The sequence below is a fragment of the Cibotium barometz genome, chromosome 59, assembly GCF_041138505.1.
Source record: "Cibotium barometz isolate CiBa-2024 chromosome 59, ASM4113850v1, whole genome shotgun sequence".
NCBI lineage: Eukaryota > Viridiplantae > Streptophyta > Polypodiopsida > Cyatheales > Cibotiaceae > Cibotium > Cibotium barometz.
Window position 1 is genome coordinate 37,602,918 of NC_141104.1, and position 72,089 is coordinate 37,675,006.

General features: G+C 42.9%; 2 protein-coding genes across 2 annotated transcripts; both read right to left on the minus strand.

Annotated features, from left to right (window-relative positions):
- Positions 1-5,366: 5,366 nt before the first annotated feature.
- LOC147605775 (uncharacterized) lies at positions 5,367-16,348 on the minus strand. The gene is made up of 5 exons (XM_086793645.1): positions 16,284-16,348; positions 16,139-16,190; positions 15,646-16,029; positions 13,983-14,420; positions 5,367-5,447 (listed from the first exon to the last, which is right to left on the minus strand). Exons 1-5 carry the CDS (start codon positions 16,346-16,348, stop codon positions 5,367-5,369), a joined length of 1,020 nt encoding a protein of 339 aa, XP_086649771.1.
- Positions 16,349-29,736: 13,388 nt separating this feature from the next.
- Positions 29,737-40,718, minus strand: LOC147605776 (uncharacterized). The gene is made up of 5 exons (XM_086793646.1): positions 40,654-40,718; positions 40,509-40,560; positions 40,016-40,399; positions 38,353-38,790; positions 29,737-29,817 (listed from the first exon to the last, which is right to left on the minus strand). The coding sequence occupies exons 1-5, from the start codon at positions 40,716-40,718 to the stop codon at positions 29,737-29,739; spliced, it is 1,020 nt and encodes a 339-aa protein (XP_086649772.1).
- Between the last annotated feature and the right edge of the window lie 31,371 nt (positions 40,719-72,089).

The following is a 72,089-nucleotide window of genomic DNA, read 5'->3' on the forward strand; positions in this document are numbered from 1 at the left end:
TACCGACTTCTGACCATACATTAATTCTACAGGCATGTATCCTGTCAGCTATGAGTTGTATGGTCAGCCCATAAAGCATATGGTAGCAGCCTTGACCACTCCTGCATTCTTCCTCTGCATGCCTTAGCCAAAGCTTTAATGATTGGAGGATGTCCTCGCTCGCTTTTACCATTGCCCTCAGGGTTGTAAGCACATGTTAGGGCCTATTTGATGCCAATTCTAGAAAAGAATTCCCTTGCTTCTTTAGTATCTAGCTCACCCCTGTCAGCTGTTATTTTCCCAACACAACCATACCGGCAAATCACATCTTCCAAGAGAAATTTGCATACTGTTTCCGTGCTCTTTGTTCTAAGAGCACGCCCTTCCACCTGATTTGTCAGGTCTTCTCTTGCAAGTACTACGTACCGCATCTGCCAGATTCCCAAGGGCATTGTAACTAGATCCACTACCCATTTGTAGTGCATGGCAGGTGGGTAGGTTGGTTGCAGGCCATCACGATGTCGCACATTCGAGTACATTTGACATACCATGCATGTTTCCACATATTGGGATACATCCTTGTGCATTCCTTTCCACCAATATCTTTCCTTTATTTTGGTAAAGGTGGCCCACACACTTCGATGTCCAGCCCAGAGACTCTCGTGGAATTCTTTCATGAGCTTCCCTTGAGTCTCTTTATCACATATAACTCTCTGTGGCATAGCATTCCTCGGCTTAGGATGCTTCCACAGGTACCCATTCTTTAGAAAATACCCATATGCCTTTCTGCGGATCCTCTTGAATTCTAAGTCAGACCAATTTTCTTGCCTTGTCAAGGTACTCAAGTATTGGCCAATAAGCAACCAATCTCCTTCATACATTTCCTCAGTAAAAAACTCAAGTGCATTTGATAAGCAAGCATGGTCCCCTTTTGCATGTGCAGTAGTATAGAACTTTATGCCTACATCATCAATGTCACTAATCATCCCTTCTTCATCTTCATACCTAGCTCTTGATAGCATATCTGCAACTGGGTTGTCCTTCCCTGCAATATGCTCAAACTCAGGATTTAGTGACTTGATATAGGCAATCCACCTGAGCATAGCGATATCTGGAGTGGTGCAGCTTGCAATCATCCCAAGGAGTGGCAAGCAGTCAGTTTCCACAAGCACGGATGCTCCAATAAGATATTCTTTTTCACATTTTAGAGCAGTGACTACTCCCAATAACTCCCTCTTGATCTGCGGATAATTTCGCTGGCGAATGCTTAGTACCTTTGCTCCAAACCTGATTACATACCTATGATCATCCTCATCATCTTGCCCTACTGCCCATCCTTGTTGAGATTCAAGCTCGATGTCAGTGTGAGCCAGCTATGCTATGTGCTGGCAGATTAGGTAGGAACATGTGTGAGACATAAATGACCACGTGTCCAGCTGGTCATAGTGTGTGGACATTAGCTAGGGTTAGATGAGTGTGGACACAACTCATTGTGTGTTGTGTGGATTATGGATTAGGGCATTATGCTTTGTGTGAGAGTGGACATGGCTTCCCTCTATGGTTAGGGTTTGTAATATACATTAGGGTTTGCTCCTGTGTGTGTGTCTCCTCCCCCTCTACCGTTCTTTCAACATGGTATCAGAGCCTTGTGCTGTTTATTAGGGTTTATGAGTGAGTGAGTGAAGAGGGAGAAGAAGCTGTGAAGAGAAGCTGTGAAGCTTGCCATTGGAGCTGTGAAGCTTGGAGCACACCAACTACTATAAGATCTGAGAGCTTGGCCTACCGAGTAAGGTCCTCTAAACATCCTTGAGTGGATTGCAGGTGATACAGGCAAAAGCAAAGAAAAATAGAGCAAATCAAAGCAAAGCAAAATTCTGTTTTTTGGAAGCTTTCCATTAAAGCTTGGGAACATTGATGTATGGTGGAAATACATGTAAATCTGGCAAAGCAAACATGTATCTCACAATGGGGGATGTAATGGCAACTCCTATGCAAGCCCTATTGTGATTTTGGAGCATTTTGGAAGCATTTGGATGTATGAAAATCTCTGGTTTTTGAGTTCTCACAAAACAGAGAAAAGGAAGCCCAAAATTGAAGCATTTGGAGCATATTTTTGGCAACAATCCAACCATTGACTGGTTGCACACATACCCAAGTGTGTTGGGGACTTGTGTGGCTCATTAATTAGCAATTTAATCACTCCCAAATGCCTCATTTGCAGGCGGCGTAGCCAGAACAGAGGAAACAAAGTAGTTTTTTGACTTTTTGGCTACGAGGAGATCCATTTCTCATTGGGTGCTTGATATCTTCCACAATTTCTTTAGCAATTGGATGCTTTACACTTTGGAGAAGAGGGCTATGTGATTTGTTTGGTCAATGATGCTTAATTGAGCTGGGAATGAGCTGATTAAAACACGCTGTCCACTGGTTGCAGAGAAACAAGGTCATTTTAATTGAGCAATTAATCCTTGGTCTTATACAATTGGACAAATTCCTCTTACATGGAGTTGATGGACACTATTGCTAAGCTAATGAATGCCTGGTTGCTCAATTTGGACAAATATTGAAGAAATTAGAGCAAATTTTCTACTGGTTTTTCTGGTTTTTTTGGTTTTTCCAAAAACAGAGAAAGGGGTTTTCAAAAATTGATATGTACACATGTCAGATAGTGTTGATACTCAACATTGAGGTTGATTAGGTGTCAATGCAAGTTGACCATACTTGATTGCACCATTACATTGTGATTTGGAGCCTTGGAAGGCGTGTCAATTCAGGGTATCCCGGACTGCGTGAGTCAGTTCATCTTGGATGATTACAGGTTGATTTCCTACATCAAATTTGGAGTTTGTTGGCTACCTTGGAGTATCTGGAACATTCATTGGAGTGTGGTTGAGCTAAGGAAGGCTCATTTACAAATTTGAAGTGTGAGACAGGTTACAGAGAATGGAAAGGCACAGGATCATGATGGGCTAGTTGGAGAGCACTTCTTATATGCACGAAACACTTTGGCTCCACTCATCGTACATGTGTTTAATCGTGCCCTTTGTGAGGGTTTCCCAACAAGTTGGGATGATCATGATTGGTCATTACTTGGCCAAACTATATGGCTCTATATTGGAGTCAGAGCTGAGCCGATGGGCAGAGAGGCATTGTCATCAAGAACATGGATAGGCTGGCTTCAGGAGAGGATTTAGTACCTTGGATCACATACTGACACTTTGGACACTTATTGAAGAGGGAAGGGCACAAAAGAGAAGGATATACTACTGCTTTGTGGACTTCCGCAAAGCCTTCGATACTGTACCACGTGCGAGGCTTACATTAAGGTACCCGAGGATATGCAGTGGGGGATATATACTTTGTATGAGTCTGTGAGACAGGCAGAGTCCAAGCTCCAGGCAGCGGACTATCTGATAGGGTGACCAGCACGATAGGGGTGAGGCAGGGATGCCCGCTATCGCCCACCTTCTTTGGACTGTACATTCATGCGGTCTCTGATTATGTAGACAATTGGGAGGCCCAGGGGCATGCCTGGCAAGGGTGTTGATACCCATCTTGCTATATGCTGATGATATTGTTCTAGTCTCGACTCTCCGGAGGGATTACAGAGACACCTGGATGCATTATAGGCTTTCTGTGCGGATAGAGATCTCACAGTGAACCTTGGGAAAACCAAGGTTATGTGTTTAACACCACACAGGCATGGGTGACGAGATCAGAGCCTTAGGTCACTTTCCGAGGGGGGCCAGTAGAGTATGTCAGGTCATATGTCTACTTGGGAGGTGCTTTCACAGGACCGCGTTTCTCCGTGAAGGAGACTAGATTAGCTCGAGGGCATGCACCCTTGGGCACTTGAGAGGCAGTGTGCACACATACAGTTTTAGGAGCCACGCACCAAATTGTGGCTTTTTGATATGCTTGTCACACAGACCCTCTTGTACGGAGCTCCAATTTGGGGGCCCAGTATACATCACAGATCTCAGAGTGGGATAGATGAGGGATGGAGGCAAATGGAGAGACCACCACCACTGATTACGTGATGATTGCCCACATGATTCGGAGCAAATCATCAGTACCACACATGAGATTGTTCGAGCTGAGCTGGGTGCCCCACCAGGAGTAACCGATGCCCTATTCCAGGGCAGTTACCTTTTTACAGCGGCTATGGGAGCTCCCTCGGCAGAGCTACTCCAGATTGGCATTGACCTCATCCATACAGTTGGCAAAAGATGGAGATACTCATTACAAGTACGCTCAGATGAGATCATGGTTTGACCTACATGGTTTGCAGATAGAGGCACTACCACCCTTTCAATACAGTTTGGATTGTCCATTTTTGGATCTCACCCACTTAGAGCAAAACCACATGATCAGGATGGATATCATCAGAGTGGACACAGAGAGGACATGGACTATCCCCCTTGAGCCCTTAGGTAGAAAATGGCTCACTATAACAGCCATTTTCTATACCTCTCACCAGATGAATTTATCACCCGCCCGGCGTACATGGATGTACACCTATCACATGGGATACGTTCTGCCATTGGACAATTCCAGACCTCATCACACCAGCTACTGCTGATTGAGACATGGCGATATGTGCATCAGATCTTGGATGACCACATTTGTCAGCTATGCTACCAGGAGGTAGAGACAAAGCAACACTACATTTGCCGATGTATGTGCATCATATCTTGGATGACCACATTTGTCAGCTATGCTACCAGGAGGTAGAGACAAAGGAACACTACATTTGCCGATGTATAGTCTATTATGAGATACAACGGAGATATCACTACCTCTTCCGAGAGGGTTTTGGGACGTTGTCGTGCCATGGCACGTCTATGGTGTGAAACCATGCATGTGAGGCCATTAAATACAAATTCAGATGCATGGGATTAAGTGCCATGACTTGAGTCATTATATGATGCCCATGTACATATGTTCATATTGTAAATGAGGTTCAATAAGACGAGCTGAAGCTGAGCCAGGTCTCGAAGCCTCAGTACATGAGTGTGGTGTGAATCGTGGAGTTTTTATGCTTATGGTGAACCTTGGGGGCTAGCAAAAGTCCCTGTGCCTTTGTACATAGGTTTGGATTTTGCTTGAGTATTTAACAGCTTTTCTTGGCCCCACGAGATGGTAAAATGCTCAGAAATCATGCTTGAGATGATAGTGGCATTTGATTGAGGTTCAAAATGGCATGGATATGGCCATGGTCATGACTACATGGTGACGGAGACATGTGAAAGAGGATGTCAAGAATCTTTGGTCAATGCGTGGGAATTACCCCTTGTGAGTCTTGGTGTAAATAAGCCCAAAAAAAATGTTGATGCTTATCAACCTTAAGAAATGGAGAAAATGAAGGGGGCCGCAACCTGATCGAATTAGGGGGCACAGCCTGATCGAATTAGGAAGGCAAAATTATAGCTGCAAAAGCGTCGAATCCCTGATTTGCCCGCGGGATTCTGAAATAACCAGAGTCGGCGCATTGAAATTAAAAGAAAAGGGGAGTGCAGAAGGGAACCAGAATATAAAATTTGCAGAGAATATAGTTTTGGGAATAGATGTTCTCTTCAAGGCTTGTAGGGATTGGTTTTACTCAGAATTGTGAGCTTAATATTATAAGCACATCTTGAAAAAATGGCATGCTGGAAGTTCTGCAGAGATGAAACCACCGAGAACTACATGTAGAGGAAGACCAGCACCTTCGAGGAGCATGTTGCAAAGATGAAGAAGGCTTGGTGTAATTATGGTGGCTATCTCATGAAATGGAGCGGCTGTTCGTGCTGAGTAAGGGAGTACAGCTCTTCAAAATGGCTCTTCAGAATACCAAGGGGTGTGATGGTATGCACTGCCAACAAAGAGGTGACTATCTTGGAGAGAGGCTGGTGCATGCAAATTGAGTAAGCACAGATTTGCAGTACCCAATTACTTTGTTCTTGACAGGAAGAATTTTGCATATGGGGACATAAGCACAGGTTTATAGAGGCTCGTAGAGGCTGATTTTGTGGGTTATCATTATACAAGGATGTCTAAAATGATACTTGGCTGGCCCAAGGTGGAAATTGTTACTACAAGGATCATAGGAACACAATACCATGTGGAGTTGGGTTTTGGAACCATATGATGGTTGGCCATGAGTCTTGGATGTATATGCCATGAGTTGATTTTCTGGAGTGCAAAAACCTATGAGATGTTTTTCTGGGGTTTGATGTTTTGAGTTTTATGACAGGTTATAATGTTATCATCCTTGGATTTTGGTTTGAACCATGATGCTTATGATGGTTTTTGGTACAACTCATATGTCTTGCTGAGATTTGGTATGTAAATATTATGGTTCCAGCTTCTGCTGGATGGTGGTGCCCCTTGAAGAGATATATATTCTGTTTCTTTGCTGGGATTTGAAGCTACTCTCACAGCCATAAGTCTCCCACTTGCCCAGCGATACCGCACACGTCACGAAGCATTGGTGAACCCGACATGAAACTGTTGGGGTGAGAGTTAGTGGTGAAATACATAGTGCAAGCTATGGCTGAGAATCCTGAGGGACATGGGGTTCGTTTTGACCCTGGGGTTATGCAAATGTTTCAGATGTTTACTATGTATATGCAACAGCAGCAAGTGACTGAGAGGGGGCAAATTTCCACGACTAAAGCACTGCAGTCAATCGTGAAAAAGGTGGATCAATTTGATGGTAAAGACATCACAAAGTACCTGCGCAATTACACAAAGGAAATGGAGCTAAACATGGTGACTGAGGAGGATATGGTTCGAAGCTTTGAGCTGGTATGTGTTCCCGAAATAAGAGAGCGCATAAGAGGATTACAGGAAGCACATGGTGGCAGAAATTGGGAGGAGTTCAAGCTTACTTTGAAGGATGATTATTTCATGGAGGATTCCGAGCAGGTGACCAAGCGAACTTTATTGGAGTGGGTTACAAAACCCAAAATTGGAATTTCTGCCATAGAGTTGCTAAGAGAGTTTGAGAAGCGCTATGCCCAGCTGTCAAGGATAGAGCGCACAACCTTAGACATGGAAAAAACAGAGCTCTTCTTACAAGCAACTGCTGGGAAAGATCTCCAAGAAAAACTAGAAATTCTCCTTGAGGATAAGGATACGGAGCAGGGGTTAAAGAATGATTGGAATGATGTCGAGGATGCGATCACCATGCTAGCAAAGCGACAGCGAAGGAGGGATAAAATGGTGATGAGCTCGGCAACTCCTATAACTGTTACCCCTGAGAATCTACCAAAACCTGCTGCTACAATCCCAAAGGTAGAAGGGCCGATGGACGAGCTTATTAAGGGCATACGAGACCTAAAGTTGAAGATGTCCAAGATTGAGGAAAAAGGGCTACCATTAGGGCAGGCTTCTATGCAAAAGCCTCAAAGCAAGGAAGGGTTTACATTCAGATGTATATGGTGTGATGACCCAGAACATGCAAAAAAAAGACTGTGCCAGCTATAAGGAAGCCCTCAGAAACCAACTTGTATTTTTCAAAGATGGAAAAATCCACCTTACAGAGACTGGTCTTCCGTTAAACAAAAACTTTGGAAAAGGAGGGATGAAAAAACTGGTTGAAGATATGGCTGCCAGCCATGCCATCTCTATGGTTGAGGCAACAACCTATGGGTTAAAGGCCATTCAATCAAAGCAGGAATCTGAGAAGGATGAAGACTATGAGAATGAAGATTTTTGGCCATCAACAATGGAGCTAATTGCGTCAAAGAAGGTGTCTAAGCAGGCTTTGCATGAGGCAGGAGACTGTATACATCTTGAGACTGATTGGGAAGAACCTGTGGATTCTCTATCTGTTCATGCCTATATTGTAAAATGCGAGAATAATGAGGCACAGGTTGAGGAAAAGCGTAAGAGGGAAAATGAGGAAGGAGGTCCATCAAAAAGGGTCACCCGTGGTAGCGGAAAGAAGGATCCTGGGCCATCACATGTGCCTCCGCCGCCACAAAACCAGCCTCCACAGGAAGTGTCAATGGAAGAAGCGCCAACAAAGATAAAGCATGAGAAGGAGAAGGGTAAAGGGAAAAGTCCACTCTACAAGCTCCAATCCGATATTGAAGCCGCAAACAGACCTCAAAAAGGTGCTAGAAGAGAGGATTCTAAACAGTAGGGTGGAATTTACACTAGGGGAAGTCTTGGGGATTGCAAAGAAAGAATTCCATGATGAGATAATTGATATTATATGAAGGAAAAGGCAGTCCATAATTGAATCTATTCCATCACAGGGGGAGACAAGCACTTCCAAGACTCATGGAGTACAGGTACAGCAAAATGAAGACAGAGAGAATGTGGTGGAATACAGTCACTCTACTGGAGGGGCACGACAACAAGTGCGCTTTGTGGATGAGGGTGATGAAAAAGAAGTTCTTGCAAAAAGTCATTACTCCAGGAACCATTGGGCAAGGGCCACCACTGAAACCCTTGTCAAGATAGGAGACTTGGAAGAGCCATATGTCGCTCTAATCGACCATGTGTCTAAAATAAATCTTATGGCTAAAAACCTCTACAACAAATGTAAGTGGCCAATGGATGTAGATCACGGGTGGATGATTAAGGCGGCTAATAACTCATCTGGAGAGCTCTATGCAGCCTATCCAAATGTAAGGGTAACTATAGGGGATGTGAAAGATGACCAGAACTTCTTCGTCCAGGAGATGTCATCGTATCCCCTTATCCTTGGGCAACCCTATATTACAGCTGTGAGGATGGAGACAAAAGTCTTGGACGATGGCTCGGTGTATGCAAGAATAAGGAGCAAAGATGGCAAGAAAGCTGTTCAGTTCTTGACAGTTAGCATGAACCATGAAAGAAACCGCAAGTCTCTTCGAGAACAGTCACTCCCAAAGATAAATAGAGAATTCATGAACTACAGGGAGATGAGGGATTTTGACCAAGTGCCATTGTAAATAACTTTTTAGCAATGGCAATGAGTTCTCACAGGACTCAATCAATGTAAATAACTTTTTAGCAAACTTTCAGAGATTCTCTAGCTATGGGTCAAAAGCAAGGATTTGAAGCGTGGTATACGTCGATATGTACAAAATGTACAAAAAAGTCTTGAGCAGTGTGGTCTTTTGGAGAAAAATGAGTTTATTTCAGGTGTGCTTGACGAGGTGTCATTTGTGGATACTATGGGTGAGCTTTTTGCCATGGAAAGCGCATGCTTACAGGGTGGGAATGAGATGGTAAAAGTGTCATCTGTGGGGATGTATGATATAATCTGGGAATTTGAGGGAATGGAATGTAAAAACATGTATTGTGAGATGGATGCTCGTGTTGATACAAAGTATAAAATGGTTGCAAAGAAGGTGAAACCAATTGCCTTGCCCCTGCCCCTGCCACCAGAAATCAAGGAGAAGATAGATGAAGCCTCTATGCAACCGAATCTCAGAGATCCGAAGAAAATTGGGCATAAGTTTACACAGGAAACCCTAAAAGAGTTGAAGATCGATGACAAGGATTTCCTGTTACTAGTTGAAAAGAAATGCTTTGAGGAGATGCTTGTAAAACATGGGAAGGCCTTTGCTTTTCAGCCGCATGAGATAGGTTGTGTTGATCCAAGCGTAATAGCGCCAATGGTGATCTTCACATGTGCCCTAGAACCTACGGTCGATTCCAGTACCAAAAGCTCTCTTACCAAAGCTGATGGAATTACTAAAAGAAAAGATCAGGATGGGAATTTTGGAGCCATCATGCGCTCCATACTCCAACAAATGGTTTACCGTGCTTAAGAAAAATGGAGCATTGCGCTTCATTCAAGATATGCAACCTGTAAACAAGGTCACAATCAGGAATGTGGGAACAGGTCCGATTGTGGACGAGTTTGCAGAAGCATTTGCAGGGAAAGCTATATACTCTATGGGTGATCTGTATTCGAGATATGATCAGTTCTAGCTGGATATACAAAGCAGGGACATGACCACAATGAAAACTCCTTTGGGTTTGGTAAGGATGTGCACCTTACCACAGGGAGCCACCAACTCAGTGGCGCATATGATGAATGGAATGAATAAAGTCTTACGAGACTTCATACCACAAATAACTATGCCTTTTCTAGATGATGTGCCCATAAAAGGCTGTGATGAAAAAGATAAAGATGGGGATTTGGATTCGAAAGGGTGCCGTAAGTTTGTGGCAAATCATATAAAAGATTGTGATAAAATTCTATCGAGGCTTGAAGAGGTGAATCTTACTTTGTCTGGATTGAAATCAGTGTTTGGGGTTGGTGAAGTACTAATCATGGGGCATCTTTGTAGTACCAATGGGCGCAGACCTTGTCCAGCCAAGATAGATGCGATACAAAGAATGAAAGAGATATGCATTAATGTTACAGAGGTGAGGAGATTTCTTGGTGCATGTGTCTTTTATGTTATATGGATCCTACATTATGCACATGTAGCAGATCCTGTCTACCAACTTTTGAGGAGAAATCAGAGATTTTTATGGAGTGCTGCACATGTTAAAGCTATGCGGAATCTGAAATGTCTGCTCCAATCATAACCTACTCTAAGGAAGGTATATTATGAGTGTGGTAGGCCTGTGATTGTAACAGTTGATACTAGTCCTGCTGGGATAGGATTGTTGAAAGAATGGTAGAGGGGGAGGAGACACACACACAGGAGCAAACCCTAATGTATATTGCAAACCCTAACCATAGAGGGAAGCCATGTCCACTCTCACACAAAGCATAATGCCCTAATCCATAATCCACACAACACACAATGAGTTGTGTCCACACTCATCTAACCCTAGCTAATGTCCACACACTATGACCAGCTGGACACGCGGTCATTTATGTCTCACACATGTTCCTACCTAATCTGCCAGCACATAGCATAGCTCGCTCACACTGACATCGAGCTTGAATCTCAACAGCCCCTCTCAAGCTCATGATGTACTACCGATGAAGATGTAGATGAGCTTGGGATATCAAGACTCTCAACACTCCCCCTCAAGCTCATCCCATGTACTCCCAACATAGTCCGGAAGAAGTACTCAAACTTCTCCCTGCTAAGTGGCTTCGTAAAGATGTCTGCCACCTGCTGCTCATCAGTATTCACATACTGAAGATCAACTGTACCATCCAGCACCTTTTCTCTGACAAAGTGATAATGGACCTCTATGTGTTTGGTCCTCACATGAAACACTGGATTCTTTGCCAACTGTATACTGCTCATGTTGTCACAATGAATGACAACTTTGCCACCAATGGGCTCACATAAATCTGTCAAGAGACTCTTTAACCATATAGCCTCACAAGTAGCAATGGCTGCACCCCTGTACTCAGCCTCTGTACTAGATAAAGCAACTGTAGGTTGCTTCTTGCTACTCCAACTCACCACGGCACTTCCAAGTGTAAAAGCATATCCACTAGTAGACCTCCTGTCATATGCGCTACCTGCCCAATCAACATCTGTGTAGCCATGGATGTCCAAGCTTTTACCACTCTCATAAAGTAAACCATAATGTGCTGTGTCTTCACATATCTCATGATGCATCTCACTGCATCCAAATGTGGTTTCCTGGGGCTCTGCATAAATTGGCTGACTAGCCCCACAGCATAACTCAGATCTGGGCGTGTGATAGTCATGTATATAAGACTACCAACCATCTTCCTGTACATAGAAGGATCATCCAATTCCTCGCCATAATCAGCCCGCAACTTCACATTTTGCTCCAAAGGTGTACTCATAGGCTTACACCTTGTCATGCCATACTTTGCCAACATATCCAATGCATATTGGCGCTGTACTAACCAAGTACCTGCATGATCTTTTACCACTTCAATTCCAAGGAAGTATCTCAACTCACCAAGATCTTTCATGTCAAATTGCCCACTCAAAGCTTTCTTGACATGCATCACATCTGCACCATGATCACCTGTGATAATCAAGTCATCCACATAGATGACTAGTAAAACAATCCCATGCTGTGTCTTCTTCACATAGAGTGAAGAATCTGCTGTAGAAAGCTGAAAACCAAGTGAGATAAGATATCTGCTCATCTTATCACTCCAAGCACGAGGTGCTTGCTTTAGACCATACAATGCCTTTTTCAATCTGCATACGTGAGTGGGATATCTTGGGTGTACATACCCTTCTGGCTGTGCCATGTACACTTCCTCTTGTAGATCTCCATTTAGAAATGCATTTTTGACATCCATCATCCATTAGCTGCAGCCATAGCAATGACTGCTCTCACTGTGACCATCTTAGCCACTGGAGTAAAGGTTTTATCATAGTCCAAACCTTGGGTCTGTGCATAACCCTTTGCTACCAATCTTGCTTTATGTCTTTCAATAGAACCATCAGATTTGCACTTCACTTTGTAAACCCATTTACATCCAATAATATTCTTGTCCTTTGGTAATGCAACCAAGTCCAAGCCAAGTCCCATGTATCATTGTGGACCAATGCGTCCATCTCAACATCCATTGCTTTCTCCCATACATGCTCTCCAATAGCCTCTGTATAGCATGTAGGTTTCACATGCTTCACCATAGATGTCATATATGCATAGTGCAAAGCAAAATCTCTATATGTCAATCTGTCAACTGGATATCTGACTCTCTGGGATCTCCGCAATGCCTGCGGGTCACTCTGTACACCTGTAACTCTAGCATGTGGTGGCACATATCTATCCTGTCTAGCACCAGGTGTGCGTAAAACAGGTATGCCAAGCTCCTCATCCAAACTCTCAGAACTAGATGACTCATAACCTGTGATTCCAATTCCTTCGACTTTCTTTTTGCCTTTATCCATAGCACTACTCCTAGTGCTTACACTCTCATGCCTCAAACGTCCTGACCATGGACGTACACTGCTACTCTCAGCCCCTGCTGCTGGCCCAGACATAGTAGTAGAACTAGAACTTGCTTGTGGTGGCAAGTTCACATGCACATCAGCCTCAAGTGACTCAATGACACCCTCGTCTTTTGCTTTGTACCAACTAGCAAGCTCATCAAACACCATATCTCGTGAGATGACCACTTGTCTAGTTTGTGGATTATAACATTTGTATGCCTTTCGATCCTGTGCATATCCAACAAATACACATTTCTCTGCTTTAGGATCCAACTTCCTTCTTCTTTCATCAGGCACATGTACATAAGCTATGCATCCAAAAACTTTAAGATGTCCAATGTCTGGCCTGTAACCTGTAAGCCGCATCTCTGGCGTGCTTCCATGAATGGCTGCTGTAGGTGTTTTGTTCAGTATATACACTGCAGTAGCACATGCTTCTGCCCAATAGTAATCTGGCATGCTCTTTTCATTGAGCATCGCCCTAGCCACTTCACATATGACTCTATTCTTTCTCTCAGCCACACCATTTTGCTGAGGTGTATACCTGCAAGTCAACTATCTTCTTATTCCATGCTTTCTCAAGAAATGCTCAAAAGCCTTTGAGGTGTATTCACCACCTCCATCTGTCCTCAGACATTTAATCCAACAGCCATATTGCTCTTCTGCAAAAGCTTGGAAATCCATGAACTTTTCCAACACTTCACTCTTCTTTCTCAGAAAGTATATCCATGTCATCCTGCTGAAATCATCTATAAATGTCACATAGTATAAACTGCCTTTGATAGATGGATTTTGTGCAGGACCCCATACATCACTATGTACGATATCAAGTGGCCTGTTACTCATATTTCCTTCTCTAGGAAACCTCAACCTTGCCTGCTTTCCAAACTGACAGGCTTCACACACATGCATATGTCCATCATATTTGAACCTAGGCAATCCATTTACAATGCCTCTTGTTTGCATGTTCTTTAATCTCTGTATATTGACATGTCCAATCCTCTTATGCCACATATCAATGTCCTGTATCACATTTTTACTTTTGGAGAACATGGCTGATTTTAGCTCAGGAATGCCAGCATCCAGCTTAAACAATCTGCCTTCTTTCTTGCCTTTAGCAATGACTCTATATCCATGTTTAAAATCTTCAACGAAGCATCCATGCTCGTTGAAACATACTCGCATGTAGAGCATTTGGCTTTTACGTTGCTCGAGCGATCGGAGCTTCTCCTTGCGGCGCCACTCACTCTCTAAACGAATAGTCTTACCACCACCACCACCACCACCACCACCACCTCCTGTAGTGTCCCACACGTTCGACCACGACCTCCTCACAACACTCCTAAACCTTTCATAGCCAACATCGAGCACCGCTGCCGCCTTCTCCTCGGCCCTCCTCCTTTCATAGGGAGTAGGCCCATGCACCCCTTGTGTTGTCACAAACTGGCTCACATCCACAGCCCAATGCTTTCTCCTGCATGACCTCTTTCTCCTTACCCTGGTTCTCCTTGATTGCTCCATCCATGTCTCGATTATCCTCTCCTCAACGTCGTTGATCCCCTTCAACACTGCTATGTATGGTGAATAGAAAATGCCATTTCGAGCTTTGGTGCTTATCTGCATTCAAATTCACAATCCCAACACCCCAAATTACTCATTGTTAAAGTTAGGTGTTATAGAAGTCTTAAGTTAGTTGGAAAACATTCTTTTTGTGCCTTGTTTTGTGAATGCATGTGAGATCTTCTTGTGTTAGTTAGAAAACATTCTTTTTGTGCCTTGTTTTGTGAATGCATGTGCAATCTCCTTGTGTATGTTTAATATGGGACATGCTCGTGCTCTTAGATCCCCCAAATAGAAACTAATTTGAAAAATCAAGTTGAATATGACCTTCTTGCTAGAATGATCTAGGTAAGGAATCCATATTCAATAGGATGTGCCATGGTCAAAGTCTCATTGACAAGTCCTTTGTTAGGAGTCCAATTGAGGCTCATGTTGGGCACCAATTTGAGTGCTTGAAGAGGGAGGAGATTGTCAACAATGCGAAATGACTTCGAACTAATGTCCATTACATTTGTGCCTGAAATCTCTCTAAATTTTAGACAAGCACATATATTTTGAAAGTCAACCTACTAGTATATGGCCTTCAAATTGAAGGTTAGGGTAGGCTCTCAAATTACAGCCCCAATACCCATTAATTTTGTGGGACTCAAAGTTTCACAAACAATGTCCTACATTGAATGGTACAATAGGAAGCTCTTAAAGATATTCTATCATTGTACGTTAACGGTCACATGCATGCATGTGTGAGAGACTAGAGCTTCCTATGGTACAATAGGAAGCTCTTTAAAGACATTCCATCGGTGCACGTGAATGGTACATGCATGCGTACGTGCACAAATGCACATGAAAGAGAGAGATCTTTGGAGATACAAATCTAGAGAGAGAGAGAGAGAGGAGCCAATGTCATCCTCATATGCCACTAGACCACATATGGCACCTCATGACACACAATGACCAATGTATGACCCCAATACCATACTCATGCCAGAAGACTCCATATGATTTATAGTCAACCTATGCCACGTTATGACACATGTAGACCCATGTATGACATCTAGATGGAGTAATAGAGCCATTAAGACTAAATACAAGATTTGTAGTCCGGTCACTAGCCCTCATATATGTTCCAAGATATGACTAAGAATGTATGGACTAGGAATTAAATGGGTAAAAGTGAGAGTGAGTGAGTGTGTGTGTGTGTGTGTTGAGAGAGAGAGAGAGAGAGAGAGAGAGAGAGCGAGCGTGTGTATCTTGAGAGAGAGAGAGAGAGAGAAATTATTACAAGGTGATGGTTTGCGAGCCAAAAGTTTCTAATGTGGCCTTTGACAACATCGGCCGCCTTCTCTTGTTCTTGCTGCCTCAATTCGAGGTTGCAGCCCTCCATATCCCTCTTCACTTCCTCCCCAGCACCCACGGACAGAGAAATGAACTCCTGCCGGTGATAAAAGCTGTGCACATACTTCCTACTGCGGTAGCCCCTATACATCCTCTGTATGAGGCCGGCTTTCCGATTGAAGAAAGCCATGCGAATCTCTTTGGCAACTTCGACCTTCTTGTACATAAACTTCACCCTCCCCAAATGCCCCCTGTAAAGCCTCTGAATGTCTGTGGCTGCACGGTGCCACCTTCGCAGCTTGAATTGAACCAGCTTGCGTCTCCATGCACACTTGACGCAAACACAACCAATAGTAAGTCATAATTAACAACCGATAATCAATCGACCAATAATCAAGCAACCGGTAAGGCGTGATCACCCATCCAATGATATGAAATACCTGAATTTTAACTGTTGCCTGACGTTCCGCTAGCCTATGCGCTGCTGCATCTCTGCATAGGAAAACACAAGCACAAGTGATGATAGAAAAAGCATTGATCCACTTACCCTTTAGTGTAATTGCTGCGTATTAAGGCGACGCTTACTCTGACAACCTAACAAATGTTTCTATTAGGTCTTCTATTTTCGCTTTGGTATCGATGCTGTCCATCCTCCTGTGATCGGCAAAGCATTGATGCCGCCCTACTTAACGCTGGAATTCATCCTCTGATCTTATGTGTCGAAATAAAAACTAGACGGTTTCCTTTGAAATGCGAGAACGTCGTTTGACTTTTACTCAAGGGTTTCCCGTGCAAACGTCCATGCCAACCATGGGCACTATAGTATATAAACTAATTTGGGAGGTTTTGTTCATTATTAAGTTTATTGGGTTCAAGTTCTCCTCTAATCAAAAACATCTTCTTTTTATAGTGTCTCTATATCTTTTTATAGTGTCTCTAGATCACCATCAAATTTCTCGTGATTCGGAGCATACGGATGGACAAATAGCCATCAATTTGTAATCAAAGTTTGCAAGAAGTAATATTGTTTACTATCTTCTTTCTGCAATTCAGTGCTTTATAATGTAAAAATCTTGCTTCCACTATTGTTTACTCTCTTCTTTCTGCAATTCAGTGCTTTGTAATGTAAAGATCTTGCTTGCTTCCACTATTGTGTTTTCTTACATGGTATCAGAGCATAGGCTATGGGTAAATATTTTTTTAGCAATTTGTTATTTAAAGGCAAATTTTGAAAGATGGCCCAACCTGCAAATAACAACACCGCCCGTGCTCATCCTCCACTGTTTGATGATGAAAAGTTGGATGAGATAAATTATACTTGCAGTCTCTAGATATGCACTCTAAATATGCAAGTTAGGTCTATTTTTGATTCATATGAGTTGTGGGGAGCCATAAGAGGGGTTGATGCAAAGCTGGGTCGTACTCTATATCTAACAGATTCATAATAGACCATATTGTTGGATCCTAGTCTCACTTTGGTGTGAAGATGAAGGAATGCAAATATGCTATGTGTCATTATCATCAGTGTCACTTATTCGATGATGATCCTAATTCAGCATACTACCACAATATCTTAAGCAGCATCAAAGTATGGCCCCAAGACCATTATTACATGACCCCAAGACACATAGATCATGCTGGAAATGGCCATGGGGCATCCAAGAATGGCCCTAGGGCCATTCTTGATGCTCTTCTACATGCAAGAATGGATATGGGGCCAGTCTACTAGCATGGCCTTGGTGGCACTCAACTTTCTTGCATGCTCTTGGGCATCCAAGAATGGCCATAGGGCCATTCTTTTCTTATACAATAGGTGCAAGAATGGCCATGGGGCATCTTAGAATGTCCCTAGGGCTAGACTTAATGCTCGTGTATGCAAAAATGGCCCTAGGACCATTCTAGCATAGCCTTGGTGCCACCCAACCTTCTTGCATGCTATTAGGAAAATAAGAATGGCCCCAGGGCCATTCTTTTCATGCACAACTAGTGCAAGAATGGCCCGAGGGCCATTCTTTCATGGCAAATAAGGTCATTGTTTTGCCTTAAAGGCCTTAAAGAGCATGCAAGATTAGCCGTAGAGCATCAAAGCATGGTCACACTACGGCCATTCTTGCATGAACCCAAGGCATATATATTGTGTTGGAAATGGCCATGGGACATCCAAGAATGGCCCTAGGGCCACTCTTGATTCTCTTCTACATGATGTAATAATGGATATGGGGCCATTCTAGCATGGCCTTGGTGGCACCCAACTTTCTTGCATACTCTTGGGCATCCAAGAATGGCCCTAGGGCCATTCTTTTCTTGCATGATCTTCGGCATCCTAGAATGTCCCTAGGGCCACTCTTGATGCTCTTCTACATGGATATGGGCCATTCGACCATGGCCTTGGTTTGGCACCCAACTTTCTTGCATGCTCGGCCATAGGGCCATTCTTTTTTTTGCATCCTCTTGGGCATCCTAGAATGGCCCTAGGGCCAATCTTGATGCTCTTATGCATGCAACAATCGCCCTAGTGCCATTCTAGCATGGCCTTGGTGCAACCCGACCTTCTTGCATGCTCTTGGGAAAACAAGAATAACCATAGGACAATCCTTTACCTAATCAATATAGGTGCAAGAATGGCCCCAGTGCCATTATTTTCATGCACAACCGGTGCAAGAATGGCCCTAGGGCCATTCTTTCATGGTAAATAAGGCCATTGTTTTGCTTTAAAGGCCACAAAGAGCATGCAAGATTGGCCCTAGGGAATCAAATAATGACCTAGGGCCATTTCTTGGGTGACCCCAAGTCACATAGGTCATGTTGGAAATGGCCATGGGGCATCCAAGAATGGCCTTAGGGCCATTCTTGATGCTCTTCTGCATGCAAGAATGGATATGGGGCCATTCTAGCATGGCCTTGGTGGCACCAGCTTTCTTGCATGCTCTTGGGCATCCAAGAATGGCCCTGGGGCCAATCCTGATGCTCTCATGCATGCAACAATGGCCTTGGGACATTCTAGCATGGCCTTGGTGCCACCCAACTAGGACATCCTTTTCATACACAACAGTGCAAGCATGGCCCCGGTGCCATTCTTTTCATGCACAACTGGTGGAAAATAAGGCCACTATTTTGCTTGAAAGGCCTCAAAGAGCATGCAAGATTGGCCCAAGGGCATCAAAGAATGGCCCCAGGGCCATTCTTGCATGACCCCAAGGCACATAGGTCATGTTGGAAATGGCCATGGGGCATCCAAGAATGGCCCTAGGGCCACTCTTGATTCTCTTATATACATGCAAGAATTGATATGGGGCCATTATAGCGTGCCCTTGGTGGTGGCACCCGCTTTCTTGCATGCTCTTGGGCATCCAAGAATGGCCCTAGGGCCATTCGTTTCTTGTACACGACAGGTGCAAGAATGGCCATGGGGCATCCTAGAATGGTCCTAAGGCTAATCTTGAGGGTCTTCTGCATGCAACAATGGCCCTAGGGCCATTCTAGCATGGCCTTGGTGCCACCCAACCTTCTTGCATGCTCTTGGGAAAACAAGAATGGCCATAAGGCCATCCTTTTTCATGCACAATAGGTGCAAGAATGGTCTTAGGGCCATTCTTTTTGTTCACAACCGGTGTCAGAATCGCCCTAGGGCCATTCTTTCATGGCAAGTAAGGCCACTGTTTTTGCTAATATGACTGAATTATATACCTAGATGAATCCAAGAACATGCCCAAATACTCATGGTAGTCAACCCACAAGACTATATAACTATCAACACTATTATGCATAGTATAGACTAGATACTATGTCATCCCCACTAACGTCATCAGTGCCCAATAGTGGGTGTAGAACTCTATATCAAGATATGCTCTCACACACGCACTCCACGGACACACACACACAAGAGCATATATTCACACAAAGGCCTTCGTACTAAGTTTCTATCAAGCCTCCGGAGATGCAGGATAGACTTAGCCATAATAAAGCCTAGCACTAAGGGAAGTAGCAGATAGAAAGAATTAGTACAGCAAATAAGTAGTTGATAGCGTAAATGTACTACTAAACATAATGTATAGTATATATACTTTTTTTATATACTAATATATATATTATATATATAATATTTAGTATATATACATTATATACTATATATTATACATTATATACTATTAATACAATGCATATTATATATAGTTCAAATTATATATAATTTTTATATATATTATACTATACTATAATTTACTTTATATATATAATATACTTTTTACATATATATTCTATACTTTATATATACTATACTTTATATATATATAGTATAGTATATATAATATAGTATATACTATACTATATTATACACATACCATAATATAGTACAGTGTAAAATAAATCAAGGTTTCAACTTCAAATTTTGAAACTTACCTTTTGAAATTTGAGTTGAAGGTATGCATACCTTCAAATTTTCAAGGGTTATAGTAGTAATACTTTTTAATTTTCAAAATTTTCTCAAGTGATAATTTTTAAAATTTAGATTAAGGTTTTTCTACTTTTTCTAGAAATACTTTTGTTCGAGCACTGATATAGTATATAATATATACTATACCATATTATATATACTATAATATAGTATATATACTATATTACATATAGTATATATAATATAGTATATATTGTTAGGTGGTGGAGCTTGATCTCATTGCCACCACATGTTTCTCAGGACCCTCCTTATTACTATCGCTGTGGGGGGCCCAAGGGGGGTGGAGACATTTTGGAATGGCCATGGGGCATCCAAGAATGACCGTCCTTATTACTGTCGCCGTGAGGGATCCAGGGGGGCGGAGACATTTTGGAATGGCCATGGGGCATCCAAGAATGACCCCAAGGACTCAAGGCCATTTTGGAATGACCCCAAGGCCTTAATACCATCCACAATATGCTTTAAATTGGCCATAGGGCCATTATACCATGCACAATGTGCTTGAAAGATTCTACCATGCACAATGGGTTGGAAAGATTCTACCATGCACAATGGGCCATAGAGCTATTCTACCATTTACAATCTTGAAATTTTATGCATGCACTAGTAGAGAATGGCCATGGGGTCATTCTAAACTACATTGTGCTTACAAGAATGGCCCTAAGAGCATTCTCTACCTTCTTGTTATGCTTCAGAATGGCCCTCATGCCATTCTAAAGTCCATCATGGATGGTCCCTCTCTTACTTTCTCTCTCTCTCTCTCTCTCTCTCTCTCTCTCTCTCTCTCTCTCTCTCTCTCTCTCTCTCTCTACTATATCTCTCTCCAGCTTTGTAAGGTTCTAGAGTATTATGACGTATTTTTGAACTAGGGGTTTTATTGTGTGTTTTAGATTTTGTATTGGTACGGATTATGAAAGAGTCTATTGATGGTCTTGAAAATAGCATCAACAAGGACCAATGGGGACTTCCCCAAACTCAATAGACAATCATCATCTCCTGATATGTATAGATATATTTGATGGTCTTGAAAATACCATCAAGGACCAATGGGGAATTCCCCAGACTCAATATGCACAGTTTCATGACATATCAATGGCTTACTCATGATCATGCATGAAAACATCATAATTTCTAAGTACTCTTTCAATTTTCCTCTCACAAGTCTGGCCCATAGAATGGGGCCTCATACATCACAAAAAATCTCACTAATGTATCATATAAATAGATCTTGGTGCTTGGATCTTGGAAGTAATCCTGAAGGCACTATCTCTCTCATGAGGAGATTGAGAGAGAGAGAGAGAGAGAGATGAAATGAAATGATATATTAACGTCTCTAAGAGGCCGTAATGGCCTATGAGACCAAAACTGAGAGTACATATGAAGTTGGTGTCTCATCAAAGAGAACAACTAAGTGAGACTAAAAAGTACAATAAATTGATTGTCCTATAGTTATAAGAACAGAACTGTAAGACTCCAAGATGATGCTGAGTAGAAAATACTGGAAAATACTAAAAAATGTATATCAGGTAGATCCATGTATGCTGATGAGTTGAAGTGTTTCCCTCTCCTTAGATCAAGTATCTCCACCATGGGTCTGTCTAGAATGGAGAGGTCATAGAAGCGAGGTAAGCACCTTCGCAATGCCGAGCAATAATGGCTCTGATCTAGCGATGGTGACAGGATGCCGTGGTCGGGATCCTCGTGGTTGTGGCCGACGAGCACGACATAAGATAACTGCTCTGTCATTGGTGACTCCTTGTTGGTGGGAGTGTGTCCGGTGCATTGATGGCTCAATGGAGAAGGTATCAAGAGGTGTGTGGGGGGCTGGGTTGTTGGTGTGCTGGTGCTGGTTCCGATGCCGAAGAAATCTGTCAAGGTCCTCTGTCTAGGTACATCATGGCTCGGCCTCCTATATCTGCCAAGAGGGTCTCTTTGTGTCTCCTGACCTCAAGTAGAAACAATCCCAAGCATCTCTGATCCTCAAACTCCATGACCCTGCGTAACGTTGTCGTGGCATGTGCGGTATCGCTGGGCAAGTGCGAGACTTCTGGCTGTGACAGTAGCTTCAAATCCCAGCAAGGAAACTGAATATATATCTCTTCAAGGGGCACCACCAGCAGAAGCTAGAACCATAATATTTACATACCAAATCTCAGCAAGACATATGAGTTGTACCAAATACCATCATAAGCATCATGGTTCAAACCAAAATCCAAGGATGATAACATTATAACCTGTCATAAAACTCAAAACATCAAACCCCAGAAAAACATCTCATAGGTTTTTGCACTCCAGAAAAACAATTCATGGCATATACATCCAAGACTCATGGCCAACCATCATATGGTTCCAAAACCCAACTCCACATGGTATTGTGTTCCTATGATCCTTGTAGTAACAATTTCCACCTTGGGCCAGCCAAGTATCATTATAGACATCCTTGTATAATGATAACCCACAAAATCAGCCTCTATGAGCCTCTATAAACCTGCGCTTACATCCCCATATGCAAAATTCTTCCTGTCAAGAACAAAGTAATTGGGTACTGCAAATCTGCGCTTACTCAATTTGCATGCACCAGCCTCTCTCCAAGATAGTCACCTCTTTGTTGGTAGTGCATACCATCACACCCCTTGGTATTTTGAAGAGCCATTTTGAAGAGCTGTACTCCCTTACTCAGCACGAACAGCCGCTCCATATCATGAGATAGCCACCATAATTACACCAAGCCTTCTTCATCTCTGCAGCATGCTCCTCGAAGGTGTTGGTCTTCCTCTACATGCAATTCTCGGTGGTTTCATCTCTGCAAAACTTCCAGTATGCCATTTTTTCAAGACGTGCTTATAATATTAAGCTTCCAATTCTAAGTAAAACTAATCCCTACAAGCCTTGAACAGAACATCTATTCCCAAAACTATATTCTCTGCAAATTTTATATTCTGGTTCCCTTCTGCACTCCCCTTTTCTTTTAATTTCAATGTGCCGACTCTGGTTATTTCAGAATCCCGCGGGCAAATCGGGGATTCGACGCTTTTGCAGCTATAATTTTGCCTTCCTAATTCGATCAGGCTGCGCCCCCCTTCATTTTCTCCATTTCTTAAGATTGATAAGCATCAACATTTTTTTTGGGCTTATTTACACCAAGACTCACAAGGGGTAATTCCCACGCATTGACCAAAGATTCTTGACACCGTCTTTCACATGTCTCCGTCACCATGTAGTCATGACCATGGCCATATCCATGCCATTTTGAACCTCAATCAAATGCCACTATCATCTCAAGCATGATTTCTAAGCATTTTACCATCTCGTGGGGCCAAGAAAAGCTGTTAAATACTCAAGCAAAATCCAAACCTATGTACAAAGGCACAGGGACTTCTGCTAGCCCCCAAGGTTCACCATAAGCATAAAAACTCCACGATTCACACCACACTCATGTACTGAGGCTTGGAGACTTGGCTCAGCTTTAGCTCATCTTATTGAACCTCATTTACAATATGAACATATGTACATGGGTATCATATAATGACTCAAGTCATGGCACTTAATCCCATGCAACTGAATTTGTATTTAATGGCCTCACATGCATGGTTTCACACCATAGACGTGCCATGGCATGACATCCACCCCTCTAAACCTGCACATCCTCCGGTATGTGCCAAGTCATCATCAAGATCCACATATATCTGGATGTTGTCTTCATCTTCTACATTACCAGGAAGATCATCCTCTTCCTCTTCAACCATATCCATGCTATCACTATCAAGCCTCTCATCTTGAGTCTCCTGCGAATCAAAAGGATCACTGTCATGCTTTCTTTTAAACATCTTGATCCTTTTGCCTGCTCTACAAGATTCTTTATCTCTGTTCCATCAAGCTCACACAAGGTATACATGGCATTTCCATGAACATGCTTGACAATGTAAGGGCCAAACCATCTTTTTGCAAACTTCCTTTGCATAGTGAACTGGTTGTCAAGACTACTATCATACATTAGGACCCAATCACCTTCTTCAATGGGTTTTTGCCGGAGTCTGTGTCTTCTATCAAATCTTTCTTTATTTTTCAACCTTGCATCTTTCAAACGAGCTTTAGCAAGCTCTACATCTTCAGGCCTTCTCTCCAACTGCCTCATTCGCAATGCAAGGAGGTCTTCCCTGTTCAATTCTTCCACCCAGGGTAATACATTCCAAGTTGGGACTACTTCTTCAACTGGCATTACCGACTTCTGACCATACATTAATTCTACAGGCATGTATCCTGTCAGCTATGAGTTGTATGGTCAGCCCATAAAGCATATGGTAGCAGCCTTGACCACTCCTGCATTCTTCCTCTGCATGCCTTAGCCAAAGCTTTAATGATTGGAGGATGTCCTCGCTCGCTTTTACCATTGCCCTCAGGGTTGTAAGCACATGTTAGGGCCTATTTGATGCCAATTCTAGAAAAGAATTCCCTTGCTTCTTTAGTATCTAGCTCACCCCTGTCAGCTGTTATTTTCCCAACACAACCATACCGGCAAATCACATCTTCCAAGAGAAATTTGCATACTGTTTCCGTGCTCTTTGTTCTAAGAGCACGCCCTTCCACCTGATTTGTCAGGTCTTCTCTTGCAAGTACTACGTACCGCATCTGCCAGATTCCCAAGGGCATTGTAACTAGATCCACTACCCATTTGTAGTGCATGGCAGGTGGGTAGGTTGGTTGCAGGCCATCACGATGTCGCACATTCGAGTACATTTGACATACCATGCATGTTTCCACATATTGGGATACATCCTTGTGCATTCCTTTCCACCAATATCTTTCCTTTATTTTGGTAAAGGTGGCCCACACACTTCGATGTCCAGCCCAGAGACTCTCGTGGAATTCTTTCATGAGCTTCCCTTGAGTCTCTTTATCACATATAACTCTCTGTGGCATAGCATTCCTCGGCTTAGGATGCTTCCACAGGTACCCATTCTTTAGAAAATACCCATATGCCTTTCTGCGGATCCTCTTGAATTCTAAGTCAGACCAATTTTCTTGCCTTGTCAAGGTACTCAAGTATTGGCCAATAAGCAACCAATCTCCTTCATACATTTCCTCAGTAAAAAACTCAAGTGCATTTGATAAGCAAGCATGGTCCCCTTTTGCATGTGCAGTAGTATAGAACTTTATGCCTACATCATCAATGTCACTAATCATCCCTTCTTCATCTTCATACCTAGCTCTTGATAGCATATCTGCAACTGGGTTGTCCTTCCCTGCAATATGCTCAAACTCAGGATTTAGTGACTTGATATAGGCAATCCACCTGAGCATAGCGATATCTGGAGTGGTGCAGCTTGCAATCATCCCAAGGAGTGGCAAGCAGTCAGTTTCCACAAGCACGGATGCTCCAATAAGATATTCTTTTTCACATTTTAGAGCAGTGACTACTCCCAATAACTCCCTCTTGATCTGCGGATAATTTCGCTGGCGAATGCTTAGTACCTTTGCTCCAAACCTGATTACATACCTATGATCATCCTCATCATCTTGCCCTACTGCCCATCCTTGTTGAGATTCAAGCTCGATGTCAGTGTGAGCCAGCTATGCTATGTGCTGGCAGATTAGGTAGGAACATGTGTGAGACATAAATGACCACGTGTCCAGCTGGTCATAGTGTGTGGACATTAGCTAGGGTTAGATGAGTGTGGACACAACTCATTGTGTGTTGTGTGGATTATGGATTAGGGCATTATGCTTTGTGTGAGAGTGGACATGGCTTCCCTCTATGGTTAGGGTTTGTAATATACATTAGGGTTTGCTCCTGTGTGTGTGTCTCCTCCCCCTCTACCGTTCTTTCAACATGGTATCAGAGCCTTGTGCTGTTTATTAGGGTTTATGAGTGAGTGAGTGAAGAGGGAGAAGAAGCTGTGAAGAGAAGCTGTGAAGCTTGCCATTGGAGCTGTGAAGCTTGGAGCACACCAACTACTATAAGATCTGAGAGCTTGGCCTACCGAGTAAGGTCCTCTAAACATCCTTGAGTGGATTGCAGGTGATACAGGCAAAAGCAAAGAAAAATAGAGCAAATCAAAGCAAAGCAAAATTCTGTTTTTTGGAAGCTTTCCATTAAAGCTTGGGAACATTGATGTATGGTGGAAATACATGTAAATCTGGCAAAGCAAACATGTATCTCACAATGGGGGATGTAATGGCAACTCCTATGCAAGCCCTATTGTGATTTTGGAGCATTTTGGAAGCATTTGGATGTATGAAAATCTCTGGTTTTTGAGTTCTCACAAAACAGAGAAAAGGAAGCCCAAAATTGAAGCATTTGGAGCATATTTTTGGCAACAATCCAACCATTGACTGGTTGCACACATACCCAAGTGTGTTGGGGACTTGTGTGGCTCATTAATTAGCAATTTAATCACTCCCAAATGCCTCATTTGCAGGCGGCGTAGCCAGAACAGAGGAAACAAAGTAGTTTTTTGACTTTTTGGCTACGAGGAGATCCATTTCTCATTGGGTGCTTGATATCTTCCACAATTTCTTTAGCAATTGGATGCTTTACACTTTGGAGAAGAGGGCTATGTGATTTGTTTGGTCAATGATGCTTAATTGAGCTGGGAATGAGCTGATTAAAACACGCTGTCCACTGGTTGCAGAGAAACAAGGTCATTTTAATTGAGCAATTAATCCTTGGTCTTATACAATTGGACAAATTCCTCTTACATGGAGTTGATGGACACTATTGCTAAGCTAATGAATGCCTGGTTGCTCAATTTGGACAAATATTGAAGAAATTAGAGCAAATTTTCTACTGGTTTTTCTGGTTTTTTTGGTTTTTCCAAAAACAGAGAAAGGGGTTTTCAAAAATTGATATGTACACATGTCAGATAGTGTTGATACTCAACATTGAGGTTGATTAGGTGTCAATGCAAGTTGACCATACTTGATTGCACCATTACATTGTGATTTGGAGCCTTGGAAGGCGTGTCAATTCAGGGTATCCCGGACTGCGTGAGTCAGTTCATCTTGGATGATTACAGGTTGATTTCCTACATCAAATTTGGAGTTTGTTGGCTACCTTGGAGTATCTGGAACATTCATTGGAGTGTGGTTGAGCTAAGGAAGGCTCATTTACAAATTTGAAGTGTGAGACAGGTTACAGAGAATGGAAAGGCACAGGATCATGATGGGCTAGTTGGAGAGCACTTCTTATATGCACGAAACACTTTGGCTCCACTCATCGTACATGTGTTTAATCGTGCCCTTTGTGAGGGTTTCCCAACAAGTTGGGATGATCATGATTGGTCATTACTTGGCCAAACTATATGGCTCTATATTGGAGTCAGAGCTGAGCCGATGGGCAGAGAGGCATTGTCATCAAGAACATGGATAGGCTGGCTTCAGGAGAGGATTTAGTACCTTGGATCACATACTGACACTTTGGACACTTATTGAAGAGGGAAGGGCACAAAAGAGAAGGATATACTACTGCTTTGTGGACTTCCGCAAAGCCTTCGATACTGTACCACGTGCGAGGCTTACATTAAGGTACCCGAGGATATGCAGTGGGGGATATATACTTTGTATGAGTCTGTGAGACAGGCAGAGTCCAAGCTCCAGGCAGCGGACTATCTGATAGGGTGACCAGCACGATAGGGGTGAGGCAGGGATGCCCGCTATCGCCCACCTTCTTTGGACTGTACATTCATGCGGTCTCTGATTATGTAGACAATTGGGAGGCCCAGGGGCATGCCTGGCAAGGGTGTTGATACCCATCTTGCTATATGCTGATGATATTGTTCTAGTCTCGACTCTCCGGAGGGATTACAGAGACACCTGGATGCATTATAGGCTTTCTGTGCGGATAGAGATCTCACAGTGAACCTTGGGAAAACCAAGGTTATGTGTTTAACACCACACAGGCATGGGTGACGAGATCAGAGCCTTAGGTCACTTTCCGAGGGGGGCCAGTAGAGTATGTCAGGTCATATGTCTACTTGGGAGGTGCTTTCACAGGACCGCGTTTCTCCGTGAAGGAGACTAGATTAGCTCGAGGGCATGCACCCTTGGGCACTTGAGAGGCAGTGTGCACACATACAGTTTTAGGAGCCACGCACCAAATTGTGGCTTTTTGATATGCTTGTCACACAGACCCTCTTGTACGGAGCTCCAATTTGGGGGCCCAGTATACATCACAGATCTCAGAGTGGGATAGATGAGGGATGGAGGCAAATGGAGAGACCACCACCACTGATTACGTGATGATTGCCCACATGATTCGGAGCAAATCATCAGTACCACACATGAGATTGTTCGAGCTGAGCTGGGTGCCCCACCAGGAGTAACCGATGCCCTATTCCAGGGCAGTTACCTTTTTACAGCGGCTATGGGAGCTCCCTCGGCAGAGCTACTCCAGATTGGCATTGACCTCATCCATACAGTTGGCAAAAGATGGAGATACTCATTACAAGTACGCTCAGATGAGATCATGGTTTGACCTACATGGTTTGCAGATAGAGGCACTACCACCCTTTCAATACAGTTTGGATTGTCCATTTTTGGATCTCACCCACTTAGAGCAAAACCACATGATCAGGATGGATATCATCAGAGTGGACACAGAGAGGACATGGACTATCCCCCTTGAGCCCTTAGGTAGAAAATGGCTCACTATAACAGCCATTTTCTATACCTCTCACCAGATGAATTTATCACCCGCCCGGCGTACATGGATGTACACCTATCACATGGGATACGTTCTGCCATTGGACAATTCCAGACCTCATCACACCAGCTACTGCTGATTGAGACATGGCGATATGTGCATCAGATCTTGGATGACCACATTTGTCAGCTATGCTACCAGGAGGTAGAGACAAAGCAACACTACATTTGCCGATGTATGTGCATCATATCTTGGATGACCACATTTGTCAGCTATGCTACCAGGAGGTAGAGACAAAGGAACACTACATTTGCCAATGTATAGTCTATTATGAGATACAACGGAGATATCACTACCTCTTCCGAGAGGGTTTTGGGACGTTGTCGTGCCATGGCACGTCTATGGTGTGAAACCATGCATGTGAGGCCATTAAATACAAATTCAGATGCATGGGATTAAGTGCCATGACTTGAGTCATTATATGATGCCCATGTACATATGTTCATATTGTAAATGAGGTTCAATAAGACGAGCTGAAGCTGAGCCAGGTCTCGAAGCCTCAGTACATGAGTGTGGTGTGAATCGTGGAGTTTTTATGCTTATGGTGAACCTTGGGGGCTAGCAAAAGTCCCTGTGCCTTTGTACATAGGTTTGGATTTTGCTTGAGTATTTAACAGCTTTTCTTGGCCCCACGAGATGGTAAAATGCTCAGAAATCATGCTTGAGATGATAGTGGCATTTGATTGAGGTTCAAAATGGCATGGATATGGCCATGGTCATGACTACATGGTGACGGAGACATGTGAAAGAGGATGTCAAGAATCTTTGGTCAATGCGTGGGAATTACCCCTTGTGAGTCTTGGTGTAAATAAGCCCAAAAAAAATGTTGATGCTTATCAACCTTAAGAAATGGAGAAAATGAAGGGGGCCGCAACCTGATCGAATTAGGGGGCACAGCCTGATCGAATTAGGAAGGCAAAATTATAGCTGCAAAAGCGTCGAATCCCTGATTTGCCCGCGGGATTCTGAAATAACCAGAGTCGGCGCATTGAAATTAAAAGAAAAGGGGAGTGCAGAAGGGAACCAGAATATAAAATTTGCAGAGAATATAGTTTTGGGAATAGATGTTCTCTTCAAGGCTTGTAGGGATTGGTTTTACTCAGAATTGTGAGCTTAATATTATAAGCACATCTTGAAAAAATGGCATGCTGGAAGTTCTGCAGAGATGAAACCACCGAGAACTACATGTAGAGGAAGACCAGCACCTTCGAGGAGCATGTTGCAAAGATGAAGAAGGCTTGGTGTAATTATGGTGGCTATCTCATGAAATGGAGCGGCTGTTCGTGCTGAGTAAGGGAGTACAGCTCTTCAAAATGGCTCTTCAGAATACCAAGGGGTGTGATGGTATGCACTGCCAACAAAGAGGTGACTATCTTGGAGAGAGGCTGGTGCATGCAAATTGAGTAAGCACAGATTTGCAGTACCCAATTACTTTGTTCTTGACAGGAAGAATTTTGCATATGGGGACATAAGCACAGGTTTATAGAGGCTCGTAGAGGCTGATTTTGTGGGTTATCATTATACAAGGATGTCTAAAATGATACTTGGCTGGCCCAAGGTGGAAATTGTTACTACAAGGATCATAGGAACACAATACCATGTGGAGTTGGGTTTTGGAACCATATGATGGTTGGCCATGAGTCTTGGATGTATATGCCATGAGTTGATTTTCTGGAGTGCAAAAACCTATGAGATGTTTTTCTGGGGTTTGATGTTTTGAGTTTTATGACAGGTTATAATGTTATCATCCTTGGATTTTGGTTTGAACCATGATGCTTATGATGGTTTTTGGTACAACTCATATGTCTTGCTGAGATTTGGTATGTAAATATTATGGTTCCAGCTTCTGCTGGATGGTGGTGCCCCTTGAAGAGATATATATTCTGTTTCTTTGCTGGGATTTGAAGCTACTCTCACAGCCATAAGTCTCCCACTTGCCCAGCGATACCGCACACGTCACGAAGCATTGGTGAACCCGACATGAAACTGTTGGGGTGAGAGTTAGTGGTGAAATACATAGTGCAAGCTATGGCTGAGAATCCTGAGGGACATGGGGTTCGTTTTGACCCTGGGGTTATGCAAATGTTTCAGATGTTTACTATGTATATGCAACAGCAGCAAGTGACTGAGAGGGGGCAAATTTCCACGACTAAAGCACTGCAGTCAATCGTGAAAAAGGTGGATCAATTTGATGGTAAAGACATCACAAAGTACCTGCGCAATTACACAAAGGAAATGGAGCTAAACATGGTGACTGAGGAGGATATGGTTCGAAGCTTTGAGCTGGTATGTGTTCCCGAAATAAGAGAGCGCATAAGAGGATTACAGGAAGCACATGGTGGCAGAAATTGGGAGGAGTTCAAGCTTACTTTGAAGGATGATTATTTCATGGAGGATTCCGAGCAGGTGACCAAGCGAACTTTATTGGAGTGGGTTACAAAACCCAAAATTGGAATTTCTGCCATAGAGTTGCTAAGAGAGTTTGAGAAGCGCTATGCCCAGCTGTCAAGGATAGAGCGCACAACCTTAGACATGGAAAAAACAGAGCTCTTCTTACAAGCAACTGCTGGGAAAGATCTCCAAGAAAAACTAGAAATTCTCCTTGAGGATAAGGATACGGAGCAGGGGTTAAAGAATGATTGGAATGATGTCGAGGATGCGATCACCATGCTAGCAAAGCGACAGCGAAGGAGGGATAAAATGGTGATGAGCTCGGCAACTCCTATAACTGTTACCCCTGAGAATCTACCAAAACCTGCTGCTACAATCCCAAAGGTAGAAGGGCCGATGGACGAGCTTATTAAGGGCATACGAGACCTAAAGTTGAAGATGTCCAAGATTGAGGAAAAAGGGCTACCATTAGGGCAGGCTTCTATGCAAAAGCCTCAAAGCAAGGAAGGGTTTACATTCAGATGTATATGGTGTGATGACCCAGAACATGCAAAAAAAAGACTGTGCCAGCTATAAGGAAGCCCTCAGAAACCAACTTGTATTTTTCAAAGATGGAAAAATCCACCTTACAGAGACTGGTCTTCCGTTAAACAAAAACTTTGGAAAAGGAGGGATGAAAAAACTGGTTGAAGATATGGCTGCCAGCCATGCCATCTCTATGGTTGAGGCAACAACCTATGGGTTAAAGGCCATTCAATCAAAGCAGGAATCTGAGAAGGATGAAGACTATGAGAATGAAGATTTTTGGCCATCAACAATGGAGCTAATTGCGTCAAAGAAGGTGTCTAAGCAGGCTTTGCATGAGGCAGGAGACTGTATACATCTTGAGACTGATTGGGAAGAACCTGTGGATTCTCTATCTGTTCATGCCTATATTGTAAAATGCGAGAATAATGAGGCACAGGTTGAGGAAAAGCGTAAGAGGGAAAATGAGGAAGGAGGTCCATCAAAAAGGGTCACCCGTGGTAGCGGAAAGAAGGATCCTGGGCCATCACATGTGCCTCCGCCGCCACAAAACCAGCCTCCACAGGAAGTGTCAATGGAAGAAGCGCCAACAAAGATAAAGCATGAGAAGGAGAAGGGTAAAGGGAAAAGTCCACTCTACAAGCTCCAATCCGATATTGAAGCCGCAAACAGACCTCAAAAAGGTGCTAGAAGAGAGGATTCTAAACAGTAGGGTGGAATTTACACTAGGGGAAGTCTTGGGGATTGCAAAGAAAGAATTCCATGATGAGATAATTGATATTATATGAAGGAAAAGGCAGTCCATAATTGAATCTATTCCATCACAGGGGGAGACAAGCACTTCCAAGACTCATGGAGTACAGGTACAGCAAAATGAAGACAGAGAGAATGTGGTGGAATACAGTCACTCTACTGGAGGGGCACGACAACAAGTGCGCTTTGTGGATGAGGGTGATGAAAAAGAAGTTCTTGCAAAAAGTCATTACTCCAGGAACCATTGGGCAAGGGCCACCACTGAAACCCTTGTCAAGATAGGAGACTTGGAAGAGCCATATGTCGCTCTAATCGACCATGTGTCTAAAATAAATCTTATGGCTAAAAACCTCTACAACAAATGTAAGTGGCCAATGGATGTAGATCACGGGTGGATGATTAAGGCGGCTAATAACTCATCTGGAGAGCTCTATGCAGCCTATCCAAATGTAAGGGTAACTATAGGGGATGTGAAAGATGACCAGAACTTCTTCGTCCAGGAGATGTCATCGTATCCCCTTATCCTTGGGCAACCCTATATTACAGCTGTGAGGATGGAGACAAAAGTCTTGGACGATGGCTCGGTGTATGCAAGAATAAGGAGCAAAGATGGCAAGAAAGCTGTTCAGTTCTTGACAGTTAGCATGAACCATGAAAGAAACCGCAAGTCTCTTCGAGAACAGTCACTCCCAAAGATAAATAGAGAATTCATGAACTACAGGGAGATGAGGGATTTTGACCAAGTGCCATTGTAAATAACTTTTTAGCAATGGCAATGAGTTCTCACAGGACTCAATCAATGTAAATAACTTTTTAGCAAACTTTCAGAGATTCTCTAGCTATGGGTCAAAAGCAAGGATTCGAAGCGTGGTATACGTCGATATGTACAAAATGTACAAAAAAGTCTTGAGCAGTGTGGTCTTTTGGAGAAAAATGAGTTTATTTCAGGTGTGCTTGACGAGGTGTCATTTGTGGATACTATGGGTGAGCTTTTTGCCATGGAAAGCGCATGCTTACAGGGTGGGAATGAGATGGTAAAAGTGTCATCTGTGGGGATGTATGATATAATCTGGGAATTTGAGGGAATGGAATGTAAAAACATGTATTGTGAGATGGATGCTCGTGTTGATACAAAGTATAAAATGGTTGCAAAGAAGGTGAAACCAATTGCCTTGCCCCTGCCCCTGCCACCAGAAATCAAGGAGAAGATAGATGAAGCCTCTATGCAACCGAATCTCAGAGATCCGAAGAAAATTGGGCATAAGTTTACACAGGAAACCCTAAAAGAGTTGAAGATCGATGACAAGGATTTCCTGTTACTAGTTGAAAAGAAATGCTTTGAGGAGATGCTTGTAAAACATGGGAAGGCCTTTGCTTTTCAGCCGCATGAGATAGGTTGTGTTGATCCAAGCGTAATAGCGCCAATGGTGATCTTCACATGTGCCCTAGAACCTACGGTCGATTCCAGTACCAAAAGCTCTCTTACCAAAGCTGATGGAATTACTAAAAGAAAAGATCAGGATGGGAATTTTGGAGCCATCATGCGCTCCATACTCCAACAAATGGTTTACCGTGCTTAAGAAAAATGGAGCATTGCGCTTCATTCAAGATATGCAACCTGTAAACAAGGTCACAATCAGGAATGTGGGAACAGGTCCGATTGTGGACGAGTTTGCAGAAGCATTTGCAGGGAAAGCTATATACTCTATGGGTGATCTGTATTCGAGATATGATCAGTTCTAGCTGGATATACAAAGCAGGGACATGACCACAATGAAAACTCCTTTGGGTTTGGTAAGGATGTGCACCTTACCACAGGGAGCCACCAACTCAGTGGCGCATATGATGAATGGAATGAATAAAGTCTTACGAGACTTCATACCACAAATAACTATGCCTTTTCTAGATGATGTGCCCATAAAAGGCTGTGATGAAAAAGATAAAGATGGGGATTTGGATTCGAAAGGGTGCCGTAAGTTTGTGGCAAATCATATAAAAGATTGTGATAAAATTCTATCGAGGCTTGAAGAGGTGAATCTTACTTTGTCTGGATTGAAATGAGTGTTTGGGGTTGGTGAAGTACTAATCATGGGGCATCTTTGTAGTACCAATGGGCGCAGACCTTGTCCAGCCAAGATAGATGCGATACAAAGAATGAAAGAGATATGCATTAATGTTACAGAGGTGAGGAGATTTCTTGGTGCATGTGTCTTTTATGTTATATGGATCCTACATTATGCACATGTAGCAGATCCTGTCTACCAACTTTTGAGGAGAAATCAGAGATTTTTATGGAGTGCTGCACATGTTAAAGCTATGCGGAATCTGAAATGTCTGCTCCAATCATAACCTACTCTAAGGAAGGTATATTATGAGTGTGGTAGGCCTGTGATTGTAACAGTTGATACTAGTCCTGCTGGGATAGGATTGTTGAAAGAATGGTAGAGGGGGAGGAGACACACACACAGGAGCAAACCCTAATGTATATTGCAAACCCTAACCATAGAGGGAAGCCATGTCCACTCTCACACAAAGCATAATGCCCTAATCCATAATCCACACAACACACAATGAGTTGTGTCCACACTCATCTAACCCTAGCTAATGTCCACACACTATGACCAGCTGGACACGCGGTCATTTATGTCTCACACATGTTCCTACCTAATCTGCCAGCACATAGCATAGCTCGCTCACACTGACATCGAGCTTGAATCTCAACAGCCCCTCTCAAGCTCATGATGTACTACCGATGAAGATGTAGATGAGCTTGGGATATCAAGACTCTCAACACTCCCCCTCAAGCTCATCCCATGTACTCCCAACATAGTCCGGAAGAAGTACTCAAACTTCTCCCTGCTAAGTGGCTTCGTAAAGATGTCTGCCACCTGCTGCTCATCAGTATTCACATACTGAAGATCAACTGTACCATCCAGCACCTTTTCTCTGACAAAGTGATAATGGACCTCTATGTGTTTGGTCCTCACATGAAACACTGGATTCTTTGCCAACTGTATACTGCTCATGTTGTCACAATGAATGACAACTTTGCCACCAATGGGCTCACATAAATCTGTCAAGAGACTCTTTAACCATATAGCCTCACAAGTAGCAATGGCTGCACCCCTGTACTCAGCCTCTGTACTAGATAAAGCAACTGTAGGTTGCTTCTTGCTACTCCAACTCACCACGGCACTTCCAAGTGTAAAAGCATATCCACTAGTAGACCTCCTGTCATATGCGCTACCTGCCCAATCAACATCTGTGTAGCCATGGATGTCCAAGCTTTTACCACTCTCATAAAGTAAACCATAATGTGCTGTGTCTTCACATATCTCATGATGCATCTCACTGCATCCAAATGTGGTTTCCTGGGGCTCTGCATAAATTGGCTGACTAGCCCCACAGCATAACTCAGATCTGGGCGTGTGATAGTCATGTATATAAGACTACCAACCATCTTCCTGTACATAGAAGGATCATCCAATTCCTCGCCATAATCAGCCCGCAACTTCACATTTTGCTCCAAAGGTGTACTCATAGGCTTACACCTTGTCATGCCATACTTTGCCAACATATCCAATGCATATTGGCGCTGTACTAACCAAGTACCTGCATGATCTTTTACCACTTCAATTCCAAGGAAGTATCTCAACTCACCAAGATCTTTCATGTCAAATTGCCCACTCAAAGCTTTCTTGACATGCATCACATCTGCACCATGATCACCTGTGATAATCAAGTCATCCACATAGATGACTAGTAAAACAATCCCATGCTGTGTCTTCTTCACATAGAGTGAAGAATCTGCTGTAGAAAGCTGAAAACCAAGTGAGATAAGATATCTGCTCATCTTATCACTCCAAGCACGAGGTGCTTGCTTTAGACCATACAATGCCTTTTTCAATCTGCATACGTGAGTGGGATATCTTGGGTGTACATACCCTTCTGGCTGTGCCATGTACACTTCCTCTTGTAGATCTCCATTTAGAAATGCATTTTTGACATCCATCATCCATTAGCTGCAGCCATAGCAATGACTGCTCTCACTGTGACCATCTTAGCCACTGGACTAAAGGTTTTATCATAGTCCAAACCTTGGGTCTGTGCATAACCCTTTGCTACCAATCTTGCTTTATGTCTTTCAATAGAACCATCAGATTTGCACTTCACTTTGTAAACCCATTTACATCCAATAATATTCTTGTCCTTTGGTAATGCAACCAAGTCCAAGCCAAGTCCCATGTATCATTGTGGACCAATGCGTCCATCTCAACATCCATTGCTTTCTCCCATACATGCTCTCCAATAGCCTCTGTATAGCATGTAGGTTTCACATGCTTCACCATAGATGTCATATATGCATAGTGCAAAGCAAAATCTCTATATGTCAATCTGTCAACTGGATATCTGACTCTCTGGGATCTCCGCAATGCCTGCGGGTCACTCTGTACACCTGTAACTCTAGCATGTGGTGGCACATATCTATCCTGTCTAGCACCAGGTGTGCGTAAAACAGGTATGCCAAGCTCCTCATCCAAACTCTCAGAACTAGATGACTCATAACCTGTGATTCCAATTCCTTCGACTTTCTTTTTGCCTTTATCCATAGCACTACTCCTAGTGCTTACACTCTCATGCCTCAAACGTCCTGACCATGGACGTACACTGCTACTCTCAGCCTCTGCTGCTGGCCCAGACATAGTAGTAGAACTAGAACTTGCTTGTGGTGGCAAGTTCACATGCACATCAGCCTCAAGTGACTCAATGACACCCTCGTCTTTTGCTTTGTACCAACTAGCAAGCTCATCAAACACCATATCTCGTGAGATGACCACTTGTCTAGTTTGTGGATTATAACATTTGTATGCCTTTCGATCCTGTGCATATCCAACAAATACACATTTCTCTGCTTTAGGATCCAACTTCCTTCTTCTTTCATCAGGCACATGTACATAAGCTATGCATCCAAAAACTTTAAGATGTCCAATGTCTGGCCTGTAACCTGTAAGCCGCATCTCTGGCGTGCTTCCATGAATGGCTACTGTAGGTGTTTTGTTCAGTATATACACTGCAGTAGCACATGCTTCTGCCCAATAGTAATCTGGCATGCTCTTTTCATTGAGCATCGCCCTAGCCACTTCACATATGACTCTATTCTTTCTCTCAGCCACACCATTTTGCTGAGGTGTATACCTGCAAGTCAACTATCTTCTTATTCCATGCTTTCTCAAGAAATGCTCAAAAGCCTTTGAGGTGTATTCACCACCTCCATCTGTCCTCAGACATTTAATCCAACAGCCATATTGCTCTTCTGCAAAAGCTTGGAAATCCATGAACTTTTCCAACACTTCACTCTTCTTTCTCAGAAAGTATATCCATGTCATCCTGCTGAAATCATCTATAAATGTCACATAGTATAAACTGCCTTTGATAGATGGATTTTGTGCAGGACCCCATACATCACTATGTACGATATCAAGTGGCCTGTTACTCATATTTCCTTCTCTAGGAAACCTCAACCTTGCCTGCTTTCCAAACTGACAGGCTTCACACACATGCATATGTCCATCATATTTGAACCTAGGCAATGCATTTACAATGCCTCTTGTTTGCATGTTCTTTAATCTCTGTATATTGACATGTCCAATCCTCTTATGCCACATATCAATGTCCTGTATCACATTTTTACTTTTGGAGAACATGGCTGATTTTAGCTCAGGAATGCCAGCATCCAGCTTAAACAATCTGCCTTCTTTCTTGCCTTTAGCAATGACTCTATATCCATGTTTAAAATCTTCAACGAAGCATCCATGCTCGTTGAAACATACTCGCATGTAGAGCATTTGGCTTTTACGTTGCTCGAGCGATCGGAGCTTCTCCTTGCGGCGCCACTCACTCTCTAAACGAATAGTCTTACCACCACCACCACCACCACCACCACCACCTCCTGTAGTGTCCCACACGTTCGACCACGACCTCCTCACAACACTCCTAAACCTTTCATAGCCAACATCGAGCACCGCTGCCGCCTTCTCCTCGGCCCTCCTCCTTTCATAGGGAGTAGGCCCATGCACCCCTTGTGTTGTCACAAACTGGCTCACATCCACAGCCCAATGCTTTCTCCTGCATGACCTCTTTCTCCTTACCCTGGTTCTCCTTGATTGCTCCATCCATGTCTCGATTATCCTCTCCTCAACGTCGTTGATCCCCTTCAACACTGCTATGTATGGTGAATAGAAAATGCCATTTCGAGCTTTGGTGCTTATCTGCATTCAAATTCACAATCCCAACACCCCAAATTACTCATTGTTAAAGTTAGGTGTTATAGAAGTCTTAAGTTAGTTGGAAAACATTCTTTTTGTGCCTTGTTTTGTGAATGCATGTGAGATCTTCTTGTGTTAGTTAGAAAACATTCTTTTTGTGCCTTGTTTTGTGAATGCATGTGCAATCTCCTTGTGTATGTTTAATATGGGACATGCTCGTGCTCTTAGATCCCCCAAATAGAAACTAATTTGAAAAATCAAGTTGAATATGACCTTCTTGCTAGAATGATCTAGGTAAGGAATCCATATTCAATAGGATGTGCCATGGTCAAAGTCTCATTGACAAGTCCTTTGTTAGGAGTCCAATTGAGGCTCATGTTGGGCACCAATTTGAGTGCTTGAAGAGGGAGGAGATTGTCAACAATGCGAAATGACTTCGAACTAATGTCCATTACATTTGTGCCTGAAATCTCTCTAAATTTTAGACAAGCACATATATTTTGAAAGTCAACCTACTAGTATATGGCCTTCAAATTGAAGGTTAGGGTAGGCTCTCAAATTACAGCCCCAATACCCATTAATTTTGTGGGACTCAAAGTTTCACAAACAATGTCCTACATTGAATGGTACAATAGGAAGCTCTTAAAGATATTCTATCATTGTACGTTAACGGTCACATGCATGCATGTGTGAGAGACTAGAGCTTCCTATGGTACAATAGGAAGCTCTTTAAAGACATTCCATCGGTGCACGTGAATGGTACATGCATGCGTACGTGCACAAATGCACATGAAAGAGAGAGATCTTTGGAGATACAAATCTAGAGAGAGAGAGAGAGAGGAGCCAATGTCATCCTCATATGCCACTAGACCACATATGGCACCTCATGACACACAATGACCAATGTATGACCCCAATACCATACTCATGCCAGAAGACTCCATATGATTTATAGTCAACCTATGCCACGTTATGACACATGTAGACCCATGTATGACATCTAGATGGAGTAATAGAGCCATTAAGACTAAATACAAGATTTGTAGTCCGGTCACTAGCCCTCATATATGTTCCAAGATATGACTAAGAATGTATGGACTAGGAATTAAATGGGTAAAAGTGAGAGTGAGTGAGTGTGTGTGTGTGTGTGTTGAGAGAGAGAGAGAGAGAGAGAGAGAGAGAGCGAGCGTGTGTATCTTGAGAGAGAGAGAGAGAGAGAAATTATTACAAGGTGATGGTTTGCGAGCCAAAAGTTTCTAATGTGGCCTTTGACAACATCGGCCGCCTTCTCTTGTTCTTGCTGCCTCAATTCGAGGTTGCAGCCCTCCATATCCCTCTTCACTTCCTCCCCAGCACCCACGGACAGAGAAATGAACTCCTGCCGGTGATAAAAGCTGTGCACATACTTCCTACTGCGGTAGCCCCTATACATCCTCTGTATGAGGCCGGCTTTCCGATTGAAGAAAGCCATGCGAATCTCTTTGGCAACTTCGACCTTCTTGTACATAAACTTCACCCTCCCCAAATGCCCCCTGTAAAGCCTCTGAATGTCTGTGGCCGCACGGTGCCACCTTCGCAGCTTGAATTGAACCAGCTTGCGTCTCCATGCACACTTGACGCAAACACAACCAATAGTAAGTCATAATTAACAACCGATAATCAATCGACCAATAATCAAGCAACCGGTAAGGCGTGATCACCCATCCAATGATATGAAATACCTGAATTTTAACTGTTGCCTGACGTTCCGCTAGCCTATGCGCTGCTGCATCTCTGCATAGGAAAACACAAGCACAAGTGATGATAGAAAAAGCATTGATCCACTTACCCTTTAGTGTAATTGCTGCGTATTAAGGCGACGCTTACTCTGACAACCTAACAAATGTTTCTATTAGGTCTTCTATTTTCGCTTTGGTATCGATGCTGTCCATCCTCCTGTGATCGGCAAAGCATTGATGCCGCCCTACTTAACGCTGGAATTCATCCTCTGATCTTATGTGTCGAAATAAAAACTAGACGGTTTCCTTTGAAATGCGAGAACGTCGTTTGACTTTTACTCAAGGGTTTCCCGTGCAAACGTCCATGCCAACCATGGGCACTATAGTATATAAACTAATTTGGGAGGTTTTGTTCATTATTAAGTTTATTGGGTTCAAGTTCTCCTCTAATCAAAAACATCTTCTTTTTATAGTGTCTCTATATCTTTTTATAGTGTCTCTAGATCACCATCAAATTTCTCGTGATTCGGAGCATACGGATGGACAAATAGCCATCAATTTGTAATCAAAGTTTGCAAGAAGTAATATTGTTTACTATCTTCTTTCTGCAATTCAGTGCTTTATAATGTAAAAATCTTGCTTCCACTATTGTTTACTCTCTTCTTTCTGCAATTCAGTGCTTTGTAATGTAAAGATCTTGCTTGCTTCCACTATTGTGTTTTCTTACATGGTATCAGAGCATAGGCTATGGGTAAATATTTTTTTAGCAATTTGTTATTTAAAGGCAAATTTTGAAAGATGGCCCAACCTGCAAATAACAACACCGCCCGTGCTCATCCTCCACTGTTTGATGATGAAAAGTTGGATGAGATAAATTATACTTGCAGTCTCTAGATATGCACTCTAAATATGCAAGTTAGGTCTATTTTTGATTCATATGAGTTGTGGGGAGCCATAAGAGGGGTTGATGCAAAGCTGGGTCGTACTCTATATCTAACAGATTCATAATAGACCATATTGTTGGATCCTAGTCTCACTTTGGTGTGAAGATGAAGGAATGCAAATATGCTATGTGTCATTATCATCAGTGTCACTTATTCGATGATGATCCTAATTCAGCATACTACCACAATATCTTAAGCAGCATCAAAGTATGGCCCCAAGACCATTATTACATGACCCCAAGACACATAGATCATGCTGGAAATGGCCATGGGGCATCCAAGAATGGCCCTAGGGCCATTCTTGATGCTCTTCTACATGCAAGAATGGATATGGGGCCAGTCTACTAGCATGGCCTTGGTGGCACTCAACTTTCTTGCATGCTCTTGGGCATCCAAGAATGGCCATAGGGCCATTCTTTTCTTATACAATAGGTGCAAGAATGGCCATGGGGCATCTTAGAATGTCCCTAGGGCTAGACTTAATGCTCGTGTATGCAAAAATGGCCCTAGGACCATTCTAGCATAGCCTTGGTGCCACCCAACCTTCTTGCATGCTATTAGGAAAATAAGAATGGCCCCAGGGCCATTCTTTTCATGCACAACTAGTGCAAGAATGGCCCGAGGGCCATTCTTTCATGGCAAATAAGGTCATTGTTTTGCCTTAAAGGCCTTAAAGAGCATGCAAGATTAGCCGTAGAGCATCAAAGCATGGTCACACTACGGCCATTCTTGCATGAACCCAAGGCATATATATTGTGTTGGAAATGGCCATGGGACATCCAAGAATGGCCCTAGGGCCACTCTTGATTCTCTTCTACATGATGTAATAATGGATATGGGGCCATTCTAGCATGGCCTTGGTGGCACCCAACTTTCTTGCATACTCTTGGGCATCCAAGAATGGCCCTAGGGCCATTCTTTTCTTGCATGATCTTCGGCATCCTAGAATGTCCCTAGGGCCACTCTTGATGCTCTTCTACATGGATATGGGCCATTCGACCATGGCCTTGGTTTGGCACCCAACTTTCTTGCATGCTCGGCCATAGGGCCATTCTTTTTTTTGCATCCTCTTGGGCATCCTAGAATGGCCCTAGGGCCAATCTTGATGCTCTTATGCATGCAACAATCGCCCTAGTGCCATTCTAGCATGGCCTTGGTGCAACCCGACCTTCTTGCATGCTCTTGGGAAAACAAGAATAACCATAGGACAATCCTTTACCTAATCAATATAGGTGCAAGAATGGCCCCAGTGCCATTATTTTCATGCACAACCGGTGCAAGAATGGCCCTAGGGCCATTCTTTCATGGTAAATAAGGCCATTGTTTTGCTTTAAAGGCCACAAAGAGCATGCAAGATTGGCCCTAGGGAATCAAATAATGACCTAGGGCCATTTCTTGGGTGACCCCAAGTCACATAGGTCATGTTGGAAATGGCCATGGGGCATCCAAGAATGGCCTTAGGGCCATTCTTGATGCTCTTCTGCATGCAAGAATGGATATGGGGCCATTCTAGCATGGCCTTGGTGGCACCAGCTTTCTTGCATGCTCTTGGGCATCCAAGAATGGCCCTGGGGCCAATCCTGATGCTCTCATGCATGCAACAATGGCCTTGGGACATTCTAGCATGGCCTTGGTGCCACCCAACTAGGACATCCTTTTCATACACAACAGTGCAAGCATGGCCCCGGTGCCATTCTTTTCATGCACAACTGGTGGAAAATAAGGCCACTATTTTGCTTGAAAGGCCTCAAAGAGCATGCAAGATTGGCCCAAGGGCATCAAAGAATGGCCCCAGGGCCATTCTTGCATGACCCCAAGGCACATAGGTCACGTTGGAAATGGCCATGGGGCATCCAAGAATGGCCCTAGGGCCACTCTTGATTCTCTTATATACATGCAAGAATTGATATGGGGCCATTATAGCGTGCCCTTGGTGGTGGCACCCGCTTTCTTGCATGCTCTTGGGCATCCAAGAATGGCCCTAGGGCCATTCGTTTCTTGTACACGACAGGTGCAAGAATGGCCATGGGGCATCCTAGAATGGTCCTAAGGCTAATCTTGAGGGTCTTCTGCATGCAACAATGGCCCTAGGGCCATTCTAGCATGGCCTTGGTGCCACCCAACCTTCTTGCATGCTCTTGGGAAAACAAGAATGGCCATAAGGCCATCCTTTTTCATGCACAATAGGTGCAAGAATGGTCTTAGGGCCATTCTTTTTGTTCACAACCGGTGTCAGAATCGCCCTAGGGCCATTCTTTCATGGCAAGTAAGGCCACTGTTTTTGCTAATATGACTGAATTATATACCTAGATGAATCCAAGAACATGCCCAAATACTCATGGTAGTCAACCCACAAGACTATATAACTATCAACACTATTATGCATAGTATAGACTAGATACTATGTCATCCCCACTAACGTCATCAGTGCCCAATAGTGGGTGTAGAACTCTATATCAAGATATGCTCTCACACACGCACTCCACGGACACACACACACAAGAGCATATATTCACACAAAGGCCTTCGTACTAAGTTTCTATCAAGCCTCCGGAGATGCAGGATAGACTTAGCCATAATAAAGCCTAGCACTAAGGGAAGTAGCAGATAGAAAGAATTAGTACAGCAAATAAGTAGTTGATAGCGTAAATGTACTACTAAACATAATGTATAGTATATATACTTTTTTTATATACTAATATATATATTATATATATAATATTTAGTATATATACATTATATACTATATATTATACATTATATACTATTAATACAATGCATATTATATATAGTTCAAATTATATATAATTTTTATATATATTATACTATACTATAATTTACTTTATATATATAATATACTTTTTACATATATATTCTATACTTTATATATACTATACTTTATATATATATAGTATAGTATATATAATATAGTATATACTATACTATATTATACACATACCATAATATAGTACAGTGTAAAATAAATCAAGGTTTCAACTTCAAATTTTGAAACTTACCTTTTGAAATTTGAGTTGAAGGTATGCATACCTTCAAATTTTCAAGGGTTATAGTAGTAATACTTTTTAATTTTCAAAATTTTCTCAAGTGATAATTTTTAAAATTTAGATTAAGGTTTTTCTACTTTTTCTAGAAATACTTTTGTTCGAGCACTGATATAGTATATAATATATACTATACCATATTATATATACTATAATATAGTATATATACTATATTACATATAGTATATATAATATAGTATATATTGTTAGGTGGTGGAGCTTGATCTCATTGCCACCACATGTTTCTCAGGACCCTCCTTATTACTATCGCTGTGGGGGGCCCAAGGGGGGTGGAGACATTTTGGAATGGCCATGGGGCATCCAAGAATGACCGTCCTTATTACTGTCGCCGTGAGGGATCCAGGGGGGCGGAGACATTTTGGAATGGCCATGGGGCATCCAAGAATGACCCCAAGGACTCAAGGCCATTTTGGAATGACCCCAAGGCCTTAATACCATCCACAATATGCTTTAAATTGGCCATAGGGCCATTATACCATGCACAATGTGCTTGAAAGATTCTACCATGCACAATGGGTTGGAAAGATTCTACCATGCACAATGGGCCATAGAGCTATTCTACCATTTACAATCTTGAAATTTTATGCATGCACTAGTAGAGAATGGCCATGGGGTCATTCTAAACTACATTGTGCTTACAAGAATGGCCCTAAGAGCATTCTCTACCTTCTTGTTATGCTTCAGAATGGCCCTCATGCCATTCTAAAGTCCATCATGGATGGTCCCTCTCTTACTTTCTCTCTCTCTCTCTCTCTCTCTCTCTCTCTCTCTCTCTCTCTCTCTCTCTCTCTCTCTACTATATCTCTCTCCAGCTTTGTAAGGTTCTAGAGTATTATGACGTATTTTTGAACTAGGGGTTTTATTGTGTGTTTTAGATTTTGTATTGGTACGGATTATGAAAGAGTCTATTGATGGTCTTGAAAATAGCATCAACAAGGACCAATGGGGACTTCCCCAAACTCAATAGACAATCATCATCTCCTGATATGTATAGATATATTTGATGGTCTTGAAAATACCATCAAGGACCAATGGGGAATTCCCCAGACTCAATATGCACAGTTTCATGACATATCAATGGCTTACTCATGATCATGCATGAAAACATCATAATTTCTAAGTACTCTTTCAATTTTCCTCTCACAAGTCTGGCCCATAGAATGGGGCCTCATACATCACAAAAAATCTCACTAATGTATCATATAAATAGATCTTGGTGCTTGGATCTTGGAAGTAATCCTGAAGGCACTATCTCTCTCATGAGGAGATTGAGAGAGAGAGAGAGAGAGAGATGAAATGAAATGATATATTAACGTCTCTAAGAGGCCGTAATGGCCTATGAGACCAAAACTGAGAGTACATATGAAGTTGGTGTCTCATCAAAGAGAACAACTAAGTGAGACTAAAAAGTACAATAAATTGATTGTCCTATAGTTATAAGAACAGAACTGTAAGACTCCAAGATGATGCTGAGTAGAAAATACTGGAAAATACTAAAAAATGTATATCAGGTAGATCCATGTATGCTGATGAGTTGAAGTGTTTCCCTCTCCTTAGATCAAGTATCTCCACCATGGGTCTGTCTAGAATGGAGAGGTCATAGAAGCGAGGTAAGCACCTTCGCAATGCCGAGCAATAATGGCTCTGATCTAGCGATGGTGACAGGATGCCGTGGTCGGGATCCTCGTGGTTGTGGCCGACGAGCACGACATAAGATAACTGCTCTGTCATTGGTGACTCCTTGTTGGTGGGAGTGTGTCCGGTGCATTGATGGCTCAATGGAGAAGGTATCAAGAGGTGTGTGGGGGGCTGGGTTGTTGGTGTGCTGGTGCTGGTTCCGATGCCGAAGAAATCTGTCAAGGTCCTCTGTCTAGGTACATCATGGCTCGGCCTCCTATATCTGCCAAGAGGGTCTCTTTGTGTCTCCTGACCTCAAGTAGAAACAATCCCAAGCATCTCTGATCCTCAAACTCCATGACCCTGCGTAACGTTGTCGTGGCATGTGCGGTATCGCTGGGCAAGTGCGAGACTTCTGGCTGTGACAGTAGCTTCAAATCCCAGCAAGGAAACTGAATATATATCTCTTCAAGGGGCACCACCAGCAGAAGCTAGAACCATAATATTTACATACCAAATCTCAGCAAGACATATGAGTTGTACCAAATACCATCATAAGCATCATGGTTCAAACCAAAATCCAAGGATGATAACATTATAACCTGTCATAAAACTCAAAACATCAAACCCCAGAAAAACATCTCATAGGTTTTTGCACTCCAGAAAAACAATTCATGGCATATACATCCAAGACTCATGGCCAACCATCATATGGTTCCAAAACCCAACTCCACATGGTATTGTGTTCCTATGATCCTTGTAGTAACAATTTCCACCTTGGGCCAGCCAAGTATCATTATAGACATCCTTGTATAATGATAACCCACAAAATCAGCCTCTATAAGCCTCTATAAACCTGCGCTTACATCCCCATATGCAAAATTCTTCCTGTCAAGAACAAAGTAATTGGGTACTGCAAATCTGCGCTTACTCAATTTGCATGCACCAGCCTCTCTCCAAGATAGTCACCTCTTTGTTGGTAGTGCATACCATCACACCCCTTGGTATTTTGAAGAGCCATTTTGAAGAGCTGTACTCCCTTACTCAGCACGAACAGCCGCTCCATATCATGAGATAGCCACCATAATTACACCAAGCCTTCTTCATCTCTGCAGCATGCTCCTCGAAGGTGTTGGTCTTCCTCTACATGCAATTCTCGGTGGTTTCATCTCTGCAAAACTTCCAGTATGCCATTTTTTCAAGACGTGCTTATAATATTAAGCTTCCAATTCTAAGTAAAACTAATCCCTACAAGCCTTGAACAGAACATCTATTCCCAAAACTATATTCTCTGCAAATTTTATATTCTGGTTCCCTTCTGCACTCCCCTTTTCTTTTAATTTCAATGTGCCGACTCTGGTTATTTCAGAATCCCGCGGGCAAATCGGGGATTCGACGCTTTTGCAGCTATAATTTTGCCTTCCTAATTCGATCAGGCTGCGCCCCCCTTCATTTTCTCCATTTCTTAAGATTGATAAGCATCAACATTTTTTTTGGGCTTATTTACACCAAGACTCACAAGGGGTAATTCCCACGCATTGACCAAAGATTCTTGACACCGTCTTTCACATGTCTCCGTCACCATGTAGTCATGACCATGGCCATATCCATGCCATTTTGAACCTCAATCAAATGCCACTATCATCTCAAGCATGATTTCTAAGCATTTTACCATCTCGTGGGGCCAAGAAAAGCTGTTAAATACTCAAGCAAAATCCAAACCTATGTACAAAGGCACAGGGACTTCTGCTAGCCCCCAAGGTTCACCATAAGCATAAAAACTCCACGATTCACACCACACTCATGTACTGAGGCTTGGAGACTTGGCTCAGCTTTAGCTCATCTTATTGAACCTCATTTACAATATGAACATATGTACATGGGTATCATATAATGACTCAAGTCATGGCACTTAATCCCATGCAACTGAATTTGTATTTAATGGCCTCACATGCATGGTTTCACACCATAGACGTGCCATGGCATGACATCCACCCCTCTAAACCTGCACATCCTCCGGTATGTGCCAAGTCATCATCAAGATCCACATATATCTGGATGTTGTCTTCATCTTCTACATTACCAGGAAGATCATCCTCTTCCTCTTCAACCATATCCATGCTATCACTATCAAGCCTCTCATCTTGAGTCTCCTGCGAATCAAAAGGATCACTGTCATGCTTTCTTTTAAACATCTTGATCCTTTTGCCTGCTCTACAAGATTCTTTATCTCTGTTCCATCAAGCTCACACAAGGTATACATGGCATTTCCATGAACATGCTTGACAATGTAAGGGCCAAACCATCTTTTTACAAACTTCCTTTGCATAGTGAACTGGTTGTCAAGACTACTATCATACATTAGGACCCAATCACCTTCTTCAATGGGTTTTTGCCGGAGTCTGTGTCTTCTATCAAATCTTTCTTTATTTTTCAACCTTGCATCTTTCAAACGAGCTTTAGCAAGCTCTACATCTTCAGGCCTTCTCTCCAACTGCCTCATTCGCAATGCAAGGAGGTCTTCCCTGTTCAATTCTTCCACCCAGGGTAATACATTCCAAGTTGGGACTACTTCTTCAACTGGCATTACCGACTTCTGACCATACATTAATTCTACAGGCATGTATCCTGTCAGCTATGAGTTGTATGGTCAGCCCATAAAGCATATGGTAGCAGCCTTGACCACTCCTGCATTCTTCCTCTGCATGCCTTAGCCAAAGCTTTAATGATTGGAGGATGTCCTCGCTCGCTTTTACCATTGCCCTCAGGGTTGTAAGCACATGTTAGGGCCTATTTGATGCCAATTCTAGAAAAGAATTCCCTTGCTTCTTTAGTATCTAGCTCACCCCTGTCAGCTGTTATTTTCCCAACACAACCATACCGGCAAATCACATCTTCCAAGAGAAATTTGCATACTGTTTCCGTGCTCTTTGTTCTAAGAGCACGCCCTTCCACCTGATTTGTCAGGTCTTCTCTTGCAAGTACTACGTACCGCATCTGCCAGATTCCCAAGGGCATTGTAACTAGATCCACTACCCATTTGTAGTGCATGGCAGGTGGGTAGGTTGGTTGCAGGCCATCACGATGTCGCACATTCGAGTACATTTGACATACCATGCATGTTTCCACATATTGGGATACATCCTTGTGCATTCCTTTCCACCAATATCTTTCCTTTATTTTGGTAAAGGTGGCCCACACACTTCGATGTCCAGCCCAGAGACTCTCGTGGAATTCTTTCATGAGCTTCCCTTGAGTCTCTTTATCACATATAACTCTCTGTGGCATAGCATTCCTCGGCTTAGGATGCTTCCACAGGTACCCATTCTTTAGAAAATACCCATATGCCTTTCTGCGGATCCTCTTGAATTCTAAGTCAGACCAATTTTCTTGCCTTGTCAAGGTACTCAAGTATTGGCCAATAAGCAACCAATCTCCTTCATACATTTCCTCAGTAAAAAACTCAAGTGCATTTGATAAGCAAGCATGGTCCCCTTTTGCATGTGCAGTAGTATAGAACTTTATGCCTACATCATCAATGTCACTAATCATCCCTTCTTCATCTTCATACCTAGCTCTTGATAGCATATCTGCAACTGGGTTGTCCTTCCCTGCAATATGCTCAAACTCAGGATTTAGTGACTTGATATAGGCAATCCACCTGAGCATAGCGATATCTGGAGTGGTGCAGCTTGCAATCATCCCAAGGAGTGGCAAGCAGTCAGTTTCCACAAGCACGGATGCTCCAATAAGATATTCTTTTTCACATTTTAGAGCAGTGACTACTCCCAATAACTCCCTCTTGATCTGCGGATAATTTCGCTGGCGAATGCTTAGTACCTTTGCTCCAAACCTGATTACATACCTATGATCATCCTCATCATCTTGCCCTACTGCCCATCCTTGTTGAGATTCAAGCTCGATGTCAGTGTGAGCCAGCTATGCTATGTGCTGGCAGATTAGGTAGGAACATGTGTGAGACATAAATGACCACGTGTCCAGCTGGTCATAGTGTGTGGACATTAGCTAGGGTTAGATGAGTGTGGACACAACTCATTGTGTGTTGTGTGGATTATGGATTAGGGCATTATGCTTTGTGTGAGAGTGGACATGGCTTCCCTCTATGGTTAGGGTTTGTAATATACATTAGGGTTTGCTCCTGTGTGTGTGTCTCCTCCCCCTCTACCGTTCTTTCAACATGGTATCAGAGCCTTGTGCTGTTTATTAGGGTTTATGAGTGAGTGAGTGAAGAGGGAGAAGAAGCTGTGAAGAGAAGCTGTGAAGCTTGCCATTGGAGCTGTGAAGCTTGGAGCACACCAACTACTATAAGATCTGAGAGCTTGGCCTACCGAGTAAGGTCCTCTAAACATCCTTGAGTGGATTGCAGGTGATACAGGCAAAAGCAAAGAAAAATAGAGCAAATCAAAGCAAAGCAAAATTCTGTTTTTTGGAAGCTTTCCATTAAAGCTTGGGAACATTGATGTATGGTGGAAATACATGTAAATCTGGCAAAGCAAACATGTATCTCACAATGGGGGATGTAATGGCAACTCCTATGCAAGCCCTATTGTGATTTTGGAGCATTTTGGAAGCATTTGGATGTATGAAAATCTCTGGTTTTTGAGTTCTCACAAAACAGAGAAAAGGAAGCCCAAAATTGAAGCATTTGGAGCATATTTTTGGCAACAATCCAACCATTGACTGGTTGCACACATACCCAAGTGTGTTGGGGACTTGTGTGGCTCATTAATTAGCAATTTAATCACTCCCAAATGCCTCATTTGCAGGCGGCGTAGCCAGAACAGAGGAAACAAAGTAGTTTTTTGACTTTTTGGCTACGAGGAGATCCATTTCTCATTGGGTGCTTGATATCTTCCACAATTTCTTTAGCAATTGGATGCTTTACACTTTGGAGAAGAGGGCTATGTGATTTGTTTGGTCAATGATGCTTAATTGAGCTGGGAATGAGCTGATTAAAACACGCTGTCCACTGGTTGCAGAGAAACAAGGTCATTTTAATTGAGCAATTAATCCTTGGTCTTATACAATTGGACAAATTCCTCTTACATGGAGTTGATGGACACTATTGCTAAGCTAATGAATGCCTGGTTGCTCAATTTGGACAAATATTGAAGAAATTAGAGCAAATTTTCTACTGGTTTTTCTGGTTTTTTTGGTTTTTCCAAAAACAGAGAAAGGGGTTTTCAAAAATTGATATGTACACATGTCAGATAGTGTTGATACTCAACATTGAGGTTGATTAGGTGTCAATGCAAGTTGACCATACTTGATTGCACCATTACATTGTGATTTGGAGCCTTGGAAGGCGTGTCAATTCAGGGTATCCCGGACTGCGTGAGTCAGTTCATCTTGGATGATTACAGGTTGATTTCCTACATCAAATTTGGAGTTTGTTGGCTACCTTGGAGTATCTGGAACATTCATTGGAGTGTGGTTGAGCTAAGGAAGGCTCATTTACAAATTTGAAGTGTGAGACAGGTTACAGAGAATGGAAAGGCACAGGATCATGATGGGCTAGTTGGAGAGCACTTCTTATATGCACGAAACACTTTGGCTCCACTCATCGTACATGTGTTTAATCGTGCCCTTTGTGAGGGTTTCCCAACAAGTTGGGATGATCATGATTGGTCATTACTTGGCCAAACTATATGGCTCTATATTGGAGTCAGAGCTGAGCCGATGGGCAGAGAGGCATTGTCATCAAGAACATGGATAGGCTGGCTTCAGGAGAGGATTTAGTACCTTGGATCACATACTGACACTTTGGACACTTATTGAAGAGGGAAGGGCACAAAAGAGAAGGATATACTACTGCTTTGTGGACTTCCGCAAAGCCTTTGATACTGTACCACGTGCGAGGCTTACATTAAGGTACCCGAGGATATGCAGTGGGGGATATATACTTTGTATGAGTCTGTGAGACAGGCAGAGTCCAAGCTCCAGGCAGCGGACTATCTGATAGGGTGACCAGCACGATAGGGGTGAGGCAGGGATGCCCGCTATCGCCCACCTTCTTTGGACTGTACATTCATGCGGTCTCTGATTATGTAGACAATTGGGAGGCCCAGGGGCATGCCTGGCAAGGGTGTTGATACCCATCTTGCTATATGCTGATGATATTGTTCTAGTCTCGACTCTCCGGAGGGATTACAGAGACACCTGGATGCATTATAGGCTTTCTGTGCGGATAGAGATCTCACAGTGAACCTTGGGAAAACCAAGGTTATGTGTTTAACACCACACAGGCATGGGTGACGAGATCAGAGCCTTAGGTCACTTTCCGAGGGGGGCCAGTAGAGTATGTCAGGTCATATGTCTACTTGGGAGGTGCTTTCACAGGACCGCGTTTCTCCGTGAAGGAGACTAGATTAGCTCGAGGGCATGCACCCTTGGGCACTTGAGAGGCAGTGTGCACACATACAGTTTTAGGAGCCACGCACCAAATTGTGGCTTTTTGATATGCTTGTCACACAGACCCTCTTGTACGGAGCTCCAATTTGGGGGCCCAGTATACATCACAGATCTCAGAGTGGGATAGATGAGGGATGGAGGCAAATGGAGAGACCACCACCACTGATTACGTGATGATTGCCCACATGATTCGGAGCAAATCATCAGTACCACACATGAGATTGTTCGAGCTGAGCTGGGTGCCCCACCAGGAGTAACCGATGCCCTATTCCAGGGCAGTTACCTTTTTACAGCGGCTATGGGAGCTCCCTCGGCAGAGCTACTCCAGATTGGCATTGACCTCATCCATACAGTTGGCAAAAGATGGAGATACTCATTACAAGTACGCTCAGATGAGATCATGGTTTGACCTACATGGTTTGCAGATAGAGGCACTACCACCCTTTCAATACAGTTTGGATTGTCCATTTTTGGATCTCACCCACTTAGAGCAAAACCACATGATCAGGATGGATATCATCAGAGTGGACACAGAGAGGACATGGACTATCCCCCTTGAGCCCTTAGGTAGAAAATGGCTCACTATAACAGCCATTTTCTATACCTCTCACCAGATGAATTTATCACCCGCCCGGCGTACATGGATGTACACCTATCACATGGGATACGTTCTGCCATTGGACAATTCCAGACCTCATCACACCAGCTACTGCTGATTGAGACATGGCGATATGTGCATCAGATCTTGGATGACCACATTTGTCAGCTATGCTACCAGGAGGTAGAGACAAAGCAACACTACATTTGCCGATGTATGTGCATCATATCTTGGATGACCACATTTGTCAGCTATGCTACCAGGAGGTAGAGACAAAGGAACACTACATTTGCCGATGTATAGTCTATTATGAGATACAACGGAGATATCACTACCTCTTCCGAGAGGGTTTTGGGACGTTGTCGTGCCATGGCACGTCTATGGTGTGAAACCATGCATGTGAGGCCATTAAATACAAATTCAGATGCATGGGATTAAGTGCCATGACTTGAGTCATTATATGATGCCCATGTACATATGTTCATATTGTAAATGAGGTTCAATAAGACGAGCTGAAGCTGAGCCAGGTCTCGAAGCCTCAGTACATGAGTGTGGTGTGAATCGTGGAGTTTTTATGCTTATGGTGAACCTTGGGGGCTAGCAAAAGTCCCTGTGCCTTTGTACATAGGTTTGGATTTTGCTTGAGTATTTAACAGCTTTTCTTGGCCCCACGAGATGGTAAAATGCTCAGAAATCATGCTTGAGATGATAGTGGCATTTGATTGAGGTTCAAAATGGCATGGATATGGCCATGGTCATGACTACATGGTGACGGAGACATGTGAAAGAGGATGTCAAGAATCTTTGGTCAATGCGTGGGAATTACCCCTTGTGAGTCTTGGTGTAAATAAGCCCAAAAAAAATGTTGATGCTTATCAACCTTAAGAAATGGAGAAAATGAAGGGGGGCGCAACCTGATCGAATTAGGGGGCACAGCCTGATCGAATTAGGAAGGCAAAATTATAGCTGCAAAAGCGTCGAATCCCTGATTTGCTCGCGGGATTCTGAAATAACCAGAGTCGGCGCATTGAAATTAAAAGAAAAGGGGAGTGCAGAAGGGAACCAGAATATAAAATTTGCAGAGAATATAGTTTTGGGAATAGATGTTCTCTTCAAGGCTTGTAGGGATTGGTTTTACTCAGAATTGTGAGCTTAATATTATAAGCACATCTTGAAAAAATGGCATGCTGGAAGTTCTGCAGAGATGAAACCACCGAGAACTACATGTAGAGGAAGACCAGCACCTTCGAGGAGCATGTTGCAAAGATGAAGAAGGCTTGGTGTAATTATGGTGGCTATCTCATGAAATGGAGCGGCTGTTCGTGCTGAGTAAGGGAGTACAGCTCTTCAAAATGGCTCTTCAGAATACCAAGGGGTGTGATGGTATGCACTGCCAACAAAGAGGTGACTATCTTGGAGAGAGGCTGGTGCATGCAAATTGAGTAAGCACAGATTTGCAGTACCCAATTACTTTGTTCTTGACAGGAAGAATTTTGCATATGGGGACATAAGCACAGGTTTATAGAGGCTCGTAGAGGCTGATTTTGTGGGTTATCATTATACAAGGATGTCTAAAATGATACTTGGCTGGCCCAAGGTGGAAATTGTTACTACAAGGATCATAGGAACACAATACCATGTGGAGTTGGGTTTTGGAACCATATGATGGTTGGCCATGAGTCTTGGATGTATATGCCATGAGTTGATTTTCTGGAGTGCAAAAACCTATGAGATGTTTTTCTGGGGTTTGATGTTTTGAGTTTTATGACAGGTTATAATGTTATCATCCTTGGATTTTGGTTTGAACCATGATGCTTATGATGGTTTTTGGTACAACTCATATGTCTTGCTGAGATTTGGTATGTAAATATTATGGTTCCAGCTTCTGCTGGATGGTGGTGCCCCTTGAAGAGATATATATTCTGTTTCTTTGCTGGGATTTGAAGCTACTCTCACAGCCATAAGTCTCCCACTTGCCCAGCGATACCGCACACGTCACGAAGCATTGGTGAACCCGACATGAAACTGTTGGGGTGAGAGTTAGTGGTGAAATACATAGTGCAAGCTATGGCTGAGAATCCTGAGGGACATGGGGTTCGTTTTGACCCTGGGGTTATGCAAATGTTTCAGATGTTTACTATGTATATGCAACAGCAGCAAGTGACTGAGAGGGGGCAAATTTCCACGACTAAAGCACTGCAGTCAATCGTGAAAAAGGTGGATCAATTTGATGGTAAAGACATCACAAAGTACCTGCGCAATTACACAAAGGAAATGGAGCTAAACATGGTGACTGAGGAGGATATGGTTCGAAGCTTTGAGCTGGTATGTGTTCCCGAAATAAGAGAGCGCATAAGAGGATTACAGGAAGCACATGGTGGCAGAAATTGGGAGGAGTTCAAGCTTACTTTGAAGGATGATTATTTCATGGAGGATTCCGAGCAGGTGACCAAGCGAACTTTATTGGAGTGGGTTACAAAACCCAAAATTGGAATTTCTGCCATAGAGTTGCTAAGAGAGTTTGAGAAGCGCTATGCCCAGCTGTCAAGGATAGAGCGCACAACCTTAGACATGGAAAAAACAGAGCTCTTCTTACAAGCAACTGCTGGGAAAGATCTCCAAGAAAAACTAGAAATTCTCCTTGAGGATAAGGATACGGAGCAGGGGTTAAAGAATGATTGGAATGATGTCGAGGATGCGATCACCATGCTAGCAAAGCGACAGCGAAGGAGGGATAAAATGGTGATGAGCTCGGCAACTCCTATAACTGTTACCCCTGAGAATCTACCAAAACCTGCTGCTACAATCCCAAAGGTAGAAGGGCCGATGGACGAGCTTATTAAGGGCATACGAGACCTAAAGTTGAAGATGTCCAAGATTGAGGAAAAAGGGCTACCATTAGGGCAGGCTTCTATGCAAAAGCCTCAAAGCAAGGAAGGGTTTACATTCAGATGTATATGGTGTGATGACCCAGAACATGCAAAAAAAAGACTGTGCCAGCTATAAGGAAGCCCTCAGAAACCAACTTGTATTTTTCAAAGATGGAAAAATCCACCTTACAGAGACTGGTCTTCCGTTAAACAAAAACTTTGGAAAAGGAGGGATGAAAAAACTGGTTGAAGATATGGCTGCCAGCCATGCCATCTCTATGGTTGAGGCAACAACCTATGGGTTAAAGGCCATTCAATCAAAGCAGGAATCTGAGAAGGATGAAGACTATGAGAATGAAGATTTTTGGCCATCAACAATGGAGCTAATTGCGTCAAAGAAGGTGTCTAAGCAGGCTTTGCATGAGGCAGGAGACTGTATACATCTTGAGACTGATTGGGAAGAACCTGTGGATTCTCTATCTGTTCATGCCTATATTGTAAAATGCGAGAATAATGAGGCACAGGTTGAGGAAAAGCGTAAGAGGGAAAATGAGGAAGGAGGTCCATCAAAAAGGGTCACCCGTGGTAGCGGAAAGAAGGATCCTGGGCCATCACATGTGCCTCCGCCGCCACAAAACCAGCCTCCACAGGAAGTGTCAATGGAAGAAGCGCCAACAAAGATAAAGCATGAGAAGGAGAAGGGTAAAGGGAAAAGTCCACTCTACAAGCTCCAATCCGATATTGAAGCCGCAAACAGACCTCAAAAAGGTGCTAGAAGAGAGGATTCTAAACAGTAGGGTGGAATTTACACTAGGGGAAGTCTTGGGGATTGCAAAGAAAGAATTCCATGATGAGATAATTGATATTATATGAAGGAAAAGGCAGTCCATAATTGAATCTATTCCATCACAGGGGGAGACAAGCACTTCCAAGACTCATGGAGTACAGGTACAGCAAAATGAAGACAGAGAGAATGTGGTGGAATACAGTCACTCTACTGGAGGGGCACGACAACAAGTGCGCTTTGTGGATGAGGGTGATGAAAAAGAAGTTCTTGCAAAAAGTCATTACTCCAGGAACCATTGGGCAAGGGCCACCACTGAAACCCTTGTCAAGATAGGAGACTTGGAAGAGCCATATGTCGCTCTAATCGACCATGTGTCTAAAATAAATCTTATGGCTAAAAACCTCTACAACAAATGTAAGTGGCCAATGGATGTAGATCACGGGTGGATGATTAAGGCGGCTAATAACTCATCTGGAGAGCTCTATGTAGCCTATCCAAATGTAAGGGTAACTATAGGGGATGTGAAAGATGACCAGAACTTCTTCGTCCAGGAGATGTCATCGTATCCCCTTATCCTTGGGCAACCCTATATTACAGCTGTGAGGATGGAGACAAAAGTCTTGGACGATGGCTCGGTGTATGCAAGAATAAGGAGCAAAGATGGCAAGAAAGCTGTTCAGTTCTTGACAGTTAGCATGAACCATGAAAGAAACCGCAAGTCTCTTCGAGAACAGTCACTCCCAAAGATAAATAGAGAATTCATGAACTACAGGGAGATGAGGGATTTTGACCAAGTGCCATTGTAAATAACTTTTTAGCAATGGCAATGAGTTCTCACAGGACTCAATCAATGTAAATAACTTTTTAGCAAACTTTCAGAGATTCTCTAGCTATGGGTCAAAAGCAAGGATTTGAAGCGTGGTATACGTCGATATGTACAAAATGTACAAAAAAGTCTTGAGCAGTGTGGTCTTTTGGAGAAAAATGAGTTTATTTCAGGTATGCTTGACGAGGTGTCATTTGTGGATACTATGGGTGAGCTTTTTGCCATGGAAAGCGCATGCTTACAGGGTGGGAATGAGATGGTAAAAGTGTCATCTGTGGGGATGTATGATATAATCTGGGAATTTGAGGGAATGGAATGTAAAAACATGTATTGTGAGATGGATGCTCGTGTTGATACAAAGTATAAAATGGTTGCAAAGAAGGTGAAACCAATTGCCTTGCCCCTGCCCCTGCCACCAGAAATCAAGGAGAAGATAGATGAAGCCTCTATGCAACCGAATCTCAGAGATCCGAAGAAAATTGGGCATAAGTTTACACAGGAAACCCTAAAAGAGTTGAAGATCGATGACAAGGATTTCCTGTTACTAGTTGAAAAGAAATGCTTTGAGGAGATGCTTGTAAAACATGGGAAGGCCTTTGCTTTTCAGCCGCATGAGATAGGTTGTGTTGATCCAAGCGTAATAGCGCCAATGGTGATCTTCACATGTGCCCTAGAACCTACGGTCGATTCCAGTACCAAAAGCTCTCTTACCAAAGCTGATGGAATTACTAAAAGAAAAGATCAGGATGGGAATTTTGGAGCCATCATGCGCTCCATACTCCAACAAATGGTTTACCGTGCTTAAGAAAAATGGAGCATTGCGCTTCATTCAAGATATGCAACCTGTAAACAAGGTCACAATCAGGAATGTGGGAACAGGTCCGATTGTGGACGAGTTTGCAGAAGCATTTGCAGGGAAAGCTATATACTCTATGGGTGATCTGTATTCGAGATATGATCAGTTCTAGCTGGATATACAAAGCAGGGACATGACCACAATGAAAACTCCTTTGGGTTTGGTAAGGATGTGCACCTTACCACAGGGAGCCACCAACTCAGTGGCGCATATGATGAATGGAATGAATAAAGTCTTACGAGACTTCATACCACAAATAACTATGCCTTTTCTAGATGATGTGCCCATAAAAGGCTGTGATGAAAAAGATAAAGATGGGGATTTGGATTCGAAAGGGTGCCGTAAGTTTGTGGCAAATCATATAAAAGATTGTGATAAAATTCTATCGAGGCTTGAAGAGGTGAATCTTACTTTGTCTGGATTGAAATGAGTGTTTGGGGTTGGTGAAGTACTAATCATGGGGCATCTTTGTAGTACCAATGGGCGCAGACCTTGTCCAGCCAAGATAGATGCGATACAAAGAATGAAAGAGATATGCATTAATGTTACAGAGGTGAGGAGATTTCTTGGTGCATGTGTCTTTTATGTTATATGGATCCTACATTATGCACATGTAGCAGATCCTGTCTACCAACTTTTGAGGAGAAATCAGAGATTTTTATGGAGTGCTGCACATGTTAAAGCTATGCGGAATCTGAAATGTCTGCTCCAATCATAACCTACTCTAAGGAAGGTATATTATGAGTGTGGTAGGCCTGTGATTGTAACAGTTGATACTAGTCCTGCTGGGATAGGATTGTTGAAAGAATGGTAGAGGGGGAGGAGACACACACACAGGAGCAAACCCTAATGTATATTGCAAACCCTAACCATAGAGGGAAGCCATGTCCACTCTCACACAAAGCATAATGCCCTAATCCATAATCCACACAACACACAATGAGTTGTGTCCACACTCATCTAACCCTAGCTAATGTCCACACACTATGACCAGCTGGACACGCGGTCATTTATGTCTCACACATGTTCCTACCTAATCTGCCAGCACATAGCATAGCTCGCTCACACTGACATCGAGCTTGAATCTCAACAGCCCCTCTCAAGCTCATGATGTACTACCGATGAAGATGTAGATGAGCTTGGGATATCAAGACTCTCAACACTCCCCCTCAAGCTCATCCCATGTACTCCCAACATAGTCCGGAAGAAGTACTCAAACTTCTCCCTGCTAAGTGGCTTCGTAAAGATGTCTGCCACCTGCTGCTCATCAGTATTCACATACTGAAGATCAACTGTACCATCCAGCACCTTTTCTCTGACAAAGTGATAATGGACCTCTATGTGTTTGGTCCTCACATGAAACACTGGATTCTTTGCCAACTGTATACTGCTCATGTTGTCACAATGAATGACAACTTTGCCACCAATGGGCTCACATAAATCTGTCAAGAGACTCTTTAACCATATAGCCTCACAAGTAGCAATGGCTGCACCCCTGTACTCAGCCTCTGTACTAGATAAAGCAACTGTAGGTTGCTTCTTGCTACTCCAACTCACCACGGCACTTCCAAGTGTAAAAGCATATCCACTAGTAGACCTCCTGTCATATGCGCTACCTGCCCAATCAACATCTGTGTAGCCATGGATGTCCAAGCTTTTACCACTCTCATAAAGTAAACCATAATGTGCTGTGTCTTCACATATCTCATGATGCATCTCACTGCATCCAAATGTGGTTTCCTGGGGCTCTGCATAAATTGGCTGACTAGCCCCACAGCATAACTCAGATCTGGGCGTGTGATAGTCATGTATATAAGACTACCAACCATCTTCCTGTACATAGAAGGATCATCCAATTCCTCGCCATAATCAGCCCGCAACTTCACATTTTGCTCCAAAGGTGTACTCATAGGCTTACACCTTGTCATGCCATACTTTGCCAACATATCCAATGCATATTGGCGCTGTACTAACCAAGTACCTGCATGATCTTTTACCACTTCAATTCCAAGGAAGTATCTCAACTCACCAAGATCTTTCATGTCAAATTGCCCACTCAAAGCTTTCTTGACATGCATCACATCTGCACCATGATCACCTGTGATAATCAAGTCATCCACATAGATGACTAGTAAAACAATCCCATGCTGTGTCTTCTTCACATAGAGTGAAGAATCTGCTGTAGAAAGCTGAAAACCAAGTGAGATAAGATATCTGCTCATCTTATCACTCCAAGCACGAGGTGCTTGCTTTAGACCATACAATGCCTTTTTCAATCTGCATACGTGAGTGGGATATCTTGGGTGTACATACCCTTCTGGCTGTGCCATGTACACTTCCTCTTGTAGATCTCCATTTAGAAATGCATTTTTGACATCCATCATCCATTAGCTGCAGCCATAGCAATGACTGCTCTCACTGTGACCATCTTAGCCACTGGACTAAAGGTTTTATCATAGTCCAAACCTTGGGTCTGTGCATAACCCTTTGCTACCAATCTTGCTTTATGTCTTTCAATAGAACCATCAGATTTGCACTTCACTTTGTAAACCCATTTACATCCAATAATATTCTTGTCCTTTGGTAATGCAACCAAGTCCAAGCCAAGTCCCATGTATCATTGTGGACCAATGCGTCCATCTCAACATCCATTGCTTTCTCCCATACATGCTCTCCAATAGCCTCTGTATAGCATGTAGGTTTCACATGCTTCACCATAGATGTCATATATGCATAGTGCAAAGCAAAATCTCTATATGTCAATCTGTCAACTGGATATCTGACTCTCTGGGATCTCCGCAATGCCTGCGGGTCACTCTGTACACCTGTAACTCTAGCATGTGGTGGCACATATCTATCCTGTCTAGCACCAGGTGTGCGTAAAACAGGTATGCCAAGCTCCTCATCCAAACTCTCAGAACTAGATGACTCATAACCTGTGATTCCAATTCCTTCGACTTTCTTTTTGCCTTTATCCATAGCACTACTCCTAGTGCTTACACTCTCATGCCTCAAACGTCCTGACCATGGACGTACACTGCTACTCTCAGCCTCTGCTGCTGGCCCAGACATAGTAGTAGAACTAGAACTTGCTTGTGGTGGCAAGTTCACATGCACATCAGCCTCAAGTGACTCAATGACACCCTCGTCTTTTGCTTTGTACCAACTAGCAAGCTCATCAAACACCATATCTCGTGAGATGACCACTTGTCTAGTTTGTGGATTATAACATTTGTATGCCTTTCGATCCTGTGCATATCCAACAAATACACATTTCTCTGCTTTAGGATCCAACTTCCTTCTTCTTTCATCAGGCACATGTACATAAGCTATGCATCCAAAAACTTTAAGATGTCCAATGTCTGGCCTGTAACCTGTAAGCCGCATCTCTGGCGTGCTTCCATGAATGGCTGCTGTAGGTGTTTTGTTCAGTATATACACTGCAGTAGCACATGCTTCTGCCCAATAGTAATCTGGCATGCTCTTTTCATTGAGCATCGCCCTAGCCACTTCACATATGACTCTATTCTTTCTCTCAGCCACACCATTTTGCTGAGGTGTATACCTGCAAGTCAACTATCTTCTTATTCCATGCTTTCTCAAGAAATGCTCAAAAGCCTTTGAGGTGTATTCACCACCTCCATCTGTCCTCAGACATTTAATCCAACAGCCATATTGCTCTTCTGCAAAAGCTTGGAAATCCATGAACTTTTCCAACACTTCACTCTTCTTTCTCAGAAAGTATATCCATGTCATCCTGCTGAAATCATCTATAAATGTCACATAGTATAAACTGCCTTTGATAGATGGATTTTGTGCAGGACCCCATACATCACTATGTACGATATCAAGTGGCCTGTTACTCATATTTCCTTCTCTAGGAAACCTCAACCTTGCCTGCTTTCCAAACTGACAGGCTTCACACACATGCATATGTCCATCATATTTGAACCTAGGCAATCCATTTACAATGCCTCTTGTTTGCATGTTCTTTAATCTCTGTATATTGACATGTCCAATCCTCTTATGCCACATATCAATGTCCTGTATCACATTTTTACTTTTGGAGAACATGGCTGATTTTAGCTCAGGAATGCCAGCATCCAGCTTAAACAATCTGCCTTCTTTCTTGCCTTTAGCAATGACTCTATATCCATGTTTAAAATCTTCAACGAAGCATCCATGCTCGTTGAAACGAACCTGTAATCCATGTTCCACCATTTGACCAACTGAGGCCAAGCTCTTTGTGATCGAAGGCACATACAATACATCAGACATAGACTTTGTTTGACCATTGTGCATGACCAATGGTACACTTCCATGGTACACTTCCAACATGTGTAATGACATGCTGGGTATCATCACCTGTTTCCACATAGCCTTTTACTTCCATAGGCTTCATATGCTCAAACCATTTACCATGACATGTCATATGGTTTGATGCTCCTGAGTCCATATACCATGTGTCATCATTCTCAGCATTTGTCGTCATAGAACCCACAACATGTTTCATGGCAAACAAATGATTTGCAGTGTCATCATTACTGCTTGATGCATAGTTTCCACCATGTTGTGCATAATTTCCCCATAATGGCCACCACGCTGTGCTCTACCCCCTCTCAAATCATTCTGTTTGCGGAAACAATCTCTCGCCATATGTCCAAATTTGCCACAGTAATGGCATTCCACGTCTTGCATAGAATTTTGTTGGCCTTGCCAAGGTCCTCGACCACACGGGGGTTACCTCTTCCTCTCTAAGGTGCATATCCACGACCATCTCGAGCACCATATGAAGGCTGAAAATTCGGTTGTGGAGGCCTATCCTGCCATCCATGACCATTACCACCACGTCCACGTGATGCGAATCTCCCCCTGCCTCTAAAGCCTCTCTGCGAGTAGAAAGCCTGATTTCTGCCATCATCATGGCTAGTAGATGCATCCAGAAATGAATCACTGAGCTTGATTTCCTCAACCAACAAGAGGGAAACCAACTCATCGAAGTCGGGTAAACCTGTACTCCTCACTGAGATAGATGTATCAAATGATTTATATTCCTTGCCAAGACCACGCAAGGTAATATCCACCAAATCATCATCAGGCATGGGGGCATTTATTGTGGCCAATGCATCTGCAAACTTCTTGATTTCTTGCACATAATCATGTATGCTCCTTTTATTCCTTTTCACATTATGTATTTGCTATCGCAACTGAGACTTGCGAGCACTCGTATCTGTATCAAACATCTTGACCAAAGTATCCCATGCATCTTTGGGATTCTCAGCATCCTGTATGTGTATGAGCATAGCATCAGAAATACATATAGACAATTAATGCAGCACTTTGAATGCTCTCTCTTACCATTTCTTATGAGCAATAAGCTGCTGCTGTGTAGGTTGTCGAGGTAGCTCAGGCTCTGGCTCAGCACCTGTAATGAGACTCCAAAATCCTTTTCCTTTCAAGAAACTCTTTATCCTGTACTTCCATGCCTGGAAGTTCTTCCTATCCAGCTTTTCACCAACAATCTGTACTGGATTATCCGACATGTTGCTCAATGCGTACTCTCACACACACAATATTGCTCTCTCTCTCTCTCTCTCTCTCTCTCTCTCTCTTAGAAGGAGAGGCAAGCTCTCTCCCTCTCTCACCATTTCTCTCTCTCTCTCTCTCTCTCTCTCTCTCTCTCTCTCTCTCTCTCTCACACACACACACACACACACACACACACACACAATCTCTCTTTGTCTCCCTCTTTATCTCTCTCTGTCTCTCTCTCTAATAGTTTTCCTCAACCCCTCTCTCTCTCGAACACCCACACACACCCCCCTCTCTCTTTCTCTCACATGCACAATTCTCTCTCTCTAATTAGTTTAATTAGTAATTAATGTTAGTTTATAATTTGTGTCTTATTAGTGCTTACAATGTAGTTAGTGTTTGATTAGTTTAGTTTGAATATTTCTTAATTAGTTTAGAGTTATTTAGTTTAAAATTTATTTATGCATATACAAATTAATATTACTTTAGTATATATGAAAATAAAACTAGAAGAAGTGCACCTTTCATTCGTTTGGTTGGATGTTGAGACGATGTCAATGCATGAGAGGCTTGACAGGAAAAACTTTTGAGCCAAATCTGGGGCAAATTTTCAAATCTTTTGAATTTAAAATTGGGTGGGAAACCTTGGGATAGATGGGCTAAAGAGTCTAAATTGAGAGTGTGAAATTGAAATTAGGTCTAAAATTTGGGAGAGATGGGCTAAATAGATTGAGAGTGTATCTTGGCCCTAGGGCCCTTCTCAATTTACATTAATCTAGGGTGGCCATTGGACCAAGCTACCACACACAAGAGAATCTAGATTGGCCCTTGGACCAAGCTACCACACACAAGAGAATCTATATTGGCCCTAGGGACAAGCTACCATGAACAAATCTACATCATCTTTGTTGCTGGTAGATTAGTTCTAGGGCTAGGCTACCATCAACAAGCTACATCATCTTTACTAGTAGATTGGTCCTAGGGCCAAGCTTCCATGCACAATTTGAAATTTGATTTTTCTCAGTAAAAGTTTAATTACCTTTGTAAATTTTAATTCCCCAATAAACTTTTAATTCCCCCAAGATTTAAATTTTGAATTTCCCACCAAATTCTAAAATTTGAGCTTCCCACAAAATTCTCCAAAATTTGAGACTTGAATTTCCTCCCAAAATCTGAATTTGTCATTCTCAACGGGTGAATTTTAGAAATCCTATGACCAATCTCTATATGTGCATGGCAAGAATGGCCAAAGGGCCATTCTACCATGCACAATTTGTTTGAAATATTGCAACTAGGTCCATTCTACCATGCACAATTTTCCTGGAAGATTGGACCTAGGTCCATTCTACCAAGGCCTCAAGGTCATTTTAGAATGGCCATGGGGCATGGGGCATCCAAGAATGGCCCTAGGACCATTCTTTTCATGTAAGGCAATTATTCCATGACCCAAAGGCCTCAAGGTCATTTTGAATGGCCATGGCGCATCCACCAAGAATGGCCCTAGGGCCCTAGGGCCATTCTTCTCATGCACAAGAGGGGGCAGAATGGCCTAAGGGCCATTCTTGCATGACCCCAAGGCTTCAAGGTCATTTTGGGATGGCCATGGGGGCATCCAAGAATGGCCATAGGGGCATCCAAGAATGGCCATAGGGCCATTATTTGCATGCACAATAGGTGTAAGGACCATTCGTACATGACCTCAAGGCCTCAAATATCCACTGTTTTACCTTAAAATGCATCACAATGCATGGAATAGTGGCCAGGGGGAATCCAAGAATGGCCTTGCATGACCCCAAAGGGGTCATGGGTACATCCAAGAATGGTCCTGGGGCCATTCTTTTCCATGCACAACATAAGGATGAATGGCCCTGGGCATTCTTGCATGACCCCAAGGCCTCAAGGTCATGTTTGGGATGGCCATGAGGCATCCAAGAATGGCCCTAGGGCCATTCTTTTCATGCACAACATATGTAAGGACCATTCCTACATGACCCCCCCCAAGGCCTCATATATCCACCGTTTTTACTTTAAAATGCATTACAGTTGCATGAAATAGTGGCCATGGGTGCATCCAAGAATGGTTCTTGGGCCATTCTTTTCCATGCACAACATGAGGAAGAATGGCCCTCGAGCCATTCTTGCATGACCGCAAGGCCTCAAGGTCATTCTTGGGATGGCCATGGGGCATCCAAGAATAGGACTAGGGTCATTCTTTTCTTGCTCGACATGTGTAAGGATCATTATGAGATAATCAGATATATGTGAATGGATGGATGGATGGGATGTGAAGTGAATAGATGCGATGAGATGTGAGGTGAATAGATGTGCTAAGATGTGATGTGAATAAGATAGATGTGAATGAATGGATGAGATGTGATGTGAATAAGATAGATGTGAATGTGTATGTGAAGAATGGATGTCAATGTGTATGTAAAGAATGGATGTGGATGTATGTGAAGAATGAATGTGAATGTGTATGTGAAAATGGATGTGAATGTGTATGTGAAGAATGGATGTGAATGTGTATGTGAAGAATGGATGTGAATGTGTATGTAAAGAATTGATGTGGATGTATGTGAAAGAATGGATGTGGATGTGTATGTGAAAGAATGGATGTTGTGTATGTGAAAGAATGGATGTGGATGTGTATGTGAGAGAATGTGATGTTATGTAAAGAGATGTGATGTGACATGAATATATTGAAAAGATGCAAGGGGGAAGAGAGCTTGAGCTCTTGCAAGCACATATACACACTCACAAAACCCTAATAGAGAACACACAAGGTGAGAGGCTGAAAATCTTCTTCTTCTTCACACAACACTCAACACACCATATACACAATAAGAGTACTCATAATATGAAAGGTACTCAACCAGATACATACACAGGTTCTCTATAGTGTGAACCCGACTAAATGAGCTGGCACTATAACTATGCCAGTCTCTAGAATGGCTGTCACAGCCTGTCATCCCACTGGCCGCATATCACCCAAGATCTCACCAACCATGCCAGTGGTGTAAGTGTGGGGCCTATCCCCCAGGCGGGTCAGTGTCCACCGCCTCACTAGACGAGCTCGATATCTCAACACTCTCCCTCGAGCTCAACTCCCTCTCATGTACACCAAGCGAAGCCCTGAATCTGCGGAGCTTCTCTGTACCCAATGCTTTGGTGAAGATGTCAGCTACCTGATCCTCTGTGCTAACATAAACTAGGTCAAGGTCTCCTACCACCAAGACCTTCTCTCTGATGAAATGGTAGTGGACCTCTATATGCTTCGTGCGAGCATGAAAGACTGGGTTCCTGGCCAACTATATACTGCTAATGTTGTCACAGAAAATGACAACTTGTCTATCCACTGATAGACCCAAATCTGCAAGTAGCTTTCTCAACCAAGCTACCTCACATGCTGCCATAGCAGCTCCTCTGTACTCGGCCTCTATACTGGATAGACCAACCGTAGGCTGCTTCTTGCTGCTCCAAGTCACAGCAGCACTCCCCAAAGAAAACATGAATCCACTGGTAGATCTTCTATCTGAGATACTACCAGCCCAATCAGCATCTGTGTACCCATGTACACATATCTCTGTCCCAGTCTCATAGAATAGTCCACAATATGCAAAGTAGACCTCGCATACCTCAGTATGCGTCTCACTACATCCAAATGCGATTTCCGTGGAACCTTCATAAACTGACTCACCAACCCAATAGCATAGCTCAAATCTGGTCTAGTGATCGTCATGTAGATCAAACTTCCTACTATGCGCCTATACATAGTAGGATCCTCCAAGATCTCTCCTGAATCTGCACTCAACTTGCCATTCTGATCCAATGGCATGGAAATAGGCTTACAGCCTGTCATACCATACCTGGACAACATGTCCAAGCCATACTGTCTCTGTAGTAATCCAATACCATGTGGTGACCTAATCACCTCAATGCCCAAGAAATATCTGAGCTCCCCCAGATCCTTCATCTCAAACTTCTATCTAAGCAAGATCTTTACATCAAAAATCTCTGTATCATGGTCCCCCGTAATGATCAAGTCATCTACATAGATGACAACAAGCACAACCCCTATATCACCATGTCTCACATACAGCAAGAAATCTGCATTGGCTACATGAAAGCCAATAGTGACAAGATATTCAGAAATCTTGTCAGACCAGGCTCTTAGTGCTTGTTTTAAGCCATACAAGGCTTTCTTCAACCTGCAAACATGCTCGGGATGACCCACATCCTCATAACCAGGTGGCTGTAACATATACACCTCTTCTTGCAAATCCCCATGCAAGAATGCATTCTTTACATCCATCTAATGTAAATAATGCATTCTCTACATCCATCTGATGTAAAGAATGCATTCTTTACATCCATCTGATGTAAAGACCGTTGCTTTGACACACAGCCACTGCTATCACAACTCTCACTGTTGCCATCTTGGCAACTGGGCTAAAAGTTTCCTCATAATCAATGCCATATGTCTGCGCATATCCTTTGGCTACCAATCTATCCTTGTACCTGTTTATACTTCCATCACTGTTATGTTTTACTTTGTACACCCACTTGCATCCAATGGCTTTCTTGCCTTCTAGCAATTGCACTAAATCCCAAGTCTCATTTCCATATAGTGCATCCATCTCCTCATCCATAACTTTCTCTCAACACACATTTCCAACAGCCTCATCAATGCATGTGGGCTCAACAACCTGCACAACCTTTGCCATATATGCATAGTGATGTGCCACATAACCATCATAGGTAAATCTCTACACAGGATTTTTCACTCTCCCAGATCTTTGCAGCTTTTCATTCATGGCTTCCATAGCCTTCTTTACACCAGGTGTTCTCATAGTAGCTGGGATCCCAAGCTCCTCATCAAGGCTCATATCTGAGCCACTAGACTCTCCATCAACATGAGAATGCCCTGCAGAAATATCAGGCATACCAAGGGGCTCAACCACTTTCTCTTTTCCTTTATGTGATGTACTAATCACATTTGTAGGATTGGTATTATGACGTAGCTTGCCACTCCATGGTCTATCAACAGACCCACTAGATGAGGACTCTCCTGGTCCACTCAAAGACTGTGATTGCTGACCTGCATTCTGTGCAACCACACTTCCACTCACATCAGCCCCAACAGCTTCTTTTTCAGCAGCATACCAGCTGCTCATCTCATCAAAGACAACATCCCTGCTTACCTTCAACTCATGTGTAGTAGGGTTATAACACCTGTATCCCTTTTGCTCAAGGGAGTATCCAATAAACACACATTTTTCAGCTTTTGGATCCAGCTTAGTTCTCAGCTCATCTGGCACATGCACATATGCAATGCATCCAAAGACTTTCAGATGAGACAAATCTGGTTTTCTGCCAGTAAACCTATCCTCTGGGGAGTTACATCATATATGGCTGCAGTTGGAGTCTTGTTCATGATGTATACTGCTGTAGAAACAGCCTCAACCCAATAGCTATGCGACATATTCTTCTCTTCCATCAATGCTCGCGTAATCTCAGCAATGTGCCTGTTTTTCCACTTAGCAACTCCATTTTGCTACGAAGTGTATCTGCATGTAAACTGTCTCCGAATACCATTCTTCTTCAAAAATTCAGAGAACTCATTGGAGAAGTACTCTCCCCCTCCATCTGACCTTAGGCACTTTACATATTTCCCTGTTTGCTTTTCAACCAAAGCTCTAAAATTCTGAAAGTGAGTGAACACCTCACTCTTCTCCTTCATGAAATATACTCACACTTTCCTTGTGTGGTCATCAATGAAAGTCACATAATATCTGCAGCCTCCCATAGATATGGTCTTCGTAGGACCCCATACATCGTAATGCACAACATCTAGTGCATTTCTGCTCACATATCTGTTACGTGGAAACACATGTTTTGTTTGCTTCCCAAATTGGCATGCTTCACATATTTTCTGTATACCTTCCACTTTAAATTTTGGCAGCCCTGTCACAATTCCTTTAGTCTGCATAGACTTCAATCTCTGCACATTCACATGTCCAATTCTTTTATGCCAAATGTCTGTGTCTGTAACGATTCCTGAACCGTTTGCAAACATCGCAGCACTCATTTCAGGCATGTCTACATTCAATGTAAACATTCTGCCCACTCTGTTGCCTTTTGCAACCAACCTGCACTTGTCTTAAAGTCTTCAACATAATAACCATCAGGGTTAAACCGAACCTGCAAACCCTGCTCAATCATCTAGCCAACTGAAACCAAATTCTTTGTTATGTTTGGTACATGAAGTACATCTGCAAGGTACTTCACTTTGCCATCCTGCATAGACAATGGCACATCTCCAACATGGGCAATTGGATGAGCAGTGTCATCCCCTGTTTCCACAAAACCTGGTCTTTCCGGGTTTTTCATCTCCTTGAACCACTCCCCATGACTTGTCATGTGATTCGAAGCACCTGAATTCACATACCATACATTATCTTTCTATGCTGCATCAACATTTTCAGACATGGCATTCACGACATGCTGCATAACAAACAACCTTTCATTATCCTCATTATTTCTGCTTGAGGATGCATAGTTGTTTTGCTGCACTTTCCCATTTTGCATGTCAGCCTGCTTCTTATAACATTCTGCCTACACATGTCCAGGCTTACCACAATAATAGCATTCACGTGCATCATTATACTGCCTTTGCCAATTTCCACGGCCTCTTTGACTCCCCCTGCCTCTGAATTTGCCTCTTCCACCTGCGTGTTGTTGTTGTTGTTGTTGTGTATTTTGGGACTGTTGTTGTTGCTGCTGCTGTCCATAATTCTGTTTACCTGTTCGGCCACCTCCTTGACCGCGTCCACGGCCTCCTCTACCTCGTCCTCTTCCTGAACTCGTGTAGAAGGCCTGTTGCTCTGAACTATTTTTGCTTTGTGAAGACTGTTGGTCTTCACCCAAGCTCTTCTCTTCGATAATCAGCATAGACACCAAATCTATAAAGTTGGGAATGTTTTCCCGAGTTTGAATGGATGTCTTGAATGCCTTGTATTGTGGCCCGAGACCACGTAGACAGACCTGCTCGAAATCGCCTGCTTTCTGAAAAACAGAGGTCTAGACGCGCCCGAAACGCATTTTCGGCCCAGAAAATGGTGTCCAATAGGACATATAGTAGCTCTAAAGCTTTACTCCCGCGAAGAAAGCTCCTCAATCAGAGATCGTTGCCGGTGCCTCCCGTAGAGCTCCCGACAAGGGTGTAGTCACCAAGACAAATAGGGAAAAGTAGTTGAAGCTCTTACCCTCGTACCGCTTCCTGTGGTTCTCTTGCTTACAGCTCAGCCCTTAGCATGAACCAGGCTCTGATACCATGAAAAGATGCAAGGGGGAAGAGAGCTTGAGCTCTTGCAAGCACACACACACACTCACAAAACCCTAATAGAGAACACACAAGGTGAGAGACTGAAAATCTTCTTCTTCTTCACACAACACTCAACACACCATATACACAATCAGAGTACTCATAATATGAAAGGTACTCAACCAAATACATACACAGGTTCTCTATAGTGTGAACCCGACTAAATGAGCTGGGGCTATAACTATGCCAGTCTCTAGAATGGCTGTCACACAACCTGTCATCCCACTGGCTGCATATCACCCAAGATCTCGCCAACCATGCCAGTGGTGTAAGTGTGGGGCCTATCTCCCAGGCGGGTCATCAGTGTCCACCCACCTCACTAGACGAGCTCGATATCTCAACATATATATGGATGTGATGAGATGAAAATGATGTGATTGGATAAGAATGGGAATACATATGAAATGGATGTGGATTAAATAATGTGGATTGATGTGGAACAATATGGAAGGAGGAGAGTTCGTTATAGAAACTGTATTTATGACCTGTTTTTAAATGACCATTCTATGTCAAGAATGCTGGGGAAGCATTTTGACCGTCTTGTGAATGAGGTCATAGGAGACCTAGCTAATAAAGTTGCAATAGATGACGAAGACTCATTGGAGGACGTCTCGTGTAGCAAGGTCGGCCGAGGTCTTGACCAGCCTCGCTTTGA

Excerpts from the sequence above, each read along its gene's own strand:
- LOC147605775 (XM_086793645.1), bottom strand. The coding sequence starts at position 16,348 with ATGGACAGCATCGATACCAAAGCGAAAATAGAAGACCTAATAGAAACA. Across the intron at positions 16,030-16,138 it reads AGGCAACAGTTAAAATTCAG|TGTGCATGGAGACGCAAGCT; the intron begins GTATTTCATATC and ends GTTTGCGTCAAG. Across the intron at positions 5,448-13,982 it reads GCCAAATGCTCTACATGCGA|AATCCCGCGGGCAAATCAGG; the intron begins GTATGTTTCAAC and ends TGGTTATTTCAG.
- LOC147605776 (XM_086793646.1), bottom strand. The coding sequence starts at position 40,718 with ATGGACAGCATCGATACCAAAGCGAAAATAGAAGACCTAATAGAAACA. Across the intron at positions 38,791-40,015 it reads GGCTCGCAAACCATCACCTT|ATAAGCACCAAAGCTCGAAA; the intron begins GTAATAATTTCT and ends ATTTGAATGCAG. Across the intron at positions 29,818-38,352 it reads GCCAAATGCTCTACATGCGA|AATCCCGCGGGCAAATCAGG; the intron begins GTATGTTTCAAC and ends TGGTTATTTCAG.